This window comes from Carcharhinus amblyrhynchos, chromosome 9 (genome assembly GCF_965287045.1).
Source record: "Carcharhinus amblyrhynchos chromosome 9, sCarAmb.v2.hapA, whole genome shotgun sequence".
Classification (NCBI taxonomy): Eukaryota; Metazoa; Chordata; class Chondrichthyes; order Carcharhiniformes; family Carcharhinidae; genus Carcharhinus; species Carcharhinus amblyrhynchos.
In genome coordinates this window covers 36,106,145-36,178,233 of record NC_137332.1, presented here as the reverse complement: position 1 = coordinate 36,178,233, position 72,089 = coordinate 36,106,145, and the positions used below count along the sequence as shown (strand labels likewise).

General features: G+C 42.1%; 2 protein-coding genes across 2 annotated transcripts; both read left to right on the top strand.

Annotated features, from left to right (window-relative positions):
* The first annotated feature begins 27,720 nt into the window (after window positions 1–27,720).
* On the top strand, window positions 27,721–35,193 carry LOC145348344 (uncharacterized). The gene is made up of 2 exons (XM_080196554.1): window positions 27,721–28,232; window positions 32,882–35,193. The coding sequence occupies exons 1-2, from the start codon at window positions 27,854–27,856 to the stop codon at window positions 33,046–33,048; spliced, it is 546 nt and encodes a 181-aa protein (XP_080052680.1). The 5' UTR covers window positions 27,721–27,853; the 3' UTR covers window positions 33,049–35,193.
* A 23,993-nt stretch (window positions 35,194–59,186) lies between these two features.
* Window positions 59,187–71,693, top strand: lurap1 (leucine rich adaptor protein 1). The gene is made up of 3 exons (XM_080195440.1): window positions 59,187–59,204; window positions 59,581–59,891; window positions 68,048–71,693. Exons 2-3 carry the CDS (start codon window positions 59,667–59,669, stop codon window positions 68,642–68,644), a joined length of 822 nt encoding a protein of 273 aa, XP_080051566.1. The 5' UTR covers window positions 59,187–59,204; window positions 59,581–59,666; the 3' UTR covers window positions 68,645–71,693.
* Window positions 71,694–72,089: the final 396 nt, after the last annotated feature.

Genomic DNA, 72,089 nt, shown 5'->3' with positions numbered 1-72,089 from the left:
ATCCTGGTCTCTGCGGATTGTGTTGCTGGTCTCCATAGTAATGACTCCTCATCTGGGTACTACCATGATTTGCACTGTGTTACCCGTGGTTGTAAGGAGTTAAGGTAACTAAAACAACTCAAGGTGACTTCACAGTATGCCTCAGATCTGTTAACTGCTGAAAGCATCTCATTCATCATGCTGAATGCTATTAATAATTAGCTGCCTCATCTGAGCTGAAACATGATTTGAAGAGAGTAATATACTGAATAGAACATTAGAAATGCCACCAGCTCCTAAATCCTTATTTTGCTGTCTACAGTAGCCATTCCATCAGAAGACACACAATTTTCAGTGAAATAGCAAAATGTAAGATGTTTAGGCATGTGAGAACTATTTAGTATAAACCAATTTCATAAATTTCTTAGATGTGATCACAGTTATAAAATTGAAATGGATTGTTCTCATCGAACTCCTCTGAAGGAAGTTGATAAATGAACTGTGAACCTGTTGTACACTCTACACATAGAGTGGTGCCCTGAAGAAGTCACAGAAGATGTGGTTGGTCATTCTTTACAGTACTGATGCTGAATATTGACTGCACTAGTGGAACATAAGGAATAGAAACATATAAACTACAGGAAGGAGTAGGCCATTCGGCCCTTTGAGCCTGCTCGCCATTCATCTTGAACATGGTTGATCATCGAATTCAATATCCTGATTCCCCCCCTTCCCTCCATTTCCCTTGACCCCTTTAGCCTCAAGTGCTATAGCTTATATCCTCTTGAAATTTTAGCCTCAACTACATTCTGTTTTGGCTTCAACTACATTCTGTGGGAGTGAATTCCACACATTCACCACCCTCTGGGTGAAGAAATTTCCCCTCACCTCAGTTCTGAACTGTTTACCCCTTTTCCTCAAACTATGACCCCTAGTTCTGGACTCCCCCACCACTGGGAGCATTCTTTCTGAATCTACCCTGTCTAACCTCGTTAGAATTGTATAAGGTTCTATGAGATCCCCTCTCGGTCTTCGAAACACCAGTGAATTTAATCCTAACCGATTTTTTGTGCAATAATAAAGCAGGTTTCAGTGAGAAGTATGCTTTGAACTGGATGTACTTATTATCTGGCTGAAGACTGGTGTTAGTGGAATATCCCTCATCATTGTTAACAGGTTTAAAAAAAACAATGGCAGTTAATATGACTGGCATAGCTGCATTTATTATTGTTTCAAAACTTTCATTTTAAGATTATATGCAGAGAAGTACACACACTGTCCCATGTAGAAACTTGTATGTAAAAAGCTTTGGAGAATTATGAATGATATGTATATACCAGTGAAGAGGAAGGACTGTAAGAAAAGAAATAGTCAGCCATCAATATCTAAGGAAAATAAAGGAGGGTATGAAACGGAAAGAAAATGCATAAAAAGTGGCCAAGATTAGGGGGAAACTAGAAGATTGGGAAATCTTTAAAGGTCAACAGAAAACCATGGAAAAAGCTATAAAGAAAAGTAAGAGAGATTATGAGAGTAAACTAGCTCAAAATATAAAAACAGATAGCAAAAGTTTCTACAAATACATAAAATAAAAAAGAGTGACTATGGTAAACATTGGTCCTTTAGAGGATGAGAAGAGGGATTTAATAATGGGAAATGAAGAAATAGCCGAAGCATTGATTGAGTATTTTGTGTCAGTCTTCACAGTGGAAGACATGCCAAAAATTGATGTCAAGAAGGCTACGTCAGGTGAGGACCTAGAAATGGTCATTACCACTGAAGAAGTAGTGTTGGGCAAGCTACTGGGGGGGGGGGGGGGGGGGGGCGCGCTAAAGGTAGACAAGCCTCCTGGCCCTGATGGAATGCATCCCAAGGCACTAAAAGAGATGGCAGGGGAAATAGCAAATGTGCTCATGCTAATTTACTAAAATTCACTGGACTCTGGAGTGGTTCCCGCAGATAGGAAAATAGCAAATGTGATGCCACTGTTTAAAAAAGGAGGTAGACAAAAGGTGAGTAACTATAGGTCGGTTAGCTTAACTTCTGTATTGGGGAAAATGCTTAAATCTTTCATCAAGGAAGAAATAGCGAGACATCCGGATAGAATTTGTCCCAGATGGGCAGATGCAGCATGAAAGGCAGGTCATTTTAACTAACTTACTGGAATTCTTTGAGGACATTATGACCGTGGTGGACAATGGGGAACCAGTGAATGTGGTGTATCTGGATTTCCAGAAAGCATTTGACAAGGTGCCGCACAAAAGGCTGCTGCATGGCATTATGGGTAATGTATTAGTATGGATAGAAGATTGGTTAACTAATAGAAAGCAAGGAGTGCAGGTAAATGGATGTTTTCTGGTTGGCAATCAGTGATTAATGGTGTACCTCAGGGATCAGTGTTGAGACTGCAATTGTTTACAATTTTCATAGATGATTTGGAGTTGGGGACAAAGTGTAGTGTGTCAAAATTCAGAGATGACACTAAGATGAGTGGCAGAGCAAAGTGTGCAGAGGATGCTGAAAGTCTGCAAAGGGATATAGATAATCTAAGTGAATGGGCAAGGGTCTGGCAGATGGCGTGCAATGTTGGGAAATGTGAGGTCATCCACTTTGATAGGAATAACATGAAAATGGCCTATTATTTAAATGGTAAAAAGTTGCAGCATGCTGCTGTGCAGAAGGACCTGGGTGTCCTTGTACATGAATCACAAAAAGTTGGTTTGCAGGTGCAGCATTTAACTAAGAAGGCAAATGGAATTTTGTCCATTGTTAGAGGGATGGAGTTTAAAAACAGTGAGATTATGTTGCAGCTGTATAAGGTGCTGGTGAGGCCACATCTGCAGTACTGTGTACAGTTTTGAGAAAGGCTATACTGGCACTGGAGGGGATGCAGAGGAGATTCACTAGGTTGATTCCAGAGTTGAGAGGGTTGGCTTATGAGGAGAGGCTGAATAGACTGTGACTATATCATTGGAATTCAGAAGAGTGAGGGGGGATCTTATGGAAACATATAAGATTTTGGAGGGAATTGATAAATTAGAACCAGCGAGATTGTTTCCACGAGTGGATGAATCTAGAACTACGGGGCATAGACTCAAAATAAGGAGAAGCAAAGTTAGGATTCAGCTGAGGAGGGACTTCTTCACTCAATGGGTTGTGGAGTTCCCTGCCCAGTGAAGCAGTTGAAGCTACCTCATTGAATGTCTTTAAGGCAAAGATAGATAGGTTTTTGAACAGTAAAGGAATTAAAGGTTATGGTGAATGGGTGGCAAATGCGGCTGAGTCCACGAAAAGATCAGCCATGATCTTAATGAATGGCGGAGCAGGCTTGAGGGGCCAGATGGCTATTCCTGCTCCTAGTTTTTATGTTCTTATGCCAGTTCAGGTCATTCACGGTAGTTCTGCTTGAAACTAACCCAAGTCTTTACTGAAGTTTGCTTCATATTTCCCTTTCTGCATTTAAAAAAAATTCATTCATTATATAATTCTTACTGCGGTTCACATTGTTCAGTGTTTTAATACCTTTAGGAGATCAGCATACAATGATGGAGGCTGCATGCCCTGGTTAATATTCTGGGCAATACCCTTTTACATTGTTTATTGTTTCATCCTTCTGGAGGCTTTGCTTCCTATGTTTGCTCTTGCCGAACTTTTTTTTTATTCCGGGATGTCATTGTGTTCAGAAGTTAGGATCTGTCAGTGTACAGTTGTGATGTCACAAGGGGCTGAGTGCTAGATTGCATCCATCCCTCACTCAACATGGTCGCCTAGCACAGCCTGGCCACTAGCAATTCCAGATTGAGTGGCAACCTTCAGCTGGAAGTGCTTCCACATCAATCTGGACCCATCCAGAAGACTCTTAAATGCTGCTATTGTGCCTGCTTCCACCCGCTCCTCTGGCAGCGTGTTCCAGGCACCCACCACTCTCTGCGTGAAAAACCTCCCCTGCACATCTCCCTTAAACTTTCCCCCTCTCGTCTTGAACCTGTGCCCCTTTGTAATTGACACTTTCACCGTAGGAAAAAGTCTCTGATTATCCACCCTGTCTATGCCGCTTGTAACTTTGGTAGACATCTACCAGGTTTCCCCTCGGCCTCCGTCTTTCCAATGAAAACAATCGTCGTTTATTCAACATTGCCTCTTAGTCAACACCCTTCAGACCAGGCAACATCCTGGTGAATCTTCTTTGCACTCTCTCCAAAGCTTCCATGTCCTTCTGGTAGTATGGTGACCAGAACTGCATGCAATACTCCATATGCAGCCTAACCAAGGTTTTATATAGCCGCAACATGATTTCCCAACTCTTGTACTCAATGCCCCGGCTGATGAAGGCAAGCATGCCTTATGTCTTCTGAATCACCTTGGCCACTGGTGTTGCCCCTTTTAGGAAACTGTGGATCTGCACACCCAGATGCCTCTGTATGCTAATGTTCCTAAAGGTTCCGCCAGTTACCTAAATTGATCCTCCAAAATGCATCACCTCGCATTTGTCCGGGTTAAACTTCATCTGCCATTTTTGTGCCCATGTCTCTAATCTATCTACAGCCTGTTGTGTCCACTGACAATCCCTAATACCACCAGCAATTCCACCAATCTTCTTATCATCCGCAAACATACTAATCAGACCATCCATATTTTCCTTCAGATCATTTATATCTACTATAAACAACAGGGGTCCCAGCACTGATCCCTGTGGAACACCACTATCTATAGATCTCTATTTGGAAAAACATCCTTCCACCATTACTCTCTGTCTGCTACAACCAGGCCGGTTCTATATCCATCTAGGCAGCCTATCCCGAATCTCATGTGATTTTAATTTTTGTACCAGTCTTACTAAACGTCTTACTAAAGTCCATACAAAATACATCCACAGCCCTTCCCTCATTAATTATCTTTGTCACTTCTTTAAAAAACTCAATCAAGTTGGTGAGACATGACCATCCCCATGCTAAACCATGTGGCCTGTCACTAACTAGTCAATTTTCTTCCAAATGTACAGATATCCTGTCCCTCAGTATCTTCTCCAAAAGTTTCCTCATCATTGATATCAGGCTCAGTAGTTTATAATTTCCTGGATTATCCCTACCTCCATTCTTAAACAAGGGAACAACGTTGGCTATTCTCCAGTCCTCTGGAACCTTGCCTATAGTCAAAGAGGATGTGAAGATATCTGTAAAGGTCCCAGTTATTTCTCCCCTTGCCTCCCGCAGTAACCTGGGATAGTTCCCATCCGGCCCTCAGGACTTGTCTACCTTAATGCAATTTAGGATACCCAACACTTGCTCCTTCAATGTATTAACATTCTCGAGATTGTTCGCACACCTGTCCTTGACCTCAATGTTCATCATGTCCTTCTCCTTGGTGAATACCAATACAAAGATTGGTTGTCAAATAGGAGGCAGAGAGTGGGGGTTAATGGGTGCTATTCGGATTGGCGGTTGGTGACTAGTGGAGTGCCCCAGGGGTCGGTGCTGGGGCCTATGCTATTTACCATTTATATAGATGATCTGGAGGAGGGAACCGAGTCTATGGTGTCGAAATTTGCTGATGACATCAAGATTGGTGGAACGGCAAATTGTGCGGAGGGTGTGGAGAGCCTGCAGAAGGATCTAGATAGGCTGGGCGAATGGGCCAGGAACTGGCAAATGGAATTTAATGTTGGCAAATGTGAGGTTGTCCACTTTGGTAGGAATAATGGTAGGAAGGCCTATTACTTACGTGGCGAAAAACTGCAGCATGCAACAGTGCAGAGGGACCTCGGGGTCCTTGTGCATGAGTCGCAAAAACCCAGCCTGCAGGTGCAGCAGGTGGTCAGGAAGGCTAATGGGATGCTGGCCTTCATAGCGAGGGGGATTGAATATAAAAGTAGGGAGGTCTTGCTGCAGCTGTATAGGGCATTGGTCAGGCCACAGCTGGAGTACTGTGTGCAGTTTTGGTCGCCGCACTTACGCAAGGATATTTTGGCCTTGGAGGGAGTGCAGAGGAGGTTTACTAGGCTGATACCGGAGTTGAGGGGGTTGAGCTATGAGGAGAGGCTGAATAAACTAGGCTTGTACTCGTTAGAATGAGGGGAGATCTCATTGAGACATATAAGATGATGAATGGGATAGATAGGATAGAGGTGGAGAGACTCTTCCCACTCAGAAAGGACAGTAGGACTAGGGGGCGCAGCCTCAAGATAAAGGGGGGTGCGGTTTAGAACGGAGTTGAGGAGGAACTTCTTCACTCAAAGGGTGGTGAATCTCTGGAATTCTCTGCCCGTTGAAGTGGTGGAGGCTGCCTCGCTAAATATTTTTAAGACGCGGTTTGATGGGTTTTTGATAAGCGAGGGGATTAAGGGTTATGGGGAGAGGGCGGGAATGTGGAACTGAGCCACGACAGATCAGCCATGACCTTATTGAATGGCAGGGCAGGCTCGAAGGGCTAGATGGCCTACTCCTGCTCCTATTTCTTATGTTCTTATGTTCTTATTAAGGATCGCATCTACTTCCTCTCGCTCCATGCATAACTTCCCTCCATTGTCCTTGAGTGGGCCTACCCTTTCTCTTGCTATCCTCTTGCTCCTAATTTATGCATGAAAATACTTGACCCTGTTTGCTAAAGACATTTCATGGCCCTTTTTAGCCTTCCTAATTCCACATTTAAGTTCTTTCTTACTTTCACTGTACCCCTCAAGGGGCTTCACCAGTTTTAGATGTTTAGACCTATCTATCGTTTGCTTCCTTTTTCTAAAAGCCTTGGTGTGGAAGTGAGCAGGAAATTGGATTCCTGTGTGAATTACTTGCTGTGCGTTTTGTGGGTTATGACCAATACTGGACAATGAATCCACTTTGGAACCTGTCTACTGACTGTGTGAGAACCTGTTTTGGTACGTTTATATATTGATGAACTTGGTTACATGTCTTTACGTGTGATAATCAATTCATGAATTTGACTTGTTCTTTAGTTCCTAACATTGTGTTTCTAAACTCCACCTATATCATTGCCTGACCCCTTGCAACGTCACACTTAAGAACATAAGAACATAAGAAATAGGAGCAGGAGTAGGCCATCTAGCCCTTCGAGCCTGCTCCGCCATTCAATAAGATCATGGCTGATCTGTCGTGGCTCAGTTCCACTTTCCCGCCCTCTCCCCATAACCCTTAATCCCCTCACTTATCAAAAACCCATCAACCCGCGTCTTAAAAATATTTAGCGAGGCAGCCTTCACCATTTCAACGGGCAGAGAATTCCAGAGATTCACCACCCTTTGAGTGAAGAAGTTCCTCCTCAACTCCGTTCTAAACCGCCCCCCCTTTATCTTGAGGCTGTGCCCCCTAGTCCTACTGTCTTTTTTGAGCGGGAAGAGTCTCTCCACCTCTATCCTATCCATCCCATTCATCATCTTATACATCTCAATGAGATCTCCCCTCATTCTTCTAAACTCTAACGAGTACAAGCCTAGTTTATTCAGCCTCTCCTCATAGCTCAACCCCCTCACTTGGTGGAGTATCATAGAATCTCTACTGTGCAGAAGAGGCCATTCGGCCCATCGAGTCTGCACCAACCGCAGTGCCACATAGGCCCTATTCCCATAACCCCACACATTTACTCTGCCAATCACTCGACACTAGGGTCAATTCAGCATGGCCAATCAACCCAACCCGCACATCTTTGGACAGTGGGAGGAAACCAGAGCACGCGAACGAAACCCATGCAGACATGGGTAGAATATGCAAACTCCACACAGACAATGACCTGAGGCTGGAATCGAACCCAGATCTCTGGCGCTGTGAGGCAGCAGTGCTAACCACTGTGGCACAGGTTGTGAGTTGTTAAACAAAAAGACACATGGACGCTGTTATCCAGCAGCTTGCCTAGTCAATACTGACTCAACGGGAGGAGACCCAGGCACTACAAGAAGGAACTCAGACTCAAACCAGCACTGTTGGAATCGGAAAGACAGAGTTGAGAGTAGCTCCCCGCAGTGATCCAGAGACTCAATGCCATGTTCTCTAACCCCTCCCCCACAAATTCTGTCTGGAACATCCGGGGATGTCTGCAGAATGGAACAGCGCCAGAGATCTGGGTTCGATTCCAGCCTCAGGTCATTGTCTGTGTGGAGTTTGCATATTCTACCCATGTCTGCATGGGTTTCGTTCACGTGCTCTGGTTTCCTCCCACTGTCCAAAGATGTGTGGGTTGGGTTGATTGGCCATGCTGAATTGACCCTAATGTCGAGTGATTGTCAGAGTAAATGTGTGGGGTTATGGGAATAGGGCCTATGTGGCACTGTGGTCGGTGCAGACTCGATGGGCCAAATGGCCTCTTCTGCACAGTAGGGATTCTATGAATCTTCTCCGATTGTGACATTGCAAGGGGTCAGGCGATGATATAGGTGGAGTTTAGAAACACAATGTTAGGAACCAAAGAACAAGTCAAATTCATGAATTGATTATCACACGTAAAGACATGTAACCAAGTTCATCAATATATAAACGTACCGATGACGTGGAAGCATATTTGAGAATCCTGAGAGGGCTGCTAACTGGAAGAGCTGGCCTAAAAATCAGTGGGTTGACATCATTGCTCTTTATTTGACTGGGGAAGCACAGAAGATTTACTATGAATTGGAGGAGGCTGCCACTGAAGATTACAACTGGCTCAAAACAGAAATCTGGCATGGTGGGGGTCACCAAAGCTGTGAGGGCTCAACACTTTCAAGCTTGGACCTGCCGTTCTGACTGAGCTCCCAGAGGTTTGAATTGATTTGTCCAGCTTTCAGATGGCTCCAGTCTGAGACCTTGAACTCAACTCAGGTGGTGGAGTAGGTGGTGCTGGAATATTCCCTGAGAAGTCTTCCCAGAGATGTCAGTTGGATAGTGAGCTAGGGTAACTGCTGGGAGGGGACCAAGCAATTGACTTGGTAGAGTGACATATAGCTACCAAGGTGCTAATGAAGGTCAGGAAGGTCAGGAGGAATGACCTCAGAATGCACTCGAACTAAACTTCTCCCCAAATCCAGAGGGAGGACCGAGATATCCCGAAAGGCTGGAGTTGCATGTTATGTGTGCTGATGAATGGGGCACCTTGTTCGACAATCTTCATAACAAAGAGGGCAGGATATAGCAGGAGAGGATGAGATACGCAGCAGCCTCACTTCCGCATATAGCCAGGCTAAGCAGATCATCAGAATGCGGATGTGCTCCTGGACCCAGGCAGCTTAGGCCCAGGTTAACCCCAGATTCCAGAGTGGCCTGGGTGGGATTGTGGTTGGTGCAGACTTGATGGGCCAAATGGCCTCCTTCTGCACTGTAGGATTCTATGTTCTATGTAAATTGTTCGAATCCACTGTGCTTTCAAGTCTGCTTTGCAATTCTTTGATTAATTAAATTGGGTCACAACTTAAATACAGCAGTGCTGAAGTATTTTAAATTGGTTCAGGTATGTTTTCAGACATTATGCAAATTAAACCATTTCAAGGTGGGCCAAACTGCTGGAAATGGGAGAAGCTGGAGGGGGGAAAGGTCAGTCAACAGGCGGCCACATCCACCCCGAGTGTTTGGGAATCTCAGTAAATAAACATTTGTAATTCAGCAAGGACAACAAGCAGGAGTTAACATTGTTCAGGTGGGTGCACGCCCAACTCAGAGTGTGTAAAATCACAAGAGAGTACGTTTGGGGTGTGGTCTGATCTCATCAATCAATATTTAAGTTGTCAGGCACACAGTGCATCCAGCATCAATCAAGCAAGCAATTTAACCCATCAAGGGGTCAACTGAATGCAATTTTCCATAGTCCATCTGCTTTGACGGTTGGCAGGTGGGCTAACTGTTCAGGCAGCTTTTATATCTTAGCTGCACCTTTTATCCAGGGTGGGATGAACTGTCATGGTGGAAATAAAATTTTAAACATCTGTCTGGGGCTGAGGTCCAGTTGAATGTGCTGCCTGGACACACCTGGCATAGTTTTTCCATTGCAATTTATTTTGTGTAGATCTGCAACTCACTGCAACAGCTCCACAGTGGCTGAGGGAGCACATTAAAAATGCCCGCCCTCGTCCTGCCCTCTCCAGCAGGGCCTAGCTCTCCCAGTGCTTGGTTCATACTGGCGAGTTCTGGGCTCAGGTGACTGTTTGTCTGGGATTTGTGCATTCTCCTCATGTCTGCGTGGGCTTTCTCCGGGTGCTCCTGTTTTCTCCCATACTCCAAAGACGTGTGGGTTAGGTTGATTGGCCATGCTAAATTGCCCCTTAGTGTCTGGGGGACTGGCAGGGAAAACATATGGGGTTGTGGGGATACGGTTTGGGTGGCATGTTGTCGGTGCAGGCTCAAAGGGCCAAATGGCCTCCTTCTGCACTGTAGGGATTCTATGATTCTACAATGTTGAAAACTCTTCAAGCCTACCTGTGCCATATTGAGGATTCTCCACATCCAAATCACTTTTGCGCCTTAATCAGCTACAACGTCCCCCCCCACCCCACTCTAAAAGGTACAGATTGCTGTGAATAGTGCAGTTTCGATTGAATTTGTGGTACCCTGTCATTGTTTTTCCCTCCCTGCCCAGGCATGCAGCCATTCAGCAGCTTACAGCTGGCTGCATGCTATAAGCATTTCAATTAGCAGACAGTATAATATCTACATGCTGCTTACATTGGAAATCCTCCACACGTGGGCATCGTGTGTTCTGATCTTTGCATTGTTTCAAGGCTCTGCCCAAATACACACTGAAATCTACATCAAGAATCTTCTTTTTTGAAGCTCCTGAATCTTAATTGCCACTTCCTTCTCCATTCCATTTTACAACTCGTGAGAGATAAGCAATGCTTTACCCTGGGGCCTTTTGAAGAGAGAATTTATCTGAGGTCTTATCCATTTTATTATCACTGTGTGTGCTGTATTAGTTTGACTTAATTCTTACAGTTCTGTAAAAGGGAGGCAGACAAAAAACAAGTACCTATAGGCCAGTTAGCTTAACTTCTGTCATTGGGAAAATGTAAGAGTCCATTATAAAGGATATAATAGTAGATCATTTGGAAATGCATAATATAATAAAGCTGAGTCCGCATGCCTTCCCAAAGAGGAAATCATACCTGACAAATATATTAAAATTCTTTGAGGCGTTAACAAGCGATATAGATAAAGGTAACTAGTAGATGTAATACAATTGGATTTCCAAAGAATGTTCGATAAGTTACCACACAAAAGGCTACTTAATAAGATAAGAGCCCACGGTCTTGGAGGTAGTATATTAGCATGGATGGAGGATTGGCTATTTTTTAGAAGACAGAGTTGGAATAAGAGAGGCATTTTCAGCATGGCAACCTGCACCTGGTGGAGTGCCACAGGGATCAGTGCTGAGGCCACAATTTTTTACAATATATACTAATGACTTGGACAAGGGAAGTGAATATACTATTTCCAAGTTTGTGGATGACACAAAAATAACTGGGAAGATAAGTGGAAAATGACACAAGAGTCTACAGAGGAATATAATCTGGTTAAGTGAGTGGGCAAAAACTTAGAAGATGGAATATGATGATGGAAAATGTGAAGTGATGCATTTAGGCAGGAAGAATAATGGAGTTGATTATTGTTTAAATGGAGAAAGATGGCAGAAAACTGCAGCACAGAAGGATTTAGGTGTCCTCATATATAAAGGGATTGGAGTATAAAAATAGGGAAGTCTTGATAAACTATACTAAGCACTAGCTAGACCACACCTGAAATACTGTGAACAGTTCTGGTCGTCTTATCTAAGGGAGAATATACTGGCATTGGAAGCAATCCAGAGAAGGTTCATTAGGTTGATCTCGGGTAAGGAAGAATTTTCTTATGAGGAGAGATTAAGTATTGAGACATATAGGATTCTCAGGAGGCTTCACAGGATTAAAGCTGAGAGATTGTTTCCCCTTGTGGGACAGTCTAGAACCACAGGACATAATCTCAGAATAAGGGGGCCATCCATTTAAAACAAAAATGAAGAGGAATTTCTTTGCTCAAGAAAGTGGTGAATCAGTGGCATTCTTGACCTCAGAGAGCTGTGGAGGCTGGCTTGTTAAGTATATTCAAGGCCAAGATAGGCAGATTTTTAATCAGGAAGAGAATCAAGGGTTTGCGGGATAAAGTGGAAAAGTGAAGTTGAGGATTATATCAGATTAGTCACAATCTCATTGAACGGCGGTGCAGATTCAATGGGCCAAATGGCCTACTTCTTACCGTCTTTAATTCATTCGTGGTAATTGGCATCTCTGGCTGGTCAGCATTTATTGCCCATTCCTAGTTGCCCTTAGAAGGCAGTTGAGACTCACCCACCAAGCTTTGGAGTCACGTGTAGATCCCACCAGGTAAGGACAACAGATTTCCTTCCCAAAAGGACATCAGTGAACCAGTTTTTCCAACAATCATTCCATGGTCATCAATATATTCTTAAATCTAGATATTTTTATTGAATTCAAATTCCACAATCTGCCACGGCAGGATTGGAATCCATTAGCTGAGTATCTGCATTAATAGTCTAGCAATAATACCACTAGGCCATTGCCTCCTCCTCTGATGGCCTGTAAAATTCCAGAAATATCATAAAACAAAGCGATGCAATCAATCAATGTTTTAGGGATTTTCCTTAGTAAGTTGCCATCATAAGTGCTGTTTAAATATTCAATTAAAACTGAAAAGCTTTTATAGCTTATTACAGTATCTGGATAATCATTGCAGCTGTAATTGTGACAGAGGCAGAGGGTGAATCTGTAGAATGTGAATCCAGCTGACTGACTTTGATTACAGTGTAGCACTTTGACAATTGGCTACTTGTCCAATTGGCTACTTTCCATTCTCACTGAGATACATCAACCATCAATACAACAAAAATGTGTGACTCCTGCAGACACTTCTGTATCTTGACAACAGGACAATTATCATAGAGATAATAAACATTATTTTTCTTTAAGTATACTAGTGTATTGAGAGGTAAAATTAGCTCTGATCAACAGTAAAGAATGTTAATTCTGTGCAATAAAACATCTTGTTGATTTTGTTTTGTCTTATTGCAGTATCAATTGAAGCAGTTAAAGGTAACACACTCAAACAAATTTTCCAAAAAACATCTGTTTCTGTATTTTTCTCCACACCAAAATATCGCCACTAGAGATCACCAATGGACATTCATTGACATTGCTTAAAAATCTAGTGAAATCATTTATTCACTTGGTGGCATTTATGTCTCAGAGTCAATGGAATAGAATCCCTAAAATGCAGAAGGAAGTCATCTGGCCCATTGAGTCTGCTCCGACTCTCTGAAGGAGCATCCCATCCAGGCCAGCCTGTCTCCATAACACAAGCATTTACCACGGCTAATCCACCTACCCTTCATATCTTTGGAGTGTGGGAAGAAACTGAAGCACACATATGTCAATAAGGGGAGAACGTGAAAACTCCACACAGACAGTGACTCAAAGCCAGATTCAAACCTGGGTCCCTGGCACTGTGAGGCAGCACTACTAACCACTGTGCCACCATACCGCCCTTGTAGCTTGAAGTTTACTTCAAGTTAAACTAGGACGAAACCACTGTACAGTATGGAGATAATACTATTTGGAGAGGTAACCTTTGGACTTTGTGCTGACAGTGCAGAACCTCATCCAGTGGAAGTGCCTATTTGTGCATGAATTTTGAACCGTTAATTTAGATGATTTGTAAATCATGCACAACATGTGCCATAATTGACAAGAGTTCAGAATACCCTGTCACAAACCAATCATTGGAAGTGAATCCAGGTCTCTGAATGCCAAAGCTATTTCAGCCAATGAGATAGCTATTCTTTTGCAAAATTCCAATAACTTTCTCACCTTCTCTTTTGAAAGTTGGGCTCTTGGCCCACTGAACACTTTGGAAGATGCATGAGCAGCAGTCCAGCTAACCGTACTAATCGCTACTTATTAATTAATCTGTTTTTAAATTGCTAATTATCACGGTTAGTTTGAGTTTCAGTAAAATCCTGAACTAATTGTGGGCTGTCCTTTCGCTGCATCATTTGATGTTTATCTCAAATCTTTCTCGAAGTGAAATGCCATGCATATGAATTATAAAATAAGACAGATTGTTGACCGCAAGTGTTTATTCAACATCTGCATTTTAAAGAGATCACCTCCCTTTTTAAAAATATGCAGATTTGAATTATTCTTCCCTGATCTAAATGAACTTTGTGGGTTGGAGTGTACAATTAGTTTGCAAATGCTTTATGCAGTCAAAGTCCTGCAGAAACAAGGATATTTTTAAATTGAAGACGCAGCAACAATATTAAAGCATGAATACTAATAAGTTGACATGTTGGAATGAGGAAAATCTGGGTGTCTGACATTGTTCAATCACCAAATGTGAAAATTTTGCATGGTGACACAGTTTTTTTTCAAAAATATACTTTATTCATAAAAAAATCTCAATTAAACCATTGCAAACCTGCGCATCTAAAAATTGCAAACAGTGCCGAAAATGTCATTTTTACAGTCCTATACAAAATTACAGTCATTACATTTCAAAACGTAAAACTATATACATGCCTCAGATTTTACTGTGTGCCGTTATTTATCAGATTGGCACAGAGTTATGCAGGCCGAGGGTATTCTGCAGTTCCCAGGCCCTCAGTCTGCCTCCGTAAAAGGCCTTACAGTGTGGCCTTTCCCCATTGTGCCTTTGCTTAGAGACACAGTTGTTACCACTACTGCCTCACAGTGTCATGGATCTGGGTTTGATTCTTGCGTCACAGTCTGCAAGCACTCCCCTTGTCTGTGTGGGTTACCTCCAGGTGCTCCAGTTCCCTCCCACAGTCTGAAAGACGTGCTAAATTCTTCCTCAGTTACCCCAAACAGGAGCTGGAGTGTGGTGACTAAGGGATTTTCACAGTAACTTCATTACAGTGTTAGTGTAAGCTTCTTGTGACAAATTTAATAAGTGGGGATTGTTGAAGTTTTTTTTTATCATCCTCCTGATATGCACCATGGGAGGTATTACCAGCCAAGCTGGAAAAGTGTGAGGGTATGTGGGAGGTTTAAACATGAAAAAAAATGCTGGTGTGTCAGGAAACCGGCAGGAACCCACCTATTTCAGCGAATACGTCAATTGGATTTGTGAGAGCGTTCGGAGCATTGAACAGGCTGACTTTTTAAATTATGAGAGAATAAATTAATGAGTCACCCAGAGGTTGATGAGTTTAAGTAAGTTTGTTTATTTGAACTCATAATGATAAATTTAAACTGCAACAGAATTCTCTGTGATACAATGTTCTGGCAATATAATGCCTTCACATACTCTATTCCTGTGATACAATGCTCCAGTAACACAATATCCTAATGTGATAGAACTTAGCAGTTACACAATCACCTCCAGAGTGTGATGCTATTGTTGATTGTCAGTGGGTTCACTCTGAAATATCCTTCCAACAATCAATCAGGATCATCTTTCCTTGGCCACTGTACCAAAATGTAAAAGTATACGGTAAGTTATCTCCAATAATATTGGATTCTGTTCCAAGCTACAACTTGGCACTTCTTCAATCTAGACTCAGTTGGCAATCTTTCATATATGGGTCTCCAAACTATTATTTTATCTCACTAGAAGTCATTCCTGGTTTTAGTTGCACAGGAGACCCCAAACTGCCTTCTGATCACATTGTCTTAAAAGGGCAACACGGTGGCACAGTGGTTAGCAATGCTGCCTCACTGTGCCAAGGACCTGGGTTCAATTTCGGTCTTGGATGACTGTGTGGTGGCAGTCTGGGGAAGGTGGCACTTGTACAAGTTGGCAAAGTCGCAGCTGAATCGGAAGGGGACCAACATCCTTGTGAGGAAATCTGCTAGTGATGTTGGGGTTTTTTTAAACTAATTTGGCAGGGGATGGTATACTGAGTGTTTTGGCAGGAGGATGGGATACTGAGTGGAGGTACAGTACAGGGTAGTGCACAGACAAATATAGAAGAGAAGCCAAGTCAGTCTGGAAGGCAAAGTGAAGATAGACATGTTAAGGCACAAGGGAATTGGCAAGGCTGGATTTATTTTAATGCAAGGAGTCTTACGGATAAGGCAGATGAATTGAGGGCATTGATAATACATGGGAGAATGATATTATTGCTATCACAATGACATGGTTGAGGGAGGGGAAAAACTGGCAGTTCAAAATTCCAGGGTATAGAATCTTCAGGTGAGACAGTAAAAGAGGAATGGGTTTCAATATTGATCAAGGGGCTAATTATTGAGGGATGATATCTTAGCAGGCTCCTCAGTTGAGGCTGTATGGATGGAATTTAAAAACAAAAAGGGAAATCATGTTGCTAGGAGTATGCTATAGACCCCCAAGCAGTCAGGGATAGATAAAAGAGCAGATATGTAAGCAAATCTTAGGGAAGTGTAAAAATGATGCCGTAATAATGAAAGGGGATTTCAACTTTCCCAATATTAATTAGAATAGGCAAAATGTGAAAGGCATTGAGAGGGGCAGAATTCTTAAAGTGCATCCAGAAGAGCTTTATGAGCCAGCAAATAGAAAGTCCTACAAGAGAAGGGCATTATTGGACCTAATTTTAGGAAATGAAGTCAGGCAAGTGATAGAAGTGTCAATGGGGACCATTTCAGTGATAGAAACCATACCTTGGTAAGATTTAGGTAGTTATGGATAAGGACAAAATTGAAAGTAAAGATTCAGAATTGCAGGAAAGGCCGATTTTAATATGAAAAGAGAGGATATGTGGACTGGGAGCAGCTACTTGCCAGAAAATCCAGATTGGAGCAGTGGGAGTCATTCAAAAGAAATAGAGAGAGTACAAGGCCAACATGTAAAGCTGAAAGTGTGGGGCCAAAAAGTTCAGAGAATCCTGGATGTCAAAGGATACAGCATTGGATAATACATTGACGGCTGGCACGGATATTTTGGGCTGAAGGGCCTCTTTATGTACAGTTAAATCTTGATTGTATATTTCCATTATCTAATCTCTTTAAGTGATTCCTTTGCTGGAAACCTAGGCTGGATTTTTTGATATGCCCTGGCCCCCACTTGCCTGGTGAAAATATTCAGTGAATCGAATGTGAATCCACTGTAAAAACTAGCCCTTTGCCTTGTCTGTAAGAAAACAACTTAATATGTCATCAGTTGACAATTAGTGGCCCATAGATAGCATATCACTCAAAACTTACTTCTTGCAAGGGTTTGACTGGATCTCTTTTGTAAAGGCAAAGAACATTTTTGGCACTAATGGAGTGTGCTAGGTCCTGACACTGCATTGAGAAATTTAGTGACAACCTCCCACCCTTTCAACAGTGCTGTGCCATGTGACTGGCTCCCCCATAATGTTTACTTTGTCCTGCATTACGGAGGCAGTCAGTTCCTGCAGCTTTTAAACTGAATGCATTTTACTTTGGTGACCAGGCGTTTATGAGAATGGATGAAATTGTGATCGTTTGGATGTTTTGCAGCTGCTGCCAGATGAAATGACTTTCAGTAATATAATGGAAAAGCTATGGAAAAACATTTTGATAATACAAGCCACTCTTAATATGGCTACCGCAGTCAGTATGATAGAGAAGAGGAGCTATTAAATTTAGCAATTTCATGCAGGACATCGGGATGGTGTTCAATGCAATAAGGTTGCAGACGCTGTCCGTTTTTCTTTTAGAAATGATGCCAAAAGATAGAGAAGGACACAGAGGTTTCTAAAGAAAGCACTTTAATGGTCTGAGGTTGGGAAAGCTCATTTTCATGTTACAGCTCTGTACGTGAGCACTACAATCCTCAGTGTCAATGGGGCCAACACATTAATGCTAATTTCAGGCACTGTTATTATAAACAGTAGAGTTTGAGTATTAATGAGGAAGGCACTTATGCAGGCAGGAAATCATGTCAAGGGCCTTGAAATTACACTTTTCTGAAAAATGTAGACTGAAATCTATTTCAATTTTTAAATTTCTGTTTCACTTTCAATTGTTAAATCAGAGCATCAAGCGTGAGTAATCAAGAGGGTCAGTCGTTGCTGTGAGACACAGGTCACACACTGAATATAAATGTGCAGGAAATGTGTGTCAGAACTTACATTTATAACAATAAGTTAATCTATTTAAATTATACAACAATTACTGAGACTTTGACCTGAATTTTTATTCTTGGGTTGGGAGTCAGGACATTTTCCAACTCCGCAAACCTGATCCCAGGAGACAGTGTTCCATAAGTTGGGATTTTCATTTTGGGGTGGTGAGGTTCTCTGGGGGATTGGGCCAGGTGACCCTGAATTGAGATTGGTTGGGGGGGATGGGGGGGTGTGGCTGTCAGGCATGGAGAAGGCTGGGCGAAAAGCCTGCCTTGACACACTGGCACTGTGTCAAAAATTTAATAAAATCATTAAAACAAGGATGGCCTTCACCCCTCACACACAATCACCCCCTCCCACCCACACATTCCCCATGTCTCATTCATGCTAACCCATGCTACATCATGCTCTGTACTCACCCTTGTACTTTTCGTGCCAACTATGCCCCTTTACCCACCCCATAAACTTTCATATCTTCCATGTCAGCCCATGCTACTGTACTGACTTTCCTAAGGGTCCTTTATAGCCCTCAGGCCAGTTTACTATCAACCTATGCCACCACTCACCAGCCTTTGCCCTTACACCTCCCATGCCATCTCTCTTAGTATCCACCATGGGCCCATTTTAGAAGTCATGCTGAGGTTAAATAAAATAAAAATTTTAAGTGCCTATTGCAGCCTATTTTGTTCTTTAAAACACTTTAATTTATAAAAAAAATCACTCCATTTACATCCCTTCAACCACATAATCCCTTATAAGAACAAACATATCATTGAAGTGCTTAATCCCTTATAATACAAGCATCAGAATTCATAGTCCCACTACTTCAAATAACTAAATAGAGCTGTCAATCAAGTAGTGAAATGAAAGATACCAAGCAATTTTTTTAGACTCCATACAGCTTATTCAAAATTGAAAGAGCAGAGGTTTTAAACACCTTGACAAATTGAATGTTGGTTTTCATACTTTTGATTGTTTTGACAGTTCCAATGAGTTTATATGCTTTTAAGACACAGTCATGTCAACTATTGACAATCTCAAAGGGTACCTTATCTCTCTCAAAGATGCCCCAAGACAATATCCAAATTGGTACTCTACATCTCCAAAAGGATACTCTGCAAGTTTAGACCCACACATGCTCCTACCAGGTCTAATCTAAACACGACAGTTTTCCCACTTTTAGCTAATGAGAATCAGATACTAGAGGCAGCTGTTATGTTATATGGACAGCTGCCTCTGTGAAATGAACATGTGCAAATCCTCACCTAGGCCAATTTCTGCCTGTGTAAAAATGGTAGCTGCAGTGTTCTGGGGCAGTACCTCTGTATTTCAGCCTCTTCCAACAATTGTGAAAACTCAGGTCTTCCTGTCTGCCCAGCTTATTTTCCTATTTGTAAATGCTTTGAAATATAAATCATGGGTGGGATTTTCTGGCCATGCTCGCCCTGAAACTGGAAAGTCTTGCCAGAGGTCAATTCCGTGGTCCACCTCTTGTCAAAGAACAAAGGACAAAGAACAGCACAGCACAGGAACAGGCCCTTCGGCCCTACAAGCCCACACCACCCATTTTAACACTTAGTGAGTACCTTATTCAAGTCTTTCATCAATCGTTGATGTTTTTGTCTACCTCTAGTGGACTCCACAATAAAGGGGACAATAATTGCCCACTCAATTCCTGTGGTGGGTGGAATGGGAAAATTCACTCCCACCTGTTTCACTTACTGAATGCTATGATCTTGTCCATATTGCTGTGCGATTCCTTCTATTTATGGAATGCAAATTACAAAAGAACCCTAATGAGAATGGAACATGGTTTTGAGTGAATAAGCTAATTTAGTTCACATAAAATACATGGGAATGAACAGAATAGCATTCCCAGTGAGATACATATATTTCCTTTGGCTTCTTATACTATTTTGTGGTGGAATGGTGTCTTGGTGGTTAGCACTGCTGCCTCACAGCGCCAGCGACCTGAGTTAAATTCTGGCCTCAGGTGACTGTCTATGTGGAGTTTGCACATTTTCTTGTGTCAGTGTGGGTTTCCTCCGGGTGCTCGGCTTTCCTCCCATAGTCCAAACATGTGCAGGTTAGGTTGATAGCCGTGCTAAATTGCCCCTTAATGTCAGGGTAAATACATGGTGTTACAAGGATAGGGTCTGAGTGAGATTATTGTTGGTGCAGGCTCAATGGGCCGAATGGCCTCCTTCTACACTGTTGAGATTCTACGATTCTATGATTAAGAAAACAAAGTGTGCAAATTTGCCTCTAACCTAGGCATTTTTAATTTAATTCTCCCTAAGTTAATTGGAATTGCATTTAAGTTGCATGTAATATGGTTTCATTTTCCAATAATTTATTGCACTCATCTACAATGATGGAGAGAGCGAGAGTGAGAGCAAACAAAGATAAGTTTTGGACGAGAACCAATCCCTTAATTCTATATGCTAAGGACTGGCCTTATCCAGTTGCTATCAAAGTTACCACGTTGAATGAAACACTGTTCTCTTGAAGTGTTGGTGTGTAAGAAGCAGCTGTGTGTCAGTTCACCATATTGTGAACATACAGAATAAATCTTTCTGAATTACTTCTACTGTTCAGAATTCCAGATTCCTTTAACAACCTTTCCCTCTTATAATATTGCTAATGCACAGTGGCATAGTGGTTAGCACTGTTGCCTCACAGCACCAGGGATCCGGGTTTGATTCCCGGTTTGGGTCACTGTCTCTGTGGAGTTTGCATGTTCTCCTTATGTCTGTGTGGGTTTCCTCCAGGCGCTTCGGTTTCCTCCCACAGTTCAAAAGATGTGCTTGTTAATTGCATTGGCCATGCTAAATTCTCCTTTAGTGTACCCAAACAAGTGCCAGAATGTGGTGACTAGGGGATTTTCACAGTAACTTCATTGCAGTGTAAATGTAAATCTGACTAATAAATAAACTTTAAATATGTTTCATTACAATTTATAATGTTTTGTTATATTGATCTTTTATGTATTTTCGTCCCTGAAATAACTCATTTAATCTGACTAAAGAATTCTTACACTTGGCCCAGAATTCTACTCTTCTTTTCACTTCACAGTTTGATTTTTCTTCCTTGCTTCCATCATAATTAGCTTTTCATCTGATAGCCTAAAGATGACAAATAGTCAGACGGCTTTCCTACCAAAAAGACTCCTGGGGAAGGTGAGGATAAGTGATTATCTTCTACTAACACTGACAAGATCATTAGCTCTCGGAAACATATCTGAAGAGGTTACTTTTCAACCCAGTTAAAATGCAGAAATTTTTATTAATCCTGCTCACCCCTGTCATCTTTATTTGCAAAGTATGAACTATCAAAACCAACTTTTCATTCCTGAATGTAATATATTCTGTTTTCAGAGTGTGAGCTTATTTTGTTTGGTGGTTAAAAGTGTTACATCCTCATTGCAACATACAGCACTAGTTTAAAGTTTATTTATTAGTGTCACATGGAGGCTTACATTAACACCACAATTACGTTACTGTGAAAATCCCCTAGTCACATATTCTGGCACCTGTACAGGTGCACTGAGGAGAATTTAGCATGACCAATGCATCTTACCAGGATGTCTTTCGGATTGTGAGACGAAACCAGAGGACTCAGAGGAAACCCATGCAGACACAGGAGAACATACAGACTCCGCACAGTGACCCAAGCTGGGGAACAAACCCCGGTCCCTGGCAATGTGAGACAGAAATGCTAACCACTGTGCCATCATGCCAACCTAGTGTCATGGATCATGCTTAAAGATTGAACAATTGTGTATCCTTTATTTAAAACAAACATTACAAATATATGATTAATCTAAAGGGAAAATTGGTAACCCTTCAGGTACTTGAAGGACATTGCTGAGAGTTCTTTCACTGATACATGTACTTACTATAATATGTTAAAATAACAATCCAAGAAGGCAAAGCCGACAGCTCATATCTATCTACTGCCAAAAGACAAAAGAGAAAGGAATAGACTTGATGGACTGAATGGTCTCCTTCAATGCCATATTGAGTCTAAGGATCCTATAATGTTTGGCATTGGAAAGAGAAGATGCTGGGAATACTCAACAATATTAATAAAGTGAGGAATGAGTTGACAAATATTCATCAGAAATGAGAGAACTTGGAAATGTTACTGTTTTTAAGTAAGGTAGAGAAAAGGGGACAGGGAAGAAAGAAAACGGGAAGGTTTGTGATTGGGTAAAATACAGAACAGATCAAATTTAAAAGAGATGGTTGTGTAAGGCAAAAAAGAGAACGTGATGGGGCATGTAAAGAAACAAAAGGTGTGTTTACAAGAGGTGTAAATGTGAATAGCACAGTCATCATCAACAGCTGCCATCCCTGCAAAACACAGAGCAGGAGTTATGATTGGAAATTGTTAAATTCAATGTTGAATCCAGAAGGCAGTGAAGTATCTAGTCAAAAGCTGAGCTGCTGTTGTTGAAGTTAATGACAGCTTGGGATAAAGGAACAATGCATCCACCTTGAGAATTCTACACAGCAAGTGATGGCATGGTAAATGGTACAAGGCATTAGTTAGGCCTCACCTGGAATACTGTGAGCAGTTTTGATTCCCTTATCTGAGGAAAGATATGCTGGCATTGGAGGCAGTCCAGAAAGGTTCACTAGGTTGATCCCGGGTATGGAGGGATTTTGTTATGAGCAGAGGTTGAGCAGGTTGGACCTGTACTCAGAGGAGTTTAGAAGAATGAAAGTTGACCTTATTGAGGCATACAGGGAAATTTTTAATTAGTAAGGGAATCAAGGGTTATGGGGTTAAGGTGGGTAAGCAGAGTTTATAATTATATCAGATCAGTCACAATCCCATTGTATGGTGGAGCAGACTTGATGGGCTAATGTCCTACTTCTACTCCTACGTCTTATGGTCTTATTAATATACTATATAATTTTCCTGTGTTTTCACCTTAATTTTCTCCCCTAAATCTTAGCTCAGCTGCAGAGTTGCTAAGAAGTCATTATAATGCAGCAATTAGAGTAAGCTGGACAAGTTTAAAACACAGTAAAAAGTCTGACAACACCAGGTTTTAGTCCAACCTATTTATTTGATAATATACTCACAAGCTTTCGGGGTTAGCCCCTTCGTCAGGTGAATGGAGAGTTCTGGCCTCAGACAGAGCATATAAAGCACAGACAGTTTAGAGATTACTGATTAGAATGCGAATCCTTACACCTAACCTGCTGTTCAAGACCTGAAGTGGCTGATAATGTGAGTGGAAGGAGCACTGATCACAGTTTAAAGAGATGTGTATTGTCTCCAGACAGTACAGCAAGTGAGGTTTTGCAAACCCAGGCAAGTCACAGGGGTTACAGATAGTGCGACATGAACCCAAGATCCCTGTCTCTCCATTCACCTGACGAAGGGGCTAACCCCGAAAGCTTGTGAGTATATTATCAAATAAATAGGTTGGACTAAAACCTGGTGTTGTCAGACTTTTTACTGTGTTTACGCCAGTCCAACGCCGGCATACCCACATCAAGTTTAAAACACCCAGTATCACAGGAAAGAACTAATCAGCTGTTTGGTGCTAAATTATCATTTTGTTTTCTTTATTGCGGGCATTTTTCTAAACAGAAATGTAACTGAATTTTTTACCAATAAAAAAGGCATGGAAGACAAATCTATATCACAAGGTTACACTTGGGATCACAAAAATATTGCACAGTTTACAGATTTGGGGCAGTATGGTAGCACAGTGGTTAGCACTGCTGCTTCACAGCTTCAGGGGTCCGTGTTCAATTCCCGGCTTGGGTCACTGTCTGTGTGGAGTTTGCACATTCTCCTCGTGTCTGTGTGGGTTTCCTCCGGGTCCTCCGGTTTTCTCCCACAGTCCAAAGATGTGTGGGTTCGGTTGATTGACCATGCTAAAATTGCCCCTTAGTGTCCTGAGATGGTTAGAGGGATTAATGGGTAAAATATGTAGGGGTATGGGAGTAGGGTCTGGGTGGGATTGTGGTTGGCGCAGACTCATTGGGCTGAATGGCCTCTTTCTGTACTGTAGGGTTTCTATGATTTCTATGATTTAAAAGTCATGGGAACTTGGATACTCTTGTAGAATTTAAGGATAGTTCAGGCCGAATTTTATGCATAAAAATGCTGCACTTTTTAGATCCATCATATCTGCAGGAATTAGCCTCTGAACGGGCGCTGTCATCTCCACAATGTTCAGGACATTACAAATTGCTAAGACAACAGCATTATCACGACAAATTCTGCCCCAAATCATGAAATTACAGGCATAGTAACAACAACTTGCAGTTATCTTGTGTCTTTCATGTAGGAAAGTATCACAAAGCAGTTCACAGAAGCATAATTAGACTAATACGGACACTAAGGCAAAGAGGGAGAACAGGGTTTGGGCCAATGTCCGCCTGGGAAGGCTAAATAATGCTATGGGTGAGTATTTAAACTGATTTGGCAACAGGAGGCTATCAGAACATAACAGCAGAGAGAAAAGACAAGGTTCACAAAACACTAGGGAGACAATCAGCAACAAAACATGAAATGATGTGGAAAGAGCAAAAATCAGATTGAGAAGGAAGGCTATGATGCTGGCTATGATGTTGCAGTCCATGCTTTTTAATATGAGGAATGTTACATAGAAGGTGGATGAGTTATAGGCTTAAGTTGACACATGGGATTCTGATCATAATACAGCAGCTATCATGGAGATGTGGAGGAAACAGGCAGATTAAAAGCTAAACATCCCTTAAAATTTATTCAGCAGACATAGTGTATAGGAAATAAAACAGGGCCTGATAGCATTGATCAAGCATAATATTATTGTTCTATTGAGGGACAATATGTTAGAGGGTACAAAGATTACTTTTATTTGATGAGAGTAAAGGAGCAGAAAATGAGCTGTTACATTGTGGGGCATTTACTATAGACCCCAAGTATAGGGAGGGGAGATAGAGGAATAATTCTCTAGGGAAATTTCAGAGAAATGTAAAAAATCATGAGCAGTACTGTAGGGTTAAGATTGGAGCAAAAAACGGGGTTAAGGTCAGGAAGCTGAAAAATTTCTAAAGTTTCTGTGCAAGAACTTGCTTCATCATGTGTTTCTAAACCAACCAAGAAGGATGCAGTCAGTGCTGGATTTAGTTCTGGGAATAGGTGTGAGTTACAGTTGAAGAACAACTCGATAATAATCATTGTGATAATTCAGTGTAAATTTAAAACCTAAAGGTGAAAACTGTCAATTGCAAAAGAGCCAATTGCAATTATTTAAGAAGAGATGGGCTGGGAACAGTAGAGCTTGAAGACAGAGATACTTGGGTATAAACTCTGCACATTTCCATCAATAGAGGCATCCAAAGCTAGAACTCCCAGGATTACAAAGAAAATAATCTCTTCCTTTGTCTCTCACAACAACCTGGGATATATGTCATCAGGTCCTGGGGATTTATGCACCTTTATGCCTGCTAAAATATCTAATATCTCCTCCTTATAATTCCTAATGTGCTCTAGAATATCACAGTCCCAACTAAAATCATTAGCTTCAATGTCTTTCTTCTTAGTGAATACCGATGAAAAATGATGACCTTGCCCATGTCCTCTGGTTCCAAGCACAGATTGCCCCTATTGTCTCTAATGGGCCCGATTCTTTCCCTGGTCATCCTCTTGCTCTTAATATATTTATAAAATGTCCTGGAGTTTTCATTAATCATTTCTGCCAATGGTATGTTATGGCCCCTCTTTGCCCTCCTAATTTATTTTTTTAAGTTCCCCCTGTGCTCTCTATAATCCTGAAGGGCGTCCCCCATTTTTAATTCTCTGTACCTACCATATGCTTTCTTATTTTTCTTTAGCAAGGTTAAGAGATTAGCCATAATTCTAGGTGAGAGAGTTTATGTGGAGGAATGGTTAAATAGATAAGGGAGTGAAGTCAGATGAGAGAGAACAAGGTGAATTTACATAGAGGTTGAACTGACCAAGGATGAAGACTCGTTCTGTGCAGTGGCTAAGCAGGCAAACTCAGGAAAATCCCTCCATTTCCGGAAAGTTAGTTAGAAGTGGGCCAAAAACAGAAAATGCTGGAGAATCTCAGCAGGTCTGACACCTGTGAAGAGAGAATAGAGCCAAACTTTCGAGTCTGGATAACGTTTCGTGAGTTCTGATGAAGGGACATCCAGTTTTGAAATGTTGGCTACATTCTCTCTCTGCAGATGCTGTCAGACGTGATGAGATTTTTCAGCATTTTCTGTTTTTGTTTTAGATTCCAGCATCCACAGTATTTTGCTTTTAGTTGGAAGTGGGATTGAGTGAATGCTGACCTTTTTCTTGTGTTATAATCCAGCTATTTTTATTGCACAAACCCAGGTCAGCCATCAGAGAAAACCCACTGTTCAACTCAGACTGAGCAACACAAATTCTCAAATAGACATGATTTGAAATTTGCCAACACAACTGTATGACTGGCTCCCCTTGTTATATTTCACCTTCTTCATGATGTTTGATGCACTCCAATCTGTCAGAACAAACGAGAGAGATATTTTACAACATTTTGTTTCAAGTGCAATTTGATCCAGGGTTAGCTTGAAATGTTGCTTTGGGCAAAACCAAGTGCTGGAGAGCCAGACTTTGGCTGGAATCTTACCATCTGCCCACCATGGGAATGGGAGCGGGCGAGCAGTGGACCATGGAAAGGTCCATTTACATCGGGTGGAAGTTTACGGTTTTGGAATGAGTGAGGCTGTAAAATCCTGTCCTCTGTCTCCACATCCATTTTGTCAGTTTGGGCTCAGTGCAGAAATTGCTTCCAATAGAATACTTGCAGCAGAGAGGGAGGTTAGTCAGGCATTGTACTCAACAGTAAATATGCATTAATTTATGTAGCAATGTAAATAGTTTCTAGTAAAGGTCCAATTTAGGAGCTGACTCCATACTTCTTTCTACCCACTGCTCTGTCCAAAATTACACAAGTTCCTAGGTGTGGGTCATGTCTTCATTTACATTACTGTGTGTGGGTGATATCATACTCAGTCCCACCTTACCCCTTTATATGCCAGACCATTATGCTACAAAAGCCACCACACTCACAGGCAATGGAAGCTAGACTGGTAATGCCAATGTAATTCATTGCTCTCACCATTACTGCCTTTGAGTTTCATCATTTTCTGAGACCACCAGGGCAGTGCCATTATCACTGGAAGAAGTCTCACAACATCAGGTTAAAGTCCAATAGGTTTACTTGGAATCACGAGCTTTCGAGCGCTGCTCCTTCCTCAGGTGAGTGCTTCCTCAGGAGCAGTGCTCCGAAAGCTCGTGGTTCCAAATAAACCTATTGGATTTTAACCTGGTGTTGTGAGATTTCTTACTGTGCCCACCCCAGTCCAACGCTGGCATCTCTGCATCATCATTACCACTGGAGGCTTTGGATTGAAGTAATCACCTTTCCAGTCTGTCCATTTGCATCTGTTTGTCAAGATCCAAACATTGACAGTCTGAAACTCTAACCTGTCCCAAAAACTGAGTGAAATCAAGACAGATACAAAGGCTCCTCTCACTGGTGACATACAAACATCTCCCCTCCTCCCCATCAGCAGTAACAAGTGGCTCTCACACACGCACACGCATCTTTATCGCTGTGTACATCACCAGCCGTGCCAGATCATCTGTGTTCAACAGCACCCACTCACACAGTCCGAGTACCGCTCTGCCAGTGAGTGAGGACTGACATTGCTGCTGTCCCTTTACACCATGCTGTAGAGACCTGGGGAGCCAGGTTCCCCCAGCCTTGACAGAGCCTTCAGCAGCCTCTCCAGCTCAGCGCCACCCCCATGGCAATATGATCCTTTGCAACGGGACGGCGTTCAAAGAACAGATCACCTTTCTCTCCCGGATTTTACCCGCTGTGAGCGACACCGCGAACTTGATCCAAAGGACGGTGGAGACGACGGTGTCGGCGGTGAGTGAGCTGGGTCCGGAAGAGGGCGATTATAATCCAGCTGCCAATGTTACCAACTCCACCAGCGACATGGAGCATCTCTTCCAGTATTCTTTCTCCGACAGCGAGTTACTGTACAAGGAGTATAAACCCCCGGCTCGGGACGCCATCCCTTTGCCAAAGGCAGTGCTTTACTTGCTGATGGCAGCCTTGGTGGTGGTAGCTGTGGCTTACGCTATTGTTGGCCATCTCATTAAGGACCTTGTCCATGACTTTGTAGGTGAGTATATCAATAACCGAGACAAACACAGTCTGTGCTAACCAGGCATCTTATCAAGGCGCTCTCCAAATCCATCAGTGTGTGTATGTGTGTCTTGTTCCCCATGTTCAAACTTTTCAAACTCGTGCCTTTTTCATTTCCAACACCCATCCAAACGAAGTGAGTTGATAACAATATTCCAAGCCTCATTTAAAAATGGACAATTGTGGCTATTTGCCTCAGTAATCCTCCTTGATGTTATTAATGGATTCTGAATGCTTTCAGAGGCTTATTCAGAAGTAGAAGGTCACAATAACAAAAGTGAGACCGTGAATTACAAATCTGTTAACAAATCCGGAAACGCTTAAGGTATAATCTTTAATGTCAATCCCAGTTGAGGTTTTAGTTTTCTACATTTTAACCCTTGGTACTAACAGCAGACAGTTCTGGTGATGGGTTTTTGGCTGCCCTGCTTTATTACACAGATTATTTTGTCCTCCCTAATGTGTTATTTTGCCCACAAACATTTGTAATTTTAAGAACGCGGAGTAGGAAAACGAAATGCCAGCTTTTGACAAATTCAGGATAAATATTAAGGAGATGTAAGGAATAAATTCTTCCAAACTGGTGTGGGTGACATTGAGCGGAGAAAATCAAAACAAGTGACATTTTTGCCAAATTAATATCGAGATGAAACAAGGTTCCTGACTCCCTCATGTTCCTTCAAACAAACGGCCCGATTAACAGAGTGAGAAACTCGTTCAGCACTTTCACCTCTAATAGATTCCTCTGTGCAGATTCCTGAGCAAAGCAATGCACGATTCGAATTGTTTTATTTCGTGGTCACTTATTGACATTCCAGGCATTTATAAACCTGCTTTCCAGTAGCCACCTCTGTTATTTCAAACAAATCTGAGTAAGGAAGATGTGAATTTTAAAGTTTTTTTGGTGGTGGAATGCAGCCAACTCTGCCAGAATTCTCCAGCTTGTGATTTCGAAGTTCCCATAAGGTACTTGTTCTTAGGAATCCAAGCATATGACCCATTTTGCCAAGCCAATGTGCAGAGGAGACAGGACGAGCCCTAAATCCATCTCCTTGCTTACTCCAAAACCAATTCAAATTCAAACTGAATCCAATTCATGATCCCCAGGAGACATAGTAGATCCAGGCTGACAAGAACAGGTATTAACCCGATCTCAGATTTGATTTTATACTTGATCTTAGCCAAAAGGCCAAAAAATACAATCCACTTAACCCCCACACTGTCCATCAGTTAAAATGATTACTTAAAGTCAGTGGGCTGTTAAAGGAAGTGTTGTATATTTATTCCTGTGCTAAAAAAGGCTATAAATTTCTGAGCTTTGAATAGTGTGAGGGTGAAATGTTTTCCTCCTCTCCATGGCCTTCTTAGGAGTTCTTTTAAAAAGCTGATTGGAACCCAACATTAACCTATTGTGTTTAAAACCAATCTAGCCTCCAGCGTCTGTACAAACTGCATGATTGCTTCAAATGTAGATCAATGCCGATTTTGGTGGTTTGGCCAATGTTAGATCACACTTATTCAATCTATAGTACTATATCTAGACTGTCTGACATCGTTCTGGAAAGCGAGGTCGCATTTGATGGAGTGAAAGAATTAATTTGGAAATGTGGATACTCGGTAATGATTACAAAGTTATCACATTTAGAAGCTCAAATTGTTTATTTTAAAAAGCATGTTCAAAGGAGTTTTTTCATTAAAGCGGGACATTTCTGTTTCAATTTTGCCGGTGGGAGATATCATAGGTCCTGTGCAATACATATGGTTAACAGGATATCAACTTTAGAAAATAATCACATATTCACTGGAAAATTGATCAAGTAATAACCTGTAGACAATTATGAAAAAAAGGTGTAATTTGTTTTCAGTGCTGATTTTCAACAAGAAAGTGGTTGACTGACAATTTTTCCTTCGCTTCTCTCTGCGTTTCAGCAGCATTCCATGATTCAGTGTTTAATATTGTGCAGTCACAGCTAATACTGAGGGAAATATGGCAGCCAGTTCGGACACACACAGTAAACAGGATGAATGACTAGATCAATTTTTTTTAGCTGTATCAGTAGAATTTGTTTTACATTTCTTTACATTAACATGAATGTGCAGACAAGCCCGGTTTTAATATATCATCTGAAATATGGCAACTCCCTTAGGACTGCACCGAAATGCCGTTGAAGATTATGTGCTTAAATCCATCCATATATAGGATAAGCAATGCTTTAAGTTAATCAGTATTAAATGAAATGTATTGAATATGCAGATAGGTCATGTTCTTCATCAGCTGGAGAATTAAACAATAATATTGATAGTGATATCAGCAATAATAACTCCTGCTAGTATTGGAGGTATGATAGGAAAGTGTGGGAAGGTTTACTGATAATGTAACTGGACTAGCAATCCAGAGGCCAAGGTTAATGCTTTGGGGACATGGTGGAATTCCAATTCAATTATTTAGAAATGACAGTAGTCTCAGGTGACCACAAAACTATTATTGTTGTAAAAACCCGTCTGTTTCACCAACGTCGTTTGGGAAAGGAAATCTACTGCCCTAACCTTACATGTGACTTCAGATCCACATGTTCACTCAGTTCAAGGGAAGTTAGGGATAGGCAACAATTAGGACCATAGAATCCCTACAGTCAGCTCATCAAGTCTGCACCAATGCTCTAAAAGAGCATCATACACATTCCCACCTCTCACCTTAACCCCACACATTTACCATAGCTAATCCACCTAATCTACAAATCTTTGGATACTAAGGGATAATTTAGCATGGCCAAGCCACCTAACCTGCACATCCTTGAATAGTGGGAGGAAATTGGAGCACCCAGAGGAAACCCATGCAGGCACAGGGAGACTGTGCAAACTCCACACACAGAGTCACCCAAAGCCAGAATTGAAAGTGGGTCCCTGGTGCTGTAAGACAGCAGTGCTAACCACTGTGCCATCGTGCCACTTGCTGACCTTGCCAGGCAAGAGTACACAGCTAACAAGAAAAGGAAAGAGAAGAAAACTAATTATGGAAAAGAGTAACAGAGAGTAAGAATGAGAATTGTGACAGGAGTTTGAAGAAAGCAGACAATAAGAGAGAAAAAGGAGAGTAGCAGAAAGGAGCACATGTGGTCATTGCCAATAAAGAGGGAGAATGATCTACAAAAATGTTTGCAGAGTTCACACTAGAGAAGCGAAGTATACCAAGTTGTGAAATTTAATTCAATAAACCTGCAGACTGGCATTAAAGTTACCGTGAAAGGTGCTGGTTTGCTGCAAAGACCCATTGATTCACTGATGGAACTGATTACCCAATCAGTTTGGCGTCGCATGGTGGCACAGTGGTTAGCACTGCTGCCTCACTGTGCCAGGGACCCAAGTTCAAATCCCGGACTTGGGTCATTGTCTGTGTGGAGTTTGCACATTCTCCCTGTGCCTGCGTGAGTTTCCTCCGGGTGTTCCAGTTTCCTCCCACAGTCTGAAAGACATGTGGGTTAGGTTGATTGGCTGTGCTAAATTGCCGCTTAGAGTCAGGGGGACCAATTTGGGTAAATGTCTGGGGTTATGGGGTTTGAACCTGGGTGGGATTGTGGTTGGTGCAGACTTGATGGGCTGAATGGCCTCCTTCTGCACTGTAGGATTCTATGATTCTACATTAACTCACTAATGATGTGATTGACTTGTAATGTATTTCACATGCTCAGATAGTCATTCCAATTTTTGTTCTCTGTGTAATCAGATCTAGGTATCTATTATTCCCAGTGTATTCAGTTTTATTCATTTGTTAACTCCAACTAACTAACCTAACCTAGGTCTTATTCCTTGTGTAATCAGTCATATGCATCTGCTATTGTCTGTAATTAGTCCCATGTATTTTTTCTGTTCTATACAATCAGATCGGTACATCCATCATATTCAATGTAATGAGTCCTATGTATCTGTTACTCTACATAATCAGGCCACCCCATTGCTTATCATCTATCTAATTAGTTCCACGCATCTATTATCCTCTGCAATCAGCTCAACAGATGCCCTATTCTGTGCAATTATTGCTGTATCTATCATTTTCCATGTAATTGCTGTCATTATGTGTCATTATTTTTGTTACCTATACCACCCTGAATCAAAATTAATATTTGAATTGGGAAATATAAAAATGTATAATATATACTATGAAAGTGTGCAAAATTAACCAGACAGGAAAATGTGCCCAATTAATTGACTTTAGAAATTGTTATATAAAAGGATGAGCAATTTCTAAATGTTATTTTCTGAACTGTTTGGTTTCCTCTGCATATGCCAGCAACATCTGTGTGGGGGTTCTTCAGGTGCAGCATGTGATTTGGAAAACCGTCATTCATTAATTTTTTAAATTTCGATGATAATTAGGTGGCAGGAGAATGAACTGATTGTGTCAGTTATTCAGTGATTCCTGTTCTGTAATTGCTGTCACATCAGGTCTTGTGGTTATTGTAAATAGATGCCTTCCATTTAGTACAGAATGTTGCCATTCTGCTGGGATGGATGAATAATAGTGAGAAACATGTTTCTGTTGGTAACATGCTTAACCTGTGTTGCTAAAAGCACAGCTGTCCTTTTTTTTCTGTTTCTCTTTTGATGCAATACTCTGTTTTTTCACAGATTGGTTATTTGGACCAACTCCAGATGATGGCAGCAATAAAAGCGATCTGAAATGCATTTCCAGTAACTTGAATGACGTGGATAGCCAACACCAGGGAGGAGATGAGAAACCAGATGAATTGGTGATTTTCATAGAAGATCATTTATATTTGCCCCAGGACACATGAAAGTGGCTGGACTTCTGAAGTGGGGACACGAGACACATGAATACGGGATATTTCTTTTTAATTAACAAAATGATCAATGTGAACTGAATCCAGCTTCCTCTTTCTCGCTTTCTCTCATACAGATTAAAGTTGGATATGAGAAGAAGGAAAATATCAATTTTTGCACAGCTGCCCTTAGAGTGTTTAGTGTGAGTGATGACACTTGTAGCTTTGGACCAACTCACTGAGGACACCTTTTTATATACCTTTTGTTGTTGTTCCTTCTCTCCTTTCCATGAGATATATCAAAGTCACGTCCTTTATTTTCACATCTCGGGGATTAATGTCTCTTTGAAATATCACCCCAAATATGAACTTTACACAATTTTCTGATGTTTGCTTGAAGATATTTGAATAAGAATATTATTGGTGTTTCAGAGTGAGATGGAACATGCTGTAATGTTTTTGATTGCATCATTTCATTGGAATTTTTTTATTGGCAGGTTTCACCTAAATTATTTTTGAAATAAAAATGCCTAGGAAGTAGCATTGATGTAATTTTTTTCCTGAAGGTTTGTCAATGTAACTGGATATACTGTACATGTGGTCACTGTAATGTTCTGTCTTCAATTCCGCGTTAAACAATTGACTGAACAATTGACTTCCCCTTCATTGTATTTCTCACTTCTTGGTGTGTCCCTAGACATCAAGTGGCATTTTTGCAAAATCATGCATTCACCTTGCTGTGAACTGACAACTTGCAAAAGAATTTCACTGCAAAATGAGTGTGATAACATCTATGCCTGAATTTCAGATGTATTGAATACTAAGATTCCAATATCATGCCCATATTCTCCACTTTGATTTTGGGGGCGGTATGGTGACACAGTGGTTAGCACTGTTGCTTCACAGCTCCAGGGACCTAGGTTTGATTCCCAGCTTGGGTCACTGTCTGTGTGGAGTTTGCACATTCCTCCTGTGTTTGCATGGGTTTCCTCCAAAGATATGCAGGTTAAGTTGGTTGGACATGTTAAATTAACTCTTAGTGTCCTGTGATGTGATAGTTAGAGGGATTAGCAGGGTGACTAAGTGGGGATAGGGCCTGGGTGGGAGTGCTGTTGGTGCATGGGCTGAATGGCCTCCTTCTGCACTATAGGGATTCTATGATTCTAACTATCTACAGCTATCTCTATACTTTGGTTGATCCTCCAGTCAGATGCTTGATGTCACATTTCAGCAATGATTTAGAGCAATTTACTTGCACCTGATCAGACTATTTCTAATGTTTAACTTGCCACTTGTCCCAATTCTCTATGAAAAAGACCAGAAAACACTGAGCATAAAACTTCTGATCACTCAAATATATTTTGTTTATAAGATGGTTCAAAGCTTTTGCACTTTAACATCTCATTGGACTGGGTTTGCATAGTTAAAATACATCTATTTATGGTTTAAAGGCAAACTAGAAAACCATGACAAGAAATTAAAATGCGTTTTGCATTTTTAGTTCCCTCTGGAGAATTTGTTGGCAGACAGGATCCAGCTCCTGATATTAAATGATGTTCTCACAGACACCTGTCATTTTCACAATGTACAAGAAACAGGATTTCAGGTTAAACAATAAACCTGTTTACTGAGCTGGCTGACCTGTGGCTGTTCAATAAATGAGAAGTCTCTGTGCTTTTGTTGAAAGTTATAGTTTGTAGCCCAGGTGCATAGAACTTAAGAACCACTCTTTTTATTCTTCCATGGGATGTGAGCATTGCTGCAGAGACCAGAATTTATCGCCCATCCTTAACTTCCATTGAGAAGGTGGTTGTGAGCCCAGCTGGGAAAACAATAATCAGGTGTAGACTGCATTATAATACAAAACTGTACTGGCAGGCTTTTAATTGCTGTTTGTAGGCTTTTAATCTATCCAGTACTATGGCTATAATGTGGTATGACAAGAACTTCTACTCAAAATAATTATTTATCGAAATAGCCAGGCAGCAATATAAAGATTGCCAAAATTAAACAGAAGATTGCCCTTCTCAACCTTTTGGCTATGACCAAGTGTAGTGTCAACATCCTGCACTTGGTTGAAGTCATTAGGTTACATTGTGGCTTCATTTGAAGAAATTTTTAAAAGCTGCATCTCGGTCTTTTGGCTAAGATGCAAATGCGATCAAGCCTTGTGCGATGCATAAGAACATAGTAAGAACATAACTACTCCAGTCAGCTTGGATCATGTAGATCAAGCCCAAGACAGGAAGTGGGATCCCTATCTTATTAGCTTGGATCGGGAATGTCTCACTTGCTCAGACATTGAACTGGACTTTGATTGGATTCAATTGGATATGTGAACAAACAAAAAAGATTGTCCTTGCATTTTTATAGCATTCCAAAACGCATTACAGCAAATGAAGTACTTTTGAAATATGGCCATTATCGTTATGTAGGAAATGTGACAGTCAATTTAAACTCCCAGAAATAGCAATCAATATATGAACAAATAATCTGTTTTAATTGGTTAATGGATAAATATCAGCCAGGATACTGGGTGACATTCCCTGCTCACCTTTGATCTTTCGCATCTACCTGAGAGAACAATAAGGTCTTGCTCTAAAGGTTCATCTGAAAGAATGTGGGCAGGATTTTCCAGCTGTGCTTGCATCGAGACTGGAAAATCCCACCTGAGATCAAGGAATTTTTGCATGGTCAGCCCCAGCCCGTTATGATTCCTGTGGCAGGTTAGATGGGGAAATTCCTGTGCCTTCAATAGCGCAGCACTCCCCCAGTACTGCACTGAAAGGCCGGTTGGATTATGTGCTTGGGTTTCTGGAGTGAGACTTGGACACATTTGACTCAGATGTCAGAGATCCTCAATCGTTAATACAATAAATACAACCCCTGTTACGCACTGCTTCAGTGTGAATGAAACATTGTACATGCTGCAGAACTAAAATAAATGTTTAAAATTCATCATTAATCAAGTTACATTATTAAAAACTAGAGATTGTGCCACAGGTCAACACAATCTGCAGTAGGGTTATCGACCAGGTGAAGAATCCCTGACTTCACATTAAAATATGGTAATAAGAAACAAAAACTGTCCTTATTGCTCATGGCCTCTTATGTGAAGAACGACTGGTTAGCTAGAAAAAACTAAACAGAGCAGGCCAACACATTATCCTCTCCCTTTTTGATCAGTTTTGGAGAGGACTCTGTAAACAGGTGTTGAGACCCTCATATATTGACATGTATAACGGGCCTAATGACGATATAAGGTGGCTGCTAGGAATGCCTGAATATTGTCCAAATGGTGTCAAATATATTTCAGGTTCCCTTAGAACATGGGATCCTTTTTGCCCTTGCTCTACATTGACAAATAGGTGAAATAAGCTCCTATTCACCTCTCACCACCCCTGTTTCCATCTGACTTGGCCAGTCCTACATCTTCTCATCACTTAAGTTCTATTATAGTTGTTGTTTAAGAAGTGAGGCTTACTCCTTTGCCTTTGTTGCAGAAGTACTATACATCATTAACATCAGCCAAACAGACTTTGTTTTTAGATTTTTTTGTGTGTAGTAATATCCAACTTGGTGATTTTCAAATAAGTATATATCCTTATATCCTTCCAATTATATAAAATGGAAGTCAGGGACGTCCTACTAATGTGTGGATCAAAGATTCTGCTTATCATATTATGTAAAAAGTACTATTGACATTTCTGCATATAAAAGATGGAGGTCAAGACATGGCATTGGGAGAGAGGTGTCTATACTGGAGGTACAAAGGAGAAAAGATTAGTCTTAGCATTTCTGGGAAGATGTGATAAGGTCCATAGAAATGAAAACAATTCTATGGTTCTTGGAAAATTGGCTATTATTCTTTCATTTAGATGTGATATTTTCTGTCCTCTTCTTTGATGAGCAGTTAAATAGATTAAGTAAGGAAATAGTTCATTCTTCAGATGGAGTTTTAAGAACCCTGAACACCAATTTTCCTGAGGTTCATAGCTCTTTGAAGGATATGTTTGATCTGGGTTCCTTTGTATTGTTGCTGAGAAAATGTTTGTCATTTGAACACTCAAAGCTGGAAACCTTCCAACTAGAAGTAATTCCTATTTACATCGAGCAAGCATCTGAGATCACATATGTACGTGAAGGGAATATAACATGGCAACAGTGGAATTATTTTACTGTTCAGCCAATACTTATGCATGAAATGAATGTTACTGATCAAGATATGATGCACTTAGTGGAGCTATTTACACTTACAAATACATAAAAACATAAGATATAGGAATGAGACTAAACCATTTGACCCTGCTCCACCATTCAAAAAAATCCTGGCTGATCTTTTACCTCAACTCCACTTTCCCATACAATCCTCATATTTTTAAATTCTCTTAGTACCTCAAAATCTATTGTTCTCTGTCCTGATTATATTTAATGACTGAACATTCAGAGTTCTCCAGGGTAGAAAAGTCGAAATTTTCACAATTTTCTGAGTGATGACATTTCTCCTCATCGCAGTCTATGCCTTTAAGAAATAGATTTGTGTTTTTTTTGGAAGCAGTTCTATTTATCGGTGCCACTTTGTCTATAATCAGCAGCATACATGTTGATGCTGTAGAAGAACATTTGATGCTAATTGCTGAAATGTTTGTTTTAATCTGATCTAATGCAGTGTTGTTATTTTTGTGTTTTATCCTGGGGTTTTTCGGAGTAGGGTTTTATTAGGTTGATTGACAGGAAAGTCACATGACTGGGCTCGCGTACAGACGCAAGCTCAGTTGTTGCTTGGGATCTTTAGAGAGAAGTAGCATTGTCCACAGAGGATTGTCTACTTTGAGATTGGAGACTGGAACCTGCCAGAAAATAGGTCTCATTCTTTGATGTTCTACCGTTCAAAGATATATCTTTCTCTGGAGAGTGCTGAATTATAGAGATAGTTAACTTTTAAGAATCATAACTTGTCATGTTTAAATATTTCAATCGGTAAAGGATATGCTAATTCTTTTTCTTGTATTTTAACTTTGTTGATAAATAAAATTTGTTTTCATGAAAGCTTCCTAGTGGGTTAATAGAATCACACCTGGAGTGAAACACCTTATGGTCACACTAATGCCAAAATCAAATAAAGTTGGCATCTAGGCTAACTTTATAACATACCTTGGAGTTTCTAATCTGGTTCCGAACAAGTCCTAAATGCCCCAACATTTATTCTGAGACTGTGACCCTGTGTTTTGGACTCCCAAAGCAGAAAAAGGCTATCCAGCCATTGAGTTTACACCAACTCTCCGAAACAGCATCCCACCCAGGTCCTTCCTTCCACCCTATTCCTGTAACCCTGAACATTCACATCTTTGGACTGTTGAAGGAAACTAGAACACTGGAGAAAATCCCCAACCAGGGGAAACATTTTTTCAGTATCTACTCTGTCCTTATATTTACTGATATAAACATTATGGCCACGATTTTACTGACTCATCTCGTCCACAAGTGGGCGGAGTGAGCTGGTAAAAATTACGTGAGAGCTAAGAATTCAGGATCATGTCCAAGTTCTCAGCTCCCGTAACCTTACCAGCACCAGATTTCCTGCACGGTCAGCCTCTGAGAAGCTGAATGTATCATTCAAATTTATGTTAAACGTGTTTAGCGAGCCCGACACTCAATCATCCGGCCTCACTTGCCTTTGTGGCTTTGTCAGAAGAGGTTCTCTCCAATGAAGAAAACACTTGTACACCATGAATGGGAAACAGTAGTATTGCCCTCGCCAGTTGAACTGGAGGGCACTGAAGCCCCCTGGGGTTATTGAGGGCATGAGGGGTTGCCCCTGGGGCAGTGTCAGCTTGGCAACTTAGCACTGCCAGCCTGGCATCTCCGCAATTCCCACTGGGCATCTTGGCACCGCCCAAGGGGCAGTGCTAGGAGCAGGATGTAAAGGGGGCTATGGGGGATGGGGCCTAAAGTAGATTGAGGTGGGGCCTGGATGGGGTCAGGTCAGACTTGGGCAGCCTGATTGGACAGGGCGAGCCATTGCGCACTCTGCTGGAGATCGTGGTTGGGGAAGGGAAGAGGGCCTGTTGTTGCTCTGAATTATGGTCTGTGGGAAGAGGGGGGGAGGCCAGCTGCTGCTCTGCATTATGATCAGTAGGGGGAGGGGATGGGGTGGTGTCACAGCTCTGCACCACAGTTAGTGGGAGGGGTCCCAATCGGTCTAGGTAGCTGCGATAGGTCACTGGTCCCCATGATTGCCGGGGAGGGGGGAGTCTCTGTTGAGGCCAGCTGCAATAGCAAAGGCCTCACAGCTCTCTCTCCCTCTCTGTCAGGCCTCTGCTGTTGCAATTGCACATGTGCAGCCACAGAGGTACACACATGTGCAGTAACTCCCTCTGTTGACTGATCAGGCTGGCTGGCAAATTTAGCCCCACCCACTGCTTCTCATCCATTTTTCCAATCACTAAGTGTATAAGATTAGGAGGAAAATCTTTCCCATTTTCACACCAGCTGGACACTTAGAATTCTTCTCATAAAATTCCACCCTACATTTCAATTAGATCTAAGCTCCAAGGAATATAAGCACAGTCTACTTATTTTCTCCTCTCTGGACAATCATTCCAGTAACAAGTCTCAGTGCATCTCCTGTACAAAAAGTAAAATAATCCTTCTGGTAAGGAGACACGATTACTCAAAGGATGTCAAGTTTGACCTCACCAAAGTCCTGTATAATTGTAGTAAGACCTATTTTATTCTAATACTCCAATCCTTTTCTGCTCCATTAGCAAAAACTAACTTATGATTTGCCTTCCCAAATGTTTGCTGCACTGTTAACTCTCTATGATTCAGGGAGAACACTGGACAGTGAATAAATCAACAAACCAGATGACTACAACTTCAACAAACATCAAAATATTATATATGTTTGCTGGTACATCACCATCACTATCATCAGGTATTTTGTGCCTGTTTTCACTGTAAAGGTTTTTTAAAAAACTTTCTAATGATCTCGCCAGGGAAAAGTACTCGGGAATCCCCCCATCGATCATAATGCAGACCTAAAGGCTGGCAAGTCCCCAGGTCCTGATGGTTTGTGGCCTAAGGTCTTAAAATGAGTGAGAACAGTGGTAGTGGAATCAGTGGTTACAATATCTTAAATTCCTTCATTCTGGAAAGGTCCCAATAGATTGCAAAATAGCTAATGTAACACCTTTATTCAAGGAAGGGAGGAGACAGAAAGCAGGAAGCTATGGGCCAGTTAGCCTAACATCTGTCACAGGGAAATTAAGAAGGTTATAGCAGGATACTTAGAAAATCCTAATGGAATCAGACAGTCTTTTGTGAAAGAGAAATCATGTATAACTAATTTATTAAGTGTTCTTTGAGGAAGTAATAGGAAGGCAGCATAAAGGGAAACATGTAGACATGCAGTGCTGTACTTGGATTTCCAAAAGGCATTTCATCAGTGTAAGAAGGAATGAATGAACTGTGTCTTTTGAGACCATGTAGAACTTCAACAAAAGTAGCTTTATTCAACATGCATGAGGAAAAGAAGAGCTCCTGGCTGCAACTACAGCTTGCTTCCAAGTTACTCTACTGAGCATTGGTTCTTACAGATTCTTATACCCCCTTTTTAACATTACAAAGCATTACATACATCAGGTTGTCATATTGTTACTTTGCATTGGTTACAGTTCTGTTTTTAATTACATTATACAGTTCCATTATCTTGCATGCTTTAGCTTTAATTGTTTTCTGGACATCTCCTGTCTACTTGTTTACAATATCAAAGCATTGTGTTTGTCAAACAGGTTTCAATGGGGTCTAATTGTCCCATTTCCTGGATACTTGATCAGTTTTTCAGAGGCACAATGTTTTCTCTGGACATTTTGGAGCCATAATAAGTGATATCAATTCTCTTATGGTTGTAACCTTGAACAATCCCACCCAGGTGTGATTGTTTTAGTGCTGTCTGAGATGTGTGTAGTTATTTGTATTTTGTCATGTCTGTCTGCAGTAAGTGTGGATACTACAGTGCTGTCTGTTTAACCCTTTCTGTACATTCCTTCCCTGCTGCAGCCAATACTCCCTGGGTTTGCCCAACTACAATCAGGTAAAACATCAAAGATTATTGCGCAAAGTAAGGGCTCATAGCCGAGGGAGTAACATGTTAGCATGGATAAATGTTGGTTAGCTAACAGGATATGGAGAGTGGGGATAAATAAGTATTTTTAGGTTGGCAAGATGTAACTAGTGGAATGCCACAGGGATTGATGCTGGGGCCCCACTTATTTGCAATCTATATCAATGACTTGAATGAAGAGCTTAAATGTATGATTGCTAAATTTAGCAACAGCAAGCTGTTGCTAAACCCACCTGCAAGCTGGGTTTTTGCGACTCGTGCACAAGGACCCCGAGGTCCCTCTGCACCGCCGCCTGCTGCAGTTTTTCTCCACGTAAGTAATAATCCTTCCTACCATTATTCCTACCAAAGTGGACCACCTCGCACTTGCCAACATTAAATTCCATTTGCCATTTCCTGGCCCATTCGCCCAGCCTATCTAGATCCTTCTGTAGACTCTCCCCACCCTCCGCACAATTTGCCTTTCCACCAATTTTGGTGTCATCAGCAAATTTCGACACCCTACACTCGGTTCCCTCCTCCAGATCATCTATATAAATGGTAAATAGCTGAGGCCCCAGCACCGACCCCTGGGGCACTCCACTAGTCACCATCCGCCAATCCGAATAGCACCCGTTGACCCCCACTCTCTGCCTCCTATTTGACAACCAGTCCTCTATCCACGCTAACACCCTACCCCCAACTCCATGCCCCCGGACCTTCTGTAATAACCTCTTGTGAGGTACCTTGTCAAACGCCTTCCGAAAATCCAGAAAGACCCCATCCACCGGCTCTCCTCTATCCACCACCCTAGACACATCCTCATAGAACTCCAGTAAATTTGTCAGACACAACTTCCCTTTAAGGAAACTGTGCTGCGTCTGCTCTATCAAGCAGTTCCCCTCAAGATGCCTCGCTATTTCCTCCTTGATGACGGATTCTAACATTTTACCTACAACAGATGTTAAACTAACCGGCCTACAATTCCCCGCCTTTTGCCTGGCACCCTTCTTAAACAATGGCGTAACATTAGCCGTTTTCCAATCTTCCGGCACTTCCCCGGAATCCAGCGACGTCTGGAAAATAACCACCAAGGCATCCACTATCACCTCCGCCATTTCTTTCAGGACCCTCGGATGCATTCCATCCGGTCCTGGGGACTTGTCCACAATCAGCCCCTCCAGTCTGTCGAGCACCACCTCTCTAGTAACAGTAATGTCATCGAGACCCTCCAGTCCTATCACCTTTCCATCTCTAACATCCGGCAAATTATTCACGTCCTCCTTACAAAGGAATATAAATAGGTTAGGTGAATGGACAAAAAAAATTGCCACATGGAGTACAACATGGGAAAATGTGGACTTGTCCACTTTACAGCAAAAATGAAAAAGCAACAGAGTATTTAAAAGGAGAAAGAACACAGAAGCAGAAAATAGAAGGAGGATTAGGTCATTTGGCCTTTGAGCCTGCTCTGCCAGTCATTTTTATCATGGCTGATCATCAAGTTCAATATCCTGATCCACCCTTCCTCCCATATCCCTTGATCCCATTAGCCCAAGAGCTCTCTCTAATTTCTTCCTGAAATCAAACAACTTTTGTCCTCAACTACATTTAGTGGTAGTAAATTCCACACATTCATAAGAACATAAGAACATAAGAAATAGGAGCAGGAGTAGGCCATCTGGCCCTTCGAGCCTGCCCCGCCATTCAATAAGATCATGGCTGATCTGTCGTGGCTCAGTTCCACTTTCCGGCCCTCTCCCCATAACCCTTAATCCCCTCTCTTATCAAAAACCCATCAACCCGCTTCTTGAAAATATTTAGCGAGGCAGCCTCCACCACTTCAACGGGCAGAGAATTCCAGAGATTCACCATCCTTTGAGTGAAGAAGTTCCTCCTCAACTCCGTTCTAAACCGCCCCCCCTTTATCTTGAGGCTGTGCCCCCTAGTCCTACTGTCTTTTTTCAGCGGGAAGAGTCTCTCCACCTCCATCCTATCCATCCCATTCATCATCTTATATGTCTCAATGAGATCTCCCCTCATTCTTCTAAACTCCAACGAGTACAAGCCTAGTTTATTCAGCCTCTCCTCATAGCTCAACCCCCTCAACTCCAGTATCAGCCTAGTAAACCTCCTCTGCACTCCCTCCAAGGCCAAAATATCTTTGCGCAGGTGCGGCGCCCAAAACTGCACACAGTACTCCAGCTGCGGCCTCACCAATGCCCTATACAGCTGCAGCAAGACCTCCCTACTTTTATATTCAATCCCCTTCACTATGAAGGCCAGCATCCCATTCGCCTTCCTGACCACCTGCTGCACCTGCAAGCTGGGTTTTTGCGACTCGTGCACAAGGACCCCGAAGTCCCTCTGCACCGTCGCCTGCTGCAGTTTTTCGCCCCGTAAGTAATAGTCTTTCCTACCATTCTTCCTACCAAAGTGGACCACCTCACACTTGCCAACATTAAATTCCATTTGCCATTTCCTGGCCTATTCGCCCAGCCTATCTAGATCCTTCTGCAGACTCTCTACACCCTCCGCACAATTTGCCGTTCCCCCAATCTTGGTGTCATCCGCAAATTTCGACACCCTACACTCGGTTCCCTCCTCCAGATCATCTATATAAATGGTAAAAAGCTGAGGCCCCAGCACCGACCCCTGGGGCACTCCACTAGTCACCATCCGCCAATCCGAATAGCACCCGTTGACTCCCACTCTCTGCCTCCTATTTGACAACCAATCCTCTATCCACGCTAACACCCTACCCCCAACTCCAAGTCCCCTGACCTTCTGCAATAACCTCTTATGAGGTACTTTGTCAAACGCCTTCTGAAAATCCAGAAAGACCACATCCACCGGCTCTCCTCTATCGACCGCCCTAGACACATCCTCATAGAACTCCAGTAAATTTGTCAGACACAACTTCCCTTTAATGAAACCGTGCTGCGTCTGCTCTATCAAGCAATTCCCTTCAAGATGCCTTGCAATTTCCTCCTTAATGACGGATTCTAACATTTTACCTACCACAGACGTTAAACTAACCGGCCTATAATTCCCTGCCTTTTGCCTGGCACCCTTCTTAAACAACGGTGTAACATTAGCCGTTTTCCAATCTTCCGGCACTTCCCCGGAATCCAGCGACGTCTGGAAAATAACCACCAATGCATCCACTATAACCTCCGCCGTTTCTTTCAGAACCCTCAGATGAATTCCATCCGGTCCTGGGGACTTGTCCACAATCAGCCCCTCCAGTCTGTCGAGCACCGCCTCTCTAGTAACAGTAATGTCATTAAGACCCTCCAGTCCTACCACCTTTCCATCGCTAACACCCAGCAAATTATTCACGTCCTCCTCCGTGAAGACAGAAACAAAAAAGTTATTCAATACCTTAGCCATATCCCCATCCCCTACCACTAGGTCCCCTTTCTCATCCTCTAAAGGACCAACGTTCACCCTAGCCAGCCTCTTCCTTTTTATATATTTATAAAAACTCTTGCAATTCACCACAGTCTTGATTAAGAAATTTCTCCTCAGCTCAGTTCTAAAAGATTTACCTCTTATTCTCAAACAATGGCATCTAGTTCTGGACTCCCCTACCATTGGGAACATTCTTTCTGAATCTATCATGTCTAACCCTGTTAGAATTTTATGAAGTTTCTGTGAGATCCCTTCTCACTCTTCTAAACTCCAGTGAATATAATCTTAACCGACTTAATCTCTCCTCATATGACAGACCTGCCATCCCAGGAATCAGCCTGGTAAACCTACACTGTACCCCCTCTATAGCAAGGACATCTTTCCTCAGATAAGGATACCAAAACTGCACACAATACTCCAGATGTGGCTTCAGCAATGCCTTATACAATTGCAGCAAAACATCTCTATCAAATTCTCTATGAAAGCCAACATACCATTTACCTTCTTTGCTGCCTGCTGTACCTACATGCTTACTTTCAGCATCTGATGTATGAGGACTACAAGGTCTCATGGAGGATCCACCTCACTTAATTTATTCCCATTACAGTAATAACCTGTCTTCCTATTATTGCTACCAACATGGATAACCTCACATTTATCTTGGTGTTACAAAGAGATTTAGGTGTCCTGGTACTTGAATCACATAGTTAGTTTGCAATTAGAGCAAATGATTGCAAAAGGAATGGAATATAAAAGTAGGGAAGCTTTGTTGTAGCTGTGCAGGGACTCGGTGAAACCACATCTGGAACACGGTGGACACTTTTGGTCTCCTTATTTGAAAAAGCATACAATTGCATTAGAAGTAGTTCAGAGAAAAATTCACTTGATTAATTTTTGGGATGAATGGCTCATCTTACAATGAAAAGTTGAACGGGTTGGACTTGTTGGAGTTTAGAAAAATGAGAGGTGATGTATTTGAAACATAAGATCCTGGGGGAACTTGATAGGTTGGCTATCAGATGGATTCTTCTTGCTGGAGAGATTAGAACTAAGGGACACAATTTAAGATTAAGAGGTCTCCCTTTTAAAGTAACGATGAGGATTTCATTTTCTCTCAATCATAGACCAAATGAATATAGTCTTTGGGTGGCATGGTAGCACAGTGGTTAGCACTGCTGCTTCACAGTCCAGGGACCTGGGTTCGATTCCTGGCTTGGGTCACTGTCTGTGTGGAGTTTACACATTCTCCTCATGTCTGTGTGGGTTTCCTCCGGGTGCTCCGGTTTCCTCCATAGTCCAAAGATGTGTGGGTTACGTTGATTGGCCATGCTAAAAATTGCCCCTTAGAGTTGTGAAATGTGTAGGTTAGAGGGATTAGAGGGTAAAATATATAGGGATATGAGGATAGCGCCTGGGTGGGATTGTGATCGGTGCAGACTTAATGGGCCGAATGGCCTCCTTCTGCACTGTAGAGTTTCTATGATTCTATAAGGAATTCTCTTCCCCAGAAAGCAGAGAAGGCTGGGCCATTGAATTTATTCAAGGCTTTGTTAGATAGATTTTTGATAGACAAGCGTTAAGGCAAGTAACACAGAAAGATGGAGTTAAGACCACAATCAGATCAGCTATGATTTTATCCAATGTTAGAACAGGCTCAAAGGCTGAATGGCCTCCTCCTGCTACTAATTCTGAGATTCCTACATTCCGATGTTCCACTCTACAGATAGCTGAATACCTATTGCTATTAGAATGTAAAGTTCTGGTATTCTGCTAGTTACCAAACTTTCCATCCTTGTATCCTGTGGTAAGATACTCCCTGGGTTTGCCCAACTACAATCAGGTATCACATCGAAGATTATTGCGCAAAATAAGAGCTCATGGCCTAGGGAGTAAACCCAGGGCAGCAAGGTGGCACAGTGGTTAGCACTGCTGCCTCACAGCGCCAGGCTCAATTCCGGCTCTGGATCATTATCCGTGTGGAGTTTGCACATTTTCTCTGTGTCTATGGGAATTTCCTCCCGGTGCTCTGGTTTCCTCCCTCACTCTAGGTTAGGTCGATTGGCCATGCTAAGTTGACCCCATATTTAGCAGGGTAAATATGAGGGGTTACGGGACTAGGGCCTGAGTGGGATTGTGGTCAGTGTAGACTCAATGGGCCAAATGGCCTCCATTTGCACTGTTGAATTCTATGACTCCTCCGTCCTCTTAGGAATTTTTCCCATGTTGTTTCTGAGATGTCTAAAAATTAGAAACTTTTAACATTCGTCACCTTCTACCAAACATTTACAGGAATTCATAAACAGAAGTTTGTTTTTATATTTTTTCATGTTAAATATCGTACTTACTAAAGTTAGACAATTATGTGCTGGAGAGTGGAATATTTTCCAGATTTTTACCTCTTATAGAGACTGTCGACAAAAACATTCTATGAAAAGAAAAAACATGAATTCATTAACAAAGAGTAAAGTTTCCAACACACTGAACCGTAAGCTTGCTGATTTTAGGCTTAGACCTGATATCAACAGTGAACGATGTCGGTCCAAACCCCAAGGAGGAATTTGAAACATCAAATCCTTAAATTCAATATCAGAATGGTACAATTCTGGTCTGATTCACTCAGCACTTTCTGTCTTTGTTACAATAAGCCTTTCCCTTTCCTGGCCCCAAGAGGCAGAATTAAGGTACAGTGCACTCTTAGTCATGCTTGATAGAACAGATACTGCAGCTAATAATGCAAATTAAATTTTGATCACTCTTCATTTCATTCTGTAAGTTGATATATATTTAAGGTTATTTAATTACTCCTCTAAAAATTGTTTAGCCAGTTAAAGCTTTCTGATTATAAAATCTCTATTTTTGATGTTGGCAGCTGACTTACAGTACGAATGTTATCTGTCCTTTTTCACCACAATGGTGTGGTGTGGTCCTGGTTGGTGAGAACTTTTTGGAAGTAAGAGGCAGAGGTTAAGAAAATGAGGATAAAGAAGGTGCTGGAGATATATCCCTTGCTAACAATAAAGAAAATCAGGAGTGAGAGAGGAGCTGGGCCATTCAGCACCTCACAAGCAGGCAATAGTTTATCACAAATGACTTTAAATAAAGATGGTGCTTTTTGTCTGCATGACATAATAAAGCCCGCCATGGCCCCTTGCCTTGCTCGCTGAAAAAACATTTTCAGCCAATTTATAATAAGAACATAAGAAATAGGAGCAGGAGTAGGCCATCTAGCCCTTCGAGCCTGCCCCGCCATTCAATAAGATCATGGCTGATCTGTCGCTGCTCAGTTCCACATTCCCGCCCTCTCCCCATAACCCTTAATCCCCTCTCTTATCAAAAACCCATCAACCCGCGTCTTAAAAATATTTAGCGAGGCAGCCTCCACCACTTCAACGGGCAGAGAATTCCAGAGATTCACCACCCTTTGAGTGAAGAAGTTCCTCCTCAACTCCGTTCTAAACCGCCCCCCTTTTATCTTGAGGCTGTGCCCCCTAGTCCTACTGTCTTTTTTGAGCGGGAAGAGTCTCTCCACCTCTATCCTATCCATCCCATTCATCATCTTATACGTCTCAATGAGATCTCCCCTCATTCTTCTAAACTCTAACGAGTACAAGCCCAGTTTATTCAGCCTCTCCTCATAGCTCAACCCCCTCAACTCCGGTATCAGCCTAGTAAACCTCCTCTGCACTCCCTCCAAGGCCAAAATATCTTTGCGCAGGTGCGGCGCCCAAAACCTCTAATTTCCCTCTGAAAGAGGGAAGGTACAAACATTAAGCAATAGGTGAAAGGGATAACAGGAGACCTCACTAGCAAAACACATGAACATATAAATAAAGGCCAAATACTGTGGATGCTGGAAATTTGAAAAGAAAAAGAAAATGCTGAATAAACTCAGGAGGTCTGCAGCATCTGTGGAGAGGGAAACAGAGTTAATGTTTGAGTCCATATGACCCTTCCACTCTGAGATTATGCAGCATTTTCTGTTTTTTACACGGACATACAAATTGGCAGAAATACGTATGCTTGTTACCGTCATATCCCTTCACTGAGTCCTAATACGACTGTTATCTTTTATCGCCCTTTGTACCTCTAACTCTTTTTGATACATGATCTGAACTGCTTACTCCTATGGGGTCCTACTCTACTTTCAGGGATATAGCAGGTAGTGGCAGGGTCTGCGCTAATGCGGTGAAGTAATATTCATTTCAGTGAAGCTGATGTCAACTTGATTATCTGCAAGGATGCCAGTTCCGCTCTACATATTAGCAACAATTTCAGAAGCTCCATGCCTTGCTTTCTGAAAGCAGGTTTTCCAAACGGTGCTGGTGAGCCGGTGGTTTCATCAGGGCAGAAGTGCTATAGGCTATATTATTCAACTACATTACATTACTAAGAAAACACATTAATCAGCACTTGGGCAGCTTTATACCTGACAGTACTGGAATGGGTTCCTGGTTCTTTTCGCACCAGGCTAGGATTTCTGAGTCCCCTAATGTTGGAGTCTGAATTAAATTAACTTTGGGAAGGGTGAAATTCATTCCACATTTCTACAGGCAACTTTAAGGAACATGTCTACAGCTTCTACAGAGTAATAATGTGTTGTTATAATGATTTAATGTCACCAACCATTCATAAGCAATTGGGTAGACATGTTGTGGGTTTATTTATTTATGCTAGATACATGAGAACTGTTACACGTAGACGTAAAGTTTGAAGACATCAGCAACACAGCTGGGTGTGTGCTCCGTTCGAAGCAAAAGTGAAACTAAGACTGGATCACATTGTACATTTCCTTTCTAGTACTGTCATGCTGGTATTCCTTAAAGGAATAACCCAGCATCTGGTGAGTAAGAGAATTTGGTGCAATGTGGAAGAAGTGTTGTTCTGATCTTTTAGAAGATAAGGAGTGATCTGAGAGGGAGTGAGAGACAGGGAGACCTGAGGTCTCGAGGCATTCATTAGCTGACCAAGTAGATAATTGGTTGGTGAGTTTTCCATTCTTTTTAAATTAAGGCTTAAGTTTAAATTAGAAAAGGGGAGATATACACACTTCATTAGATTATAGTTTTAATAAGCTAAACTACTTAAAATAAGTACAAACAATCACTGAGTGTAGTTCAAAACTTTAAATCCTGATTAGTTAACCATAATTTGATAGAAATTTCAGGGCAGGTGATGTATTGCAGCTGTAACATGTGAGATGTATTTGACACCAGTGTGATCAACAATAGCCACATTTGTAGTAACTCTGCAGCTTGAAGTATTTCAGCTCAGAGATGATGAGCTGGAGTCCAAGCTTCAGACACTGAGATGCATCAGGAAGGAGAGAATTATCTGGACACTTTGGACTTTAGGTAAATTACTTAGATTTGGTCTGTGGACAGGAATAGGAAGTTGTGAGTATGACTGAGGCAGGTACTGGGAGCCAGAAGATAGATTGTGGGAGCATCAAACCTTGCATTTGTCAAAGATGTACAAGATTCTTGAAGCCTATATGGGTGAGAGCAGAGACTGCAGGAAGGATGAGCAAACTGACCACAGCACTGTGGAAAAATGGGCCATTCAAATGAGGAGGTTGAAAAGGAACAGCGTTGAAAATATTTCCATTAGGCTGGTGAGGAACTCGGAATGGAAGTGGAAGAATCCAGTTCTTGTGACTCATTTAGGTAGCAACAACAAATTTAGGACTAGGTTCTGTTAAGGGAGTATGTGCAACTGGGCGCTAAATTAAAAGTCAGAATTACAAAGATAATCTCTGGACTTACTACCTGTTTTACAGGCAAATTAGCTTTGGGTAAATAAGATCCAATCAAAATAAGATTTGAATGCGTGGCTCAAATATTGGTGACAGAAATTGGTTTCCATTCATGAGACACTGGCACAAGTTCTGGGCATAAAATAAACTGCACCGCTGAAACGGGCTTCACTCAAATCATGTTGGGACCTGTCTTTGCAAATTGAATAGCTGAGGCCGCAAGGAAACCTTTAAACTAAACAGTGGGAGAAAGGGTTCAGGTGAGGGGTAATTTAGAAAATTATTGGTAATGAAAGGAAAGGATAGAGCATACAAACATATGAATGCATCAGCAAGTAGGATCACAGTAGGGAAAATGCTAAAAGTACAGAATTAATGCTCTTTATCTAAAAAAAAAGCAGCTTTCATCAGGAGAGATTAATTAATATTACAAATAAAAATAAATGACTATAACATGATAACCATTATAGAGATACTATATGGCTAAGGCTAGGAATTGAATATTCAAGGGCCTTTGACCTTTTGAAACATTTGGTGGAGAGGAAGGGGAGATGGGATAGCTCTATTAATAAAGTCTGAGATCAGTACAGTAACGATAAATGATCTTGATTCAGAAAATCAAGGTGTAGAATCAGTTTGGGTGGATATAAAAAAATGCATGGAATGAAATTACTGGTGTGAGTAGTTTATAGATTCCATATAAGTAACTATATAGTAGGATAGAGTATAAATCATGATATAGGCCAGGATTTTATGATCTCGCTCGGGTGAGGTTCATAATATCCTGTCGGAGGCCAACAGAGAATTCCATTCTGCGAGCCTCATCTGTCCTGATTTTGGGGTGGGCATGCTGGTAAAATTCTGGTCATAATTGTTACTTGTAAGAAAAATACTCCAATAAACCAGATTGGCAAAGCCAGCCTTGAAAATGTTTGAAGGGTTTTTACAGGACAGTTCGAACTATACATTGTGGAACCAACTAGGAAACAGGCAATTTTAGATTTGGTAATGTACAATGAGAGTGGAGTAATTAATGGTTTCATAGTTAAGGACCTTTTCGGGAAAAGTGATCACAACATAAAGGAGTTTCACATTCAGTTTGAGGCTGAGAGGCATGGATATGAAACATCCTTTCCTTCATCACACGTGAGAACACCATCCACCAGGTACACGGCACATACTCTTGCAACTCGGCCAACGTTGTCTACCTAATTCGCTGCAAGAAAGCATGTCCCAAAGCATGGTACATTGGGGAGACCATGCAGACGCTACGACAACGGATGAATGAACATCGCTCAACAATCACAAAGAACAAAGAACAAAGAACATCCCAGCATGGGAAACAGGCCCTTCGGCCCAACGAGCCCGTGCCGCTGCATCTTCCCACACCTACCCCGCCCTGTGTGTATGTGAGTGGAACCCCTAATGTAGCCAGATTCAGGGGAGAATAGTGTCAATTTGGTACACCAATCAGCCTAAGAGCACATCTTTGGGGTGTGGGAGGAAACCGGAGCGCCCGGAGGAAACCCACGCAACCACAGGGAGAATGCGCAAACTCCCACAGACACAGGCCCAAATCCATGTATCTGCACAGCTAGCAGTGATAGTCACTGAGCTGTTGCGGTGCCCGTCTGCTGGTCACCAGGTAAGATTGTTCCCTTCTTGTTGGCAAACACTTCAGCGGTCACAGGCATTCATAAGAACATAAGAAATAGGAGCAGGAGTAGGCCATCCAGCCCTTCGAGCCTGCCCCGCCATTCAATAAGATCATGGCTGATCTGTCGTGTCTCAGTTCCACATTCCCGCCCTCTCCCCATAACCCCCTGACCTTCGGGTAAGCGTTCTCCAAAGCGGCCTTCACGACACACAACAGCGCAGAGTCGCTGAGCACAGACTGATAGCCAAGTTCCGCACACATGAGGACGGTCTCAATTGGAATCTTGGGTTCATGTCGCACTATCTGTAATCCCCATGACTTGCCTAGGTTTGTAAAACCTCACTTACTGTACTGTCTGGAGACAATACACATCTCTTTAAGCTATGCATAATGCTCTTTCCACTCACATTGTCGGCATCTTTAAGACTTGAATAGCAGGTTAGTTGTAAAGACTCACATTCTAATCAGTAATCTGTCAATTGTCTGAGCTGTTATATGCTCTGTCTGAGGCCAGAACTCTCCATTCACCTGATGAAGGGGCAAACCCCGAAAACTTGTGAGTTTACTATCAAATAAATTGGTTGGACTTAAACCTGGTGTTGTCAGACTTCTTACTCCTCATTATATACATAGGTGAGAATCCCTGGTTGGACAGGCAATGATTACCTCAATCAGGGAGCTCATACTCCAAGAGGCCCACCTCATGGGCCTCATGAGTTCATTACAGATACAAAATAGGTGGGAAAGCAAGACGTGTGGAGGACTCAAAGAGCCTGTAAAGCAATATAAAAAGGTTAAGTGAGTGGGCAAAAACTTGACAGACAGAATATAATGTTGGAAAATGTGAGGTTATCCATTTTGACGGAGGTATAGAAAAGCAGGATACTTATTAAATGGGGAGAAACTGCAGAATGCCGGAGCACACAGACATTGTGTGTCCACATACATGAATCAGGAAAAAGGTAGCATGCAAGTACAGCATGTATTTAGGCAGGGAAGTTAAATATTATCCTTTATTGCAAGGGGGATGGTATATAAAAATAGCGAAGTCGTGTTACAACTGTACAGGGCTTTGGGTGAGACTAAAGCCAGAGTGCTGTGAACAGTCTCCTTATTTAAACAGGGCCATATTTGCATTGGAACAATGGGGCACAGTTTTAGAACACTGAAATGAAGAACTCCTTCTCCCAGATGTTTTAACCTTTGGGATTCTCTATCTTACAGAGAGGAGGATGCTGAATCACTGAAGGTGTTCATGACTGAGTTAGACAGAATTTTTATCTACAAGGGAGGCCAAAATAGGGTTACTGGGGTGCAGACAGCAAAATAGGGTTGAGGCCAGATTAGATCAAATCAACCATGATCTTACTGAATAGTGGAACAGGCAGGAGGGGGTATGTGGCCTATTCCTAATCAGATATTTTATTTTTCTTCAAGTTGGTGGTGAGTGCAGTCATTTTGCCATTAACTGCAGAATCCAGGCCCATGTTTTGTTCATCAGGAGTGAAATATCATTGTGAGTGATCAATGGTGCCATCTTGTGGATGGCATCAATCCTTTTCACAACAGCTCACTGGGGGTCAGTATTGTATTGGTGAAGTTGAAATGCATCTTGTGCAATGACTTCCAAAATTAAAAACACTACAACCTCAATGGATACATAATTGTATGCACAGCAATATCTTCATAATTGCAAAACTGTATTAGGACCTAAAGATCAGAGCTACCAGATCTCATTTTAAAACAAATACATGTTTGGATTAACTATTTATGAATTAACAAACAACAATAATAATTTTCATTTTAAGTGAGGTAAATTTAAAAAAACAAAAATAAAAATGAGAAGTATGAAAAATATCTCTAAATTAACAGCATTTAACAGCACCAATAAAAATAATTTATTGGGAAAGCAAGGTGAAGGATGATGTAAAGAATAAAGGAGATAATGGATCAGGAGACTAGAAACAGACACTGTCTTATCCTTCTGTTACTTAGCAGTTACTTAGCAGTGTACAAATAGTCGGTTGGTAGAACAGAATTTGAGTATTGCTGAAAAATTGCTTTTTTAAAATTTACCTTGCTTAAAATGAGAAATACTATTGTTGTTTGTTAATTCATAAATAGTTAATCCAAACATGTATTTTTAAAAAAATGAGATCTGGTAACTTTGATGTTTAGGTCCTAATACAGTTTTGCAATTATGAAGATACTGCTGTGCAAACAATTATGTATGCATAGAGGTTGTAGTGTTTTTAATTTTGGAAGTCGTTGCATATTGTCAAAGCTTTTCGCTTTCACTCATCAGGACAAATACCTTCCATGGCTTTTGGCAATAGACAAGGTATGAACCATTTATACTTGCAAAACTCAAAACATAGTGTCCAACATTATATCTGATTTCATGATTGGACAACATTTGCTAAACAGTCCTAGAATGCTAAGAATTGCATTGACAATCACTTGAAGATTAAGAGTCAGACTTGCAATGTTGTTCACTCACACATGCTAGAAGCTACATATATTAATACACAGTGCTTTGTCCTTTGCAGACAGAAAGAATATGTACACATATTATACCTTTTTCAGCTGAACAAATAGTCGACGGCTATTCTCTGGTCCATTCCCTCAGGTAATGTCTTTACTAATCACTGTCAATTTGCCTAGTTTGAATTTAAACAAACCTTGAGAGTTAACTATCAGTCATCTGATAACTGGTGCATTCTTCATGGTAACACCTCTACCAATCACAATCCACTTGTCAACCAATCAGCCCTTTCATGCCGTGCAAGTTGTTGTTCTCTTTACATTTTATATTCTTGTGAAATGTCCTGAAGAGTGGAAGAGCTTTGACAACATGTGTCTTTTTTCAGAAATACTTTCCAATGTCTATGAAAAATAATAGTGGCAATCTAGGTAGATATCTCACTATTTTTTGTGGAAGGTTCTCTCTCTCTTTCCCAGGTCAAAGTTACCATTAATGTATTAAAGGCAACCAGAAAATGAAAAGTAAATGATTTCCTTCTTTAGCATCTGATCAACGTAACTGGAAATCTCTTTATGCAGTAGGGGTATTTGTCATATTTCATTTGCAATGTGGAAACCCCAAGAATGAGATGGAAATGTTATCAGAGGGTTGCTGACACCAGCAAGGGACCCTGTCAGTCAATAGCTCCATTAAATTAATAATGGATCAGTGTTAGTATTTTAGGCTATTCTGTAGGGCATTGGAATTGTGCAACTTAATCATCTTAACAGAAGAAATTAACCACTTGACCATAGTATTGAATTAAGCTTATTTTTAATAGAAAACACACCATTGCTGAAATGTAGCTACAGCCCATAATTCATGGAAGTGAGGATCTAGGTTAGGGTTTGATAACCTGTGTAGGGTTTTTGAACAATAATTACACAGATGTCAGTTTTGGTCAGTGATATCATTCCCACTTCTGATTCAAAAGTCACCAAGTCACTTCTGTGCATTAATCCTTAAACAGGTATTCAATAAGTAACCTGCACCTGACAGACTGTTTCAAGCTGAACAAAACTATTCACAACCTCAGTATCCTATCTGACTCTGTCTGGGTTGAGCTCCCCATTCCATATGTTATACATCATTAAAATTGCTTACTTCCACCTCCACAATGGGTGGCATGATGGCACAGTGGTCAGCACTGCTGCCTCACAGTGCCATGGACCTGGGTTTGATTCCCAACTTGGGTCCGTGTGGAGTGTACATGTTCTCTCAATGTCTGTGTGGGTTTCCTCTGGATGCCCCAGTTTCCTCCCACAGTGCGAAAGATGTGCTGGTTAGGTGCATTGGCCATATTAAATTCTCCCTCAGTGCATCTGAACAGGCACCGGAGTGTGGCAACCAGTAACATAGTAACTGCATTGCAATGTTAATGTAAGCTGACTTGTGACACTAATAAACTAATAATAAACAGTATCACTTACACCCATTCTTGCTTCAGCCCATTGCTGCTGAAACTGCCATCCATCTTTTGCCATGTTCATACTTGACTATTCTAATGCTAGTCTGCCTAGGTTCTCATCCGCCAAAACATTTCAGCATATTCAAAACTCTGTGCTCCAAATCTATCTCATGCCCAGGCCTATTCATCCACCATGCCACTGGCTCCTGCTCCATCAACTCTTTAAATTTAAAATGATCATTTTTGTGTGTTCAAGTCCTTCCTGCTTCTAATCTCTACAATCTTCTCCAGTCTTATAACCTTCTAAAATTACTGATAAAGATGCCAGTATTAGATTCTTCTTCTTTTCCTTTCATGCCACTGAGTTGAGTAAAACCATGCAGGATGGGCCCCACTACCCTCTGCCCCCCAGTGCCACCCACCAACCCCCTCCCAACTCCCATCCCCTGTACCCGCCTCTCACCAACCCCCCCACCCCACCCACAGGTAGACCACCACAGCCCTCCTCCCCAGTTGGCCACTCCAGGAAACCCAATCCTGCAAAATGCATTGCTCTGGGTGGGCCAGGATTTTGGGTTCATATCACACTATCTGTAACCCCCATGACTTGCCCGGGCTTGCAAAATCTCACTCACTGTCCTGGCTGGAGACAATACACATCTCTTTAGCCTGTACTTAACCCTCTCTCCACTCACATTGTCTGTACCTTTAAGACTTGATTACCTGTAAAGACTCACATTCCAATGATTATCTTGTAAATTGGGTTTGTGTCTTTATATGCCCTGTTTGTGAACACAAGTCCTCATTCACCTGAGGAAGGAGCTTGAGACTCCGAAAGCTAGTGCTGCCAAATAAACCTGTTGGAGTTTAACTTGGTGTAGTGAGACCTCTTGCTGTGCTTACCCCAGTCTAACGCTGGCATCTCCACATCATGGCTCTGGGTGAACAGAGTGCAATACCAGTAGCAGCCACCACTCCAGCTGGCAGAGTTGGTACAGTAGTGGTGCTGGGGTCTGATTGCCTCCTTGGGGAGGGAGGTTTCCACCCTGCACCGAGTTTAATTCAGTGGGGGGCCCGCTGTCTTTCAGTGAGTCCGGTCTGCTGGTGAAATCGCTTTACATTAAAGGATGTGCAGTGGTAATTAGCCACCTGTAACATTATTTGTGGCTATTGCATCAAATTAGATCTTATATAAATCATATCAATTCACAGAAAATGAAGATACATTCTTGTCTGTCTAGTCCAGAGCCAAACGTTCATCATTCCCTGTATTTATTTTTCATAGTAAGAAGTCTCACAACACCAGGTTAAAGTCCAACAGGTTTATTTGGTAGCAAACGCCACTAGCTTTTGAAGCGCTGCTCCTTCGTCAGGTAAGTGGGAGTTCTGTTATTGAATGATCAATGTGTGGACACTAAAACTAGCCCACCTCAAATTAATTACTCTCTGAAGCATCACTGCACTTCTGTTCAGCTAATCTGACACTTAAAAAATAACCCTTAAGTGAAAAAAATGCATTAGCCGGGCTTTAAAGGGTTAAAAGAAACAATCCTCCTGTTAAATGTTTCCACCATTCTATGAAACAACTGCTTTTCAAATCGTCACCCGTTATTATGGTGTTGTGGGAAGGAATGTATCTCAAAATCTTCCTTTGATCTGCCGGGGATTCTGTAACATTTATTCCCTCTTGTTCTCTTTAGCTCACGAGGGGAGAGGAAGAGGGGGTTTTGCTGATTACTTGGGTGGGTTTAGGGGTGAATACGGTTTCAATCCCCCCACCCAGGGCTGAGGCTACACTGGGCGTCTGAGTTTTATTCTCCAGTCCGGGGCAGAGTGAGTGAGCATTGTTTCCGGAGCGGCTGAGACTGGATGGTGCTTCGTTTGGGTTCATTACGGTAAAGAGGAGGGCAGAAGGTAGTGGTGGAGGCGCTGTCGCCGCAGTCTCTTCATTCATTCATTCATTCCTGCAGGTGGAAAATTGGTGAGAAGCTTCCCCTCAATCCCGGGACAGAAGGTGCAGCCTGCCTGCTGGAGGGGACAGCACTGTCCCAGCCTGTCTGCTGGAGGGGACAGCACTAACCCAGCCTGTCTGCTGGAGGGAACATCACTATCCCAGCCTGCTGCCTGCTGGAGGGAACAGCACTAACCCAGCCTGCCTGCTGGAGAGAACAGCACTATCCCAGCCTGCCTGCTGGAGGGAACAGCACTATCCCAGCCTGTCTGCTGGAGGGAACAGCACTATCCCAGCCTGCTGCCTGCTGGAGGGAACAGCACTATCCCAGCCTGCCTGCTGGAGGGAACAGCACTATCCCAGCCTGTCTGCTGGAGGGAACAGCACTATCCCAGCCTGTCTGCTGGAGGGGACAGCACTAACCCAGCCTGTCTGCTGGAGGGAACATCACTATCCCAGCCTGTCTGCTGGAGGGAACAGCACTAACCCAGCCTGTCTGCTGGAGAGAACAGCACTATCCCAGCCTGTCTGCTGGAGAGAACAGCACTATCCCAGCCTGTCTGCTGGAGAGAACAGCACTATCCCAGCCTGCCTGCTGGAGGGGACAGCACTAACCCAGCCTGTCTGCTGGAGGGGACAGCACTATCCCAGCCTGCCTGCTGGAGGGAACAGCACTATCCCAGCCTGCTGCCTGCTGGAGGGAACAGCACTAACCCAGCCTGCCTGCTGGAGGGGACAGCACTAACCCAGCCTGCCTGCTGGAGGGGACAGCACTAACCCAGCCTGCCTGCTGGAGGGGACAGCACTATCCCAGCCTGCCTGCTGGAGGGGACAGCACTATCCCAGCCTGCCTGCTGGAGGGAACAGCACTAACCCAGCCTGCCTGCTGGAGGGGACAGCACTAACCCAGCCTGCCTGCTGGAGGGAACAGCACTAACCCAGCCTGCCTGCTGGAGGGGACAGCACTAACCCAGCCTGCCTGCTGGAGGGAACAGCACTAACCCAGCCTGCCTGCTGGAGGGAACAGCACTAACCCAGCCTGCCTGCTGGAGGGGACAGCACTATCCCAGCCTGCCTGCTGGAGGGAACAGCACTAACCCAGCCTGTCTGCTGGAGGGAACAGCACTATCCCAGCCTGCCTGCTGGAGGGAACAGCACTATCCCAGCCTGCCTGCTGGAGGGAACAGCACTAACCCAGCCTGTCTGCTGGAGGGAACAGCACTATCCCAGCCTGCCTGCTGGAGGGAACAGCACTAACCCAGCCTGCCTGCTGGGGGGGACAGCACTAACCCAGCCTGCCTGCTGGAGGGAACAGCACTATCCCAGCCTGCCTGCTGGAGGGAACAGCACTAACCCAGCCTGTCTGCTGGAGGGAACAGCACTAACCCAGCCTGCCTGCTGGAGGGGACAGCACTAACCCAGCCTGCCTGCTGGAGGGAACAGCACTATCCCAGCCTGCCTGCTGGAGGGAACAGCACTAACCCAGCCTGCCTGCTGGGGGGACAGCACTAACCCAGCCTGCCTGCTGGAGGGAACAGCACTAACCCAGCCTGCCTGCTGGGGGGACAGCACTAACCCAGCCTGCCTGCTGGGGGGACAGCACTAACCCAGCCTGCCTGCTGGGGGGACAGCACTAACCCAGCCTGCCTGCTGGGGGGACAGCACTAACCCAACCTGCCTGCTGGAGGGAACAGCACTAACCCAGCCTGCCTGCTGGAGGGAACAGCACTATCCCAGCCTGCCTGCTGGGGGGACAGCACTAACCCATTGCATTGAGATCCTGCTCACAGACAGACAGACCTCCTCTCCTTGCTCCTCCTGCCATGGAGGAGAGTGCGAGCGAATTGCTGCCGGATCTGAAGGATTTAGAGAGCAAGGTGGGACGGAAGACCCCGGAAGGTTTGCTGCGCTGCTTGCGGGAGGACACGGCTCGGGCAGCCGAGGAGAAGATGGACAGTGCCGGGGCGAGTGAGGAGCTGTTCCCCGGGCACTGCAAGAGGCTGCCGCCCGGGCTGGCCGAGAAGATCCGAGTGCTGCGGCTGGACATGGTGAGGCGGGGCTGGGGAGGAGGGTATCCGGCCTTCTGCAGGTATTTGTGAAGTGTGTGTCTGTGTTTATTTACCTTGGCGACAGTGCTGACATCCCCACTGCTGCTGGGAAGTTAGTACACACAGCGACATGTTAAACAGCCAGTGGCAGAAACACTGTCTCTAATCTGTGGAGCTGCTTCCTTCCCATTTCTCTTTCTCTGGCCGCTGGCAAAAACACAAGCGGATGTCACCTGAATAATCCGCACATTAACTCCTCGGTGAGCTGCAGGTTTGTAATTTAGTCAATGGCCTCAGATCAACTCCTCAGGGTATTTTTTCAAACTAGTTTTACCCAGGCTGAATTAAAATAATCCATTCCATTTCTCCCTCTCTTCAACTCTTGTCAGTCATAGAATCCCTACAGTGCAGAAGGAGGCCATCCGGCCCGTCGAATCTGGGCCAACAATCTCATCCAGCTTCTATTCCCACAACCCCACATATTTACCCTGTTAACCCCCTGACACACAAGGCAATTTTGGCACGGCCAATCAATCTTTGGACTGTGGGAAGAAACCCACACAGACATGGGGAGAACGTGCAAACACCACACAGACAGTCACCCAAGTCGGGAATTGAACCCGGGTGCCTGGCACAGAGGCAGCAGTGCTAACCCCTGCACTGCCCCTACAAACTCCAAATGTTAACTCTCTCCCTCTCTCCACAGATGCTGCCAGACAAGCTGAGTTCCAGAATTTTCTACCTTTGTTTCAGATTTCCAGCATCTGAAGTAATTTACTTTTATGATTATGTTTAAATAAGCTGTTCTTTTCCAGGCAACAACCAACCCATTGCGTTTTATGCCATGTTAACGTGCCTGGATTGAAGTAGCTTGGCCCCAGGCACTCTATACAGCCTGGGTGGTGCTCTCTATATTTGGTCATCCCTGGTGTGTGTATGTGTAAGCAAGGGGAAGGGGAAAGAGAGTTGCTGTAATATTGGGGCTTGCTTTGCTTCACTTGACATTGAATCCAGGACACAATATTTGAAAGCAATTGGATTCATTAATTTGAAAATGAACTGATTTTGTTTTGAAGATAATGTCATTGATTTATTTTCTGTTGAAGCTTTGGCTAACTTTTATAGTGACATTTGTGTAATGCTTCCATGTTTCCTGACTGCTCCAGAATGCAGTTCAACAACTTAGTAGTGATGGCTGATTTAAGGGAAAGGAAGGGCAGTGGGTGCACATCTAAATTACCAAATCAGTATGAAAAAATCATTCCTTTCCATTTTGTGCTGGTGCGGGCGGAATCTCCTGTTTGTCATTCTCTCTGCTCAATTTGCAGACCTTGAAGCTTTAACCACACCCTAATCTATGAGTTAATTCGACTCATGGACAGAGTAGATAGGGAGAAACTGTTCCTGCTCGTAAAATGATAGAGAATGAAAGGGCAAAGATTTAAAGTGATTTGCAAAAGGAGTAAATGTGATGGGGGGGGGGAGAAAAAACTTTTCCACACAATGAATGGTTCAGGTCTGGAATACGTTGCCTGGAAGTGTGACGGAGGCAGGTTCAGTTGAGGCATTCAAAAGGGAATTAGATGATTGTTTGTACTTGAGCAATGTTCAGGGGCATGGGGAAAAGGCAGGAGAATGACACTAAGTCACAATGCTAGTTCAGAGAACTGATGCAGACATGATGGGCCAAATGGCCTCATTCTGCACCGTAATGATTCTGTGACACATGGGGTTGATTCCAGTATCCATTTCATTTTTAGAGTCAAGATCAGCAAATTAATGCGAGTGATGGAACCTGCTTAATTTGGTATCTAAATGTTGCTTAACTTTTCTGTGTTTTTTTAAACATTAAAGTTATCTATGGGATATGTTATGTTTTGTCTGAAGGGGCACTTCATTTTTACTTCTAATCCCCTGCCTCCCATCACATCAGATTTGAAACTAACATTATGAATAAGAACATAAACAACAGGAGCAGTGATAGGCCATTTGGCCTCTCGAGTTTGCTCCACTGTTCAGCAAGATCATGGTTGATCTTATTGTTGTTTCAACTGCACTTTCCTGCTGCCCATTGGTAATCCTTGACTCCCTTAAAGATCAAAATCTATCTAACTGAACCTTAGCTGTATCCAATGACCCAGCATCTGTTGCTCACTAGGGAAAAGACTCGCAAAGATGAACTACCCCCTGAGAGAAAAAATTCCTTTTCATTCCCATTTTAAATTAGAGACCCCTCATTCTGAGACTGTGTCCCCTAGCTCTAGATTCTCTCATGAGGGAAAACATCTCACCCCCACCCCCCTTGAATAAAGAGTGAAACTGTATGCAGTACCCTATGTGTGGTCTCACCAATGCCAATTCTTAGAAATGAATGAATCTTGCTCATACCAGACTGGTAGTGTTTGACATGTAGAATGATGAGCTACTTTTGAATCAAAATAACTTGACCATCTTTGATTATGACAGATATATATCTATTTTGACTTCCTTTTCCCATCACTATATAATTGTTTGATTTATCTGTTTTGTAAGATATACTTTTATAACGTAGCTAAAAGCTGAGAGTTTTAGTAATGGAAGAGCGACATAGATTCAGAAACAATGGCAATTTGCTTGTAGCTGCCTGGCTGCTCTTTGAACAATGCAAGTTGGTCTCTGATGACTTAATTTGAACCTTGAGCTATTGGTTGGGTGGGTGGTACCAGAAGAAGCATGATCAGTTTGTTTTTCACTTCCAATGGGCCAGGAACACCCTCACAACAAAACCTTGGGATTTCCCTTCTCTTGCAATTCCCCTCTGCTGGACTTGCTGGGGACTGTTCCTTCCAAACTTCATGATTTAAAATCAGGATTAATGCTTTCCCATGAGCTTCCTGGCCTCTTGGTTGGAAAGCACTATGCTAATGAGGTCAGAGAATTTAATGTTGGCCCAACCTGCCTGTCCCATTCTGCCTACTACCTCTCCTGCATGAATGTGCAGTTTGCATTGCTGTGAGGAAAAATTGGCCATTGTTGGTATAAAATATTTTGAGTATTTTTAAGGAAATGCATACAAGTACTTTAGTATTTTTAAGAAAAGATAAAATTTTATATATTGCCAGCATGTTTATACCAATTTAATGTATATTTCTAATTGCAATACTTGTTTTGTAGCATGCATCATTCTGTTTAGGAAGTTGCCATATTCAAACATTAATCAAGATGCTTGTTTTTTCCATTAGCTAGTGATACACTCAGTGCACAATTCATAAATTCATTAGCACAAACTGCATGCTGCTTGTAATGCAATCAATGGTATTTTCTTTGGAAGCAGAGTAGCAGAGATGCACTTCTTTAATTCTATGTCGCATTTGGTAATGTGGAGTTTCCTAACCAAAAGCTGTGAACAGAGAACAGGAATAAAAGATTCCTTTACCATATGTTTTTCCATGTGGGGAAAAATAATTCATATATTCAGCGGAATGTTGTCTTCTCACATTTTTTAGAATCACTCACAGCTATTACAAACCAAATTGAAATAATCTGAAATCAAATCATTCAAATGCCACATAATCAAAATTCAGAAAATGAGATTCCTCCCAATCACTGCCTGTTAGGCAATAGAAAATGCACAGTAGCTTCTCAGAAAGCAGAATGATAATAGGCCTAAGCTTTGTAGATTTTATTTAAGGAGTAAAGAAACAGTTCATGACTGGAAGATATTGTAAATCTAGTGTTCCTATGACCCTTTTATTATACAAATTGTTGACGTAAAAATGGTTTCACAGTGTATCTGATAATACAGGTCTCAATTTTTCTGAGGAAATGCTGTGAGCACTATGCATAATTATATAGATCTGTCTGCTAGCCTTGTGTATTGGAGCTGGTGCCACCCCTAGTCAGGACAACCTAATGGTTTGTGGGGAGAAGGTGTGTTGTTGACTTCAGTATATGTGTGGCCTTTTGAATGTGACATGGTACAAGTAACTAACCCATAGAGTGATCTGGCTGTGAAAATGTGACTGGCCTGTAGGAAGATCCCAAGCATCTTCAGAGCTGCTAACAGCCTGGTGGTATCTAACTAGGGTGGTATCAGCATGAAAGTAAGAATATGGTTTTTGTGTCCACAGTTTTGCCGACCCTCCTGTCAGGACTGGGTAAAATGTTATTACATTTGGGCAATGAGAGGTGCTGTAATATTGGTAACCAGCTCCATGAGAGAGGTGTTGCGTTAGATTATAGCATCCTAGGTGAAATGATTGACTTCATAATGAAGATTTGCTGGCTAGCTCACGCTGAAAGCTATTCTATTGCATTCTGATGAATGCCCTCCCAAAATTAAATTGGTCACAATCTAATGTGAAAAGGCCTCAGTGCTTGTGAATCGTAAAAATTCATAGCCACCACCACCACCAACCCCTCACCAACTGTTGAACTGAAATTTGATTTTACTGACAGATTCCATTGAGTAGAGGTAATGTATAATATAGAAGCAGTGCAGCCATTAATTACAGCCTGAGTCACTGGTCAAACAACTGTTAAAATAAGCTATTTTTTCCTCCACTCCAAAGCAACAAGTTGGTGAGTCATGAATTTGTGATGTAGCATCCTCTCTGAGAGCTGTTGCCTTTAAAGATTTTAAAGAGTCAGAGCAGTAACAGCTCCTCAGAATCATCATTATTTAATGCGTGTGCAGGCAGGCAGTTGTGATGCCAACTATTGCCAAATACCCAGGTAAAGGCTTGATTTTTGACATTGAAACTTTTGGTTATTCCTAAGAGCTAAGACATTGGAAAATTAGTGTCAAGGATGTTTTTCTTTGCTGTATATACATCTGTGTATTTTTGGATGTAGGTATATGCAATGTCAGTGGTGTAAAGCCATATTAATACTTGCACTTGTGGGAGGAAGGTGCACACAACTCCAAACCAAACCAGTTGTGCTTTCTTCTCTATCCCTTAGCTGGTCGTCAACAGCTACTGTGAAGCTGAGCCAATAAGCTCATAGTCTGAGGTGCTTTTGAAAGGGGCTGAGTTAGTTGATCTCAGTAAGAAGTCTCACAACACCAGGTTAAAGTCCAACAGGTTTAGTTGATCTCAGTCAGGCCAGTCGTAGCAAGTTAAAATTGGTCTTAACTTCACAAGGATAAGGAGGGCAAAAAAAACCCAGCTGTAGTCTTCTGGTCCAATAACCTAACATTGCAGATGTATGAATAGCCACCTGAATGAGCTGTTGGAGAGTGGCTGATGTCAGTGAAAACGTAGCTTCGTAAGCCTTGGTCTTCAAAAAGGAAAAGAAAATTTTTTTATCAGCAGACCAGGGATTTCGTATATTTCAATTCTGTGAATTTTTGGAGTGTGATCCAACAGATTGCATTTCAAAATGCAATTGTCCCTTTTGCAGTATTGCAGTAATTCATGTTTCAGACTCAGCGAACCTATTTGCGAAGAAGTTTGCCACTTGGTGGAGCTACTTCCTATACCATTTGTGACATAATACATGGTAAATGTGTACTCTTGAGTTGATGGTGGCTTTCAATAGTGTGAAACAAGGATGTGTAGAGTGGGCCTGCTTCCATTCATGCTGCCACAAAAAGGGAAACCTGCTTTTTTGTACCACTTTTAAACATGGTGAAATGTCCCCAGGTCCTTCACAGGAGCAGTATCAGATAAAATATGACATTTACAGGAGCAGAGATTAGGGCAGTTAACAAATGCTGTGTCAGAAGTAGGCTTTTAAACAGGCAAGTGAGATAGTGAGGAGAGTTTAATGAGGGAATTCCAAGGTTTAGGGCCTTAGCAGCTGAAGACATAGCCACCACTGATGGAATAATTTTAAAATTGGGTATGTGCAGCAGAGCAGAATTGGAGGGACAATCTATTTTGGAGGGTTGTAGAACTGAAGAGGGTTACGAACATACAGAGGACAAGTCCTCTGTATATGGGCGACATGGTGGCACAGTGGTTAGCACTGCTGCCTCACAGCGCCAGGGACCTGGGTTCAATTCTGGCCTCGGGTCACTGTCTGTGCAGTGTTTGCACGTTCTCCCTGTCTCTGCGCGGGTTTCCTCTGAGTGCTCCGGTTTCCTCCCACCGTCCAAAGTTGTGCAGATTAGGCTGATTGGCCATGATAAATTGCCCCTGAGGGTCAAGGCCATTAGGAGGGTTAATATGTGGGATTACGTGCATAGGGCTTAGGTAAGATTGTTGTTGGTGCGGGCTCGATGGGCCGAATGGCCGCCTTTTTGGGGCGGCATGGTAGCACAGTGGTTAACACTGCTGCTTCACAGCTCCAGGGACCTGGGTTCGAATCCCTGCTTGGGTGACTGTGCAAACTCCACACAGACATTCTCCCTGTGACTGCGTGGGTTTCCTGTGGGTGCTCCAGTTTTCCCTCTCAGTCCAAAGATGTGTGGGATAGCTTGATTGGCCATGCTAAATTGCCCCTTAGTGTCCCAAGATGCGTAGGTTAGAGAGAGATTAGTGGGTAAATATGTGGGGATAGGGCCTGGATGAGGTTGTGGTTGGTGCAGGCCCGAGGGGCCGAATGGCCTCTTTCTGCACTGTAGGATTCTATGATTCTAAGTCCGTGCAGGAGAGTTTGAGTTCTGGCTTAGGTGGGAACCAATTAGTAATGGGTGAGTGGGATGCTGGAATAGCTAGAAAGACTTGGGCCGAATTCTCTAGCCGTTCACACCAGCAGGATTCTTTGGTCTTGCTGCAGCAAATGGAAATTTGGCTGAGTGCCAAATTCTCCATCCTTGCTTGTGGCAACAGGGCTGAACAACCAGAGCATTCCAGCCCCAGTCATATTAGCTGTCGAGACAAGGTCACTAACCAAGAGTGAGGCTTTAATAATAAGTGCTCTGATCCATTGTTGTTCGGATGGACAGTAGGTAGTGTCAGAACTGGGCAAGATGTGGAGAAGTGCATGGTGTATGCCAGCAAAACTAGACCACAAAGTCTTTTCAAAGGTCTTTTTCAAACCTGGAATTAATGTGATGAAGGTCTTTTTAAGAACAGGGCTGATCAGAAAGAAAAGAATCGGGGGACCTAAACAAAGACTGGTTGAAATGTTGATTAATTAAAGCCTTTCCACATTGCCCTCTTTAATAGTGGCTTCTAGGATATTTCAGGCAGCAGAAAATAACTTCTTTACATCACCTGATCTCCTGGGTTGGTAACAATCTCCCTAAAGTAATTATATAACTGTCAGATCAGTGGCAAACAGTCATTTTGAGCCCTAAATTAAAATGCGGATAAATTTCAAAACCACAGTCATGCTATTAAAACTGGAGGAGTGTTCTCTTTAGGAAATGTCAGCTATTTGGAGCCTTGGATTTTCTTTCTGATCCTTGAACAGCAACGTGAGAAGTACAAGTGCAGTCAGTCGAATGACAGATTTATTTTCCAAGATTCCATGCTAACTTCATGGGTGACAGTGGTTAGCACTGCTGCCTCACAATGCCAGGGGCACGGGTTTGATTTCCAACGTGGTCACTGTCAGTGCAGAGCCTGCAGAGTTCTCCCCATGTCTGTGTGGGTTTCCCCTGAGTGCTCCAGTTTCCTCCCATTGTCTGAGAGACGTACTGGTTAGGTGCATTGGTCATTCTAAATTCTCCCTCAGTGTATCTGAACAGATGCTGGAGTGTGGCTACTAGGGGATTTTCACAGTAACTTCATTGCAGTGTTAATGTAAGCCTACTTGTGACACTAATAAATAAACTTGACTCTTGGTGCCTTGGTGCCCTCGTGCAGATGAGCAATGTTAGTTACTTCCACAGGATGGAGGGAAAATTGGAGGATTAATAATTTCTAATCATCTGCCCAGGAATAGCATCTGTAAAAGGCGTGGGAGTGATTTGAGGTGGTAAAGGAAGTCAGATGGAGAGAAAATATTTGGAATATTTTTCCTGTTTGAATGGTCCTCTGGGTTGAAGTATACTTGATGTCAACATGTGTAAATTTAAGCTATTGGCTATAAAGAGTCCTGGGATACTGAGGGGAAAGCATTTACTATTCATAGAACATATTCTTGGCAATAACCTGATTTTTAAAAGTTATAAATGAAATTGGTCTGCAAGACATTAACTCGTTTAAAAAAAAAAAATTTTCTGTAGGCAGTGAAATGTTGAAGTTGTTATGATTTCACCTCTAATTGTTCATTTTTACCATCAGGCATATCTTCGGGCAATTGATATCAAGATAATGCACCAGTTGATGGCTGTCAATGAAGGGATTGAGGCAGTGAAGTGGATCCTAGAAGAAAAGGGCACTCTTGCCAGCAGATGCAGCAGTCTGACCAGCAGTATGTACAGCCTTGTGGAGAGTCAGGAGACCTCGAGGCGTGGTAGTTGGAACAGTCTTCAAGATCCAAATGATAAATTAGATGGCATTTCCATTGGAAGTTTTTTGGATACTTTGGCTGATGATATGGATGAATACCCTCAGACCACCATGGACCCTTTGTCCTCTGCCCCCCCAAGCCAAGGAGGCTCATTCGCCGCAATGGAGAAAGAGATGTATGCCAATGAGGCACGCTGTCAACAAACCAACATGGCGAATGGCTTTTCGGAAAAGCAAGGGAACAGTGTTGCTGATTGCAAAGTGGAAAGTAAATATTCCCATGATAAACTAGGCAAAGATGTTACAAAACTGAAGATTCAGAAAAACGGGAAAGTAGATTATGATGGTTGTAAACTAAATAAAATGCATATTGAGTATGATGCCCACTGGCACTGGGTACAGTCACAAGATGATGTAACATTCCTGTGAGGAGCTAGGGCTGACATTGTTATTGATCAGTGCAGTGGTACTCAACCTCTCCTCAATCAGAACCATTACAGCACTGGAATTAATGCTATTAACACCAGAGGAGTATTCACGTCAGTAAATGTAGGCTATTTGGAGCTTTAGGTTTTCTTTTTAATCCTTGATTTAAAATCATTTTTAGCAGTAAACAAACATGCAAGTTTCAAAAGACATTGGCTATTCTGAAAGGTGATTCTGCTCTGATTCATTTCAGTGAAGTGTGTTGGGGCGAAACACTTGGCTTTGGCTACTTCTTTTTATATTGTATACTCAAACAGCCGAATTCAAAAGTGTGGGTGGTCAGTATAGCAAAATATATTAAAAAAAACATATTGGAGGTTCTCTAAGAATGAAAGCCAAATATTTCAAATTTCCAAGCAGAATGGTATCCTGAGAGATTTGGCAGCTTTAAGAATTGTGAGAACACCAACTGAATTTCAAACACTTGAGACTACTTTTAGATTGGAATCACAGTCGGTGCGAATGGTTAGCTTATAACTGTGTTCTACAGTCGTAGTGTAAATGCAGCCTTAATCGGGAGCTCCGGCCCACCCTGACACTGGAAAGCAGCACAATTAGATCACGCCACAACTCTGGATTTACGCCACCCTGTAGAAACCATTTCACACTGACTGTCTAAATGAAAAGACACGGTGTTTCTATTGTAACATTTTATAATTCTAAAGTGTATTTTGGTGGTTGTGACCATCAATGAGAATAAGAACCTGCATCATGGCTCTGAGCAGCCAAGTATGACTTGAGCTACAGGTTGAGTACCATTTTCCTAGTGTATAGGGTCAGCATGATCTCATGGTGGATGGTATTATTGAACACCAGCTCAATAATTGTACTGTTTTCTACCTATTCAAATAATTAGGAAGCATGATAATCGTAGTATAACTATAATATTGATTGGATGTACTCTCCTTTGCAATACTAGTATATTCCTGAGGTCTTGGCCTAGCAGGTGAATGATTACAATTTTATACACGGAGGTAAGCACTTAATTAGTAAAATGTATTAGTGATCTGGAAAGAGAAACATTCCAAGGTTCAGTGGGTTTAAATACCTGTGTAAATTAAAAATATTTGAGCTATTCTTGTAATTCCTTTATTGTCTGGGTAGTTTGAACTGATTGTTTCTGCTGGGTTTCAATGCTGCATGAGGTCTTTGTCACTACAAAGCTTTATCACCTGGAGTATTTTTATGCACATATTCGCCTCTTCTGATTTGGTTGCAAGGAAAATTCTGATACATGTTTAAATGGCAAGTAAATAAGTTAATGTCTCTCTCTCCATGGTTGGGAAACCTTTCTCAGATATCACCTGATTCAACTTTTCCCTTTAGGGGTTAGAAATATAAAGATACCAATTTTTTAATCTGTTGAAAGAAAGACATGAAACCTTTGGTTTGTTATTGCATTTTATCACACATAGAGTGGCATGGTGGCACAGTGGTTAGCACTGTTTCCTCACAGTGCCAGGAACCCAAGTTCAATTCCCGGCTTAAATCACTGTCTGTGCAGCCTCTGAATGTTCTCCCTGTGTCTGTGTGGGCTTCCTCTGGGTGCTCCAGTTCCTTTCTACAGTCAGAAAGATGTGCTGGTTAGGTGCATTCTCTCTCAGTGTACCCAAACAGGTGCCGGAGTGTGGTGACTAGGGAATTTTTACAGTAGCTTAATTGCAGTGTTAATGTAAGCTTACTTGTGACACTAGTAATGGCATGCTAATATTACAGATACCTTTAAATAGATATGCAAGCAGTTTGAATTCTGATGCAGATTTCCTTTGATGCAAACAGATGATTGACTTTGGTTAGGTACAATCTTTTCCCCCAGGTAATGTTGAATGACAGATTTTTGAAAACTGCCGAGATTTGCTCTTGTTTAAAAATAACTGGTGTTCTGTAATATTGGAGCTGCAGTTTGACCTAGTTTATTCAAATTCTTCTGGAATACTGACTTTTTTTTTGGTTGCAAATCACCAGCCAACTCTGATATCCATTCACAAATGTGCAGAAGAATGAAAATGATGAATGCACTACATCTTGTTTGAGGAAAAAAATGTTGCTCAGCATCTGAGCAATTTGCGTTTCAGTTTGCATATAATCAAGAACTGTGTACCGGCTGGACACTCAATTTTGTGACTAAACTTAATGGCTGGTGTGGGATGGCAGAAAAGAAAATCTTTTTATTGCTTTGCTTTGATTGCTGAACCCTTTTTGATATCTCAAAACATGAACATAATAACGGCCACTGCAGATAGTGAGGATCATTTTGGGTTGCAAGCAGACAGAGGAGAGAGCAAAATGAAGAACAAATGCACCAATGACAGCAAATCTGGCATTTTGGATTAAAAGGGATCACCCAGTTGATTTAATTTGGATTCAAATGTGTAAGATTTTTGATTATCCATTACGCTTATAATGGAAACTGGATAATAGAAAGAAAGAATGTTTGGCTTAGTGATTTATGGATAAATCAGGTCAAACTCTAACTAATTGTTTTATGCTGTACTTCAAATGATTATTGTATTGTCAGAATTATGGATATTTCTACTGAAGTATAAAGATTTAAAACAAAGGCTCGAGCGATTGAAGTGCCTGCCAGACTTTAATGAAAGCAGGCAAAGAAACATTCTTCAGCAAGGCAACACAATGCACTAAAGTCTTAAAGAACGGTGGTTGCCAAACCGTGAACATCTCTATTTGTGTGTCCATGTGTATAGTATGATGTGTCTGGGTATTGTAGAAATTGCCAAATCTAACTTGTTCAGTGATAATTTCTGTGTATTTGGGGCTTGCTGTCTCATTCTAACTGAACTGAGATTTGCAGTAAGATGCTTCATTGTATTTAATACATTCCATGGGTATACAGTTTATATTTTACTATAAAACTCAAAAGCTTAGTTTTATGAATAAAATATGATCAGTGTGGTGATATACTTGTGAATGTTACAGACATCATTAGAATTGCAAACCAATGCAGTAACTGCAATATTAAACCCATCTATTTACAAAGTGAAATCGTGTGTCAGTAATTTGAATGTCTGGTCAAATGTTCCTAAAATCAAATTCTGTTTTTGTTTTGCCTGTTTAATTGGCCAGTGTCATTGCCAATAGCTTCTTGATGGCAGAGGCTGTTTTTAAATGTATCTTTATAAATTCGAGTGCATCTCAACCAGTAGAGATTTCATTTGTTTGAAGGTCAATGGGACCTTCCTACTTTACGTACTTGCCTTGACGGGAAAGGGAAGTCGTGTCTGACAAATTTACTGGAGTTCTATGAGGATGTGTCTAGGGCAGTGGATAGAGGAGAGCCGATGGATGTGGTCTTTCTGGATTTTCAGAAGGCGTTTGACAAGGTACCTCACAAGAGGTTATTGCAGAAGGTCAGGGGACATGGAGTTGG

Coding starts and splice junctions, on each gene's coding strand:
- LOC145348344 (XM_080196554.1), top strand. CDS start 27,854: ATGATCCTTTGCAACGGGACGGCGTTCAAAGAACAGATCACCTTTCTC. Junction 28,233..32,881: donor CCTTGTCCATGACTTTGTAG/GTGAGTATATCA, acceptor GTTTTTTCACAG/ATTGGTTATTTGGACCAACT.
- lurap1 (XM_080195440.1), top strand. CDS start 59,667: ATGGAGGAGAGTGCGAGCGAATTGCTGCCGGATCTGAAGGATTTAGAG. Junction 59,892..68,047: donor GAGTGCTGCGGCTGGACATG/GTGAGGCGGGGC, acceptor TTTTACCATCAG/GCATATCTTCGGGCAATTGA.